Source organism: Rhodamnia argentea, chromosome 2, assembly GCF_020921035.1.
Source record: "Rhodamnia argentea isolate NSW1041297 chromosome 2, ASM2092103v1, whole genome shotgun sequence".
NCBI lineage: Eukaryota > Viridiplantae > Streptophyta > Magnoliopsida > Myrtales > Myrtaceae > Rhodamnia > Rhodamnia argentea.
In genome coordinates, this window is record NC_063151.1 from 8513807 (window position 1) to 8576996 (window position 63190).

At 41.2% G+C, this 63190-nt stretch overlaps 7 protein-coding genes across 10 annotated transcripts; 5 read left to right on the forward strand and 2 right to left on the reverse strand.

Annotated features, from left to right (window-relative positions):
* Positions 1-10087: 10087 nt before the first annotated feature.
* Positions 10088-11306, reverse strand: LOC115738700 (histone H3.3). Its single transcript, XM_030671412.2, has 4 exons — positions 11158-11306; positions 10898-10991; positions 10552-10719; positions 10088-10459 (listed from the first exon to the last, which is right to left on the reverse strand). The coding sequence occupies exons 2-4, from the start codon at positions 10967-10969 to the stop codon at positions 10289-10291; spliced, it is 411 nt and encodes a 136-aa protein (XP_030527272.1). The 5' UTR covers positions 10970-10991; positions 11158-11306; the 3' UTR covers positions 10088-10288.
* A 562-nt stretch (positions 11307-11868) lies between these two features.
* On the forward strand, positions 11869-13059 carry LOC115738699 (F-box protein At4g00893-like). The gene has a single exon (XM_030671411.2). The coding sequence runs from the start codon at positions 11869-11871 to the stop codon at positions 13057-13059; it is 1191 nt and encodes a 396-aa protein (XP_030527271.2).
* A 9101-nt stretch (positions 13060-22160) lies between these two features.
* LOC115738615 (protein IQ-DOMAIN 32) lies at positions 22161-28047 on the forward strand. Of its 2 annotated transcripts, none has more exons than XM_030671284.2 (6): positions 22161-22386; positions 23345-23671; positions 23763-23990; positions 25087-25164; positions 25290-26931; positions 26970-27307. In XM_030671284.2, the coding sequence occupies exons 1-6, from the start codon at positions 22306-22308 to the stop codon at positions 27071-27073; spliced, it is 2460 nt and encodes an 819-aa protein (XP_030527144.2). In that variant the 5' UTR covers positions 22161-22305; the 3' UTR covers positions 27074-27307. The 2 variants fall into 2 exon arrangements, with proteins under 2 accessions (XP_030527144.2, XP_030527145.2); XM_030671285.2 differs by lacking the exon at positions 26970-27307 and adding an exon at positions 27743-28047 and having other exon boundaries at positions 22164-22386.
* Positions 28048-32907: 4860 nt separating this feature from the next.
* On the forward strand, positions 32908-39289 carry LOC115738610 (zinc finger CCCH domain-containing protein 6). The gene is made up of 4 exons (XM_030671277.2): positions 32908-33330; positions 37585-37794; positions 37887-38011; positions 38117-39289. The coding sequence occupies exons 1-4, from the start codon at positions 33271-33273 to the stop codon at positions 39090-39092; spliced, it is 1371 nt and encodes a 456-aa protein (XP_030527137.2). The 5' UTR covers positions 32908-33270; the 3' UTR covers positions 39093-39289.
* Positions 39290-41609: 2320 nt separating this feature from the next.
* Positions 41610-48164, forward strand: LOC115738611. Its single transcript, XM_030671279.2, has 3 exons — positions 41610-42060; positions 43033-43214; positions 48075-48164. Exons 1-2 carry the CDS (start codon positions 41704-41706, stop codon positions 43048-43050), a joined length of 375 nt encoding a protein of 124 aa, XP_030527139.1. The 5' UTR covers positions 41610-41703; the 3' UTR covers positions 43051-43214; positions 48075-48164.
* Positions 43843-48408, reverse strand: LOC115738609. Of its 3 annotated transcripts, none has more exons than XM_048274845.1 (8): positions 48259-48408; positions 48009-48225; positions 47290-47901; positions 46022-46209; positions 45022-45260; positions 44729-44928; positions 44386-44511; positions 43843-44279 (listed from the first exon to the last, which is right to left on the reverse strand). In XM_048274845.1, exons 2-8 carry the CDS (start codon positions 48162-48164, stop codon positions 44181-44183), a joined length of 1620 nt encoding a protein of 539 aa, XP_048130802.1. In that variant the 5' UTR covers positions 48165-48225; positions 48259-48408; the 3' UTR covers positions 43843-44180. The 3 variants fall into 3 exon arrangements, with proteins under 3 accessions (XP_048130802.1, XP_048130803.1, XP_030527135.2); XM_048274846.1 differs by having other exon boundaries at positions 45097-45260; positions 46022-46212; XM_030671275.2 differs by having other exon boundaries at positions 46022-46212.
* Positions 48409-52107: 3699 nt separating this feature from the next.
* On the forward strand, positions 52108-53772 carry LOC115738692 (probable methyltransferase At1g29790). Its single transcript, XM_030671401.2, has one exon. The coding sequence runs from the start codon at positions 52293-52295 to the stop codon at positions 53550-53552; it is 1260 nt and encodes a 419-aa protein (XP_030527261.2). The 5' UTR covers positions 52108-52292; the 3' UTR covers positions 53553-53772.
* Positions 53773-63190: the final 9418 nt, after the last annotated feature.

Genomic DNA, 63190 nt, shown 5'->3' on the forward strand with positions numbered 1-63190 from the left:
GTACATGGACAAGGAGGAGAGAACACAAACTATAAAAACTAAAGGCATCGGAAGCAGGGTGAGAAGGATTGCATTGGCACGCTTCGTGGGTCCTTCTCTTCCTCCGCACCGGAGCCCGGAACAAAGAAGAGACGATGGCGAACGACGGACTGAATCCGGCAAGGGGCAACGGGCATCAACCATGGAGCGGCAAGGACCGAGCGCACATCGATTTGCTTCAAGAGAGAGAGAGGGAGAGGAAGAAGAAAAGAGAAAAATTGACGGAATAACTCAATCTTAATTCCATTTGTGACATAATTGTTCTCGTTTGTGCAAGGGAAAAATGTCTGCTAGCCAACATTTGGCTGGCCAGCTAGCTCAGAGCCTTTATTTGAGACTAATCTGATCAATTTAGATCCTCATTTAGATAAAAGTTCACTTGATACTTTTTTATCGAGAAAATAATCTCATTTTAGATTTCAATTTTGAATTTTCCACGAGATTAGCCAAACTAACTTAAACAGAGGCTACATATGGCATCTCACGGAATCTTCTAGTAAATTATGACAAAACAGCTAGCTAACTTTCGTATGTCTGTTTTATAAGTAGGTTGAATATAATATAAGGAATATGTAAGCAGCAACAGTGCAATAGGAAGAATGTGACAAATTGTAAACCAATAAATGGAAAAACTAGGGAAAACTACCAAAAAAATCATAAACTTATTATAATTATGTCAATTCAGTCCTAAAATTTTCTTTTTTGCTAGTTGAGTCCTAAATCTTTTGCAATTATGCCAGTTGAGTTCTAAATTTTTTGTAATTGTGCCAATCCAATCCATTTTGCCGGCCGATCTCGACATGAACAATTTTTAATAAATTTTTATTTTATTCTCTTTCATGTTTTTCTTTCCTACTTCTGCTGTGGTCATGAGGGTCTTCGTAGCTTGCCGGCCACCGGGCAAGGCCATCGTGGCCGCCGGCGAGGGCACCTTGCCCGGATTTGGACGAGAGCAACCTCACCATGGCCACCTTTGCCCGCGGCCAACGAGGCCCCGGTGAGACGAGCCTCGCAAGGGTTAGGGTTCGTGAGGCGCGACCACCGGCGAAAGCGGTCATGGCCTCGCCTGCGGCTAGGCGTGGCCCCGGTGGTGAGGCCGGCCTCGCGAGGATTAGGGTTCGCGAAGGCGGCCATGGCCTCCCGAGCCGCAGGCGAGGTCACCTTCACCCATGGCCGATGAGGGCTTCGTGGCCCTTGTCGGCCATAGTACAAGTAGGAAAGAAAAATAAAAAAAAAAAAAATAAAAATATTAAAATAGTATTAAAAATTATTTAAGTCGGTGTCGGCGGGTAAAGTGAACTGAATTAGCACAATCGCAATAGGTTTATATATATATATTTTATAATTTTTTTCAAAAAATTATGGAGCCATAACTTCAAGACGAGCCAAAAAGAAAACAACAAAGCTGCTTGAGTTAACAAAAATTCGATAAAATCCAATTACGATTCACAAATAATTGCAAGTCTTGCCTATGTGGAATGACCATTTACTTTCTATTTTTTTTTTTCATAATATAAATCTTGCAGGGATCGCAACTTTTTATAAGCCTGAAACTACCTAAACTTGTACAAATACATACATACATACATACATACATACATACATACATACATACATACATACATATATATATATAATCATTGGTTCCCCAACTTTGATCCAATGTACTTATATGAATACGAGGCAAAATCACTTGGTTGGGGGGTTGAAATTGCAAAAAAGCCTTCCCTAGACAGCAACGTGCCTAATCTATACTACATTTATAAAACTTCTATAATTCCGTAGATGCGGAAAAAACAAGAATTTAGCTAAAATTTGAGGACAACTGTATATAGGTTTATATGCATCGTGTGACGGGTTGAAATTACCAAACGAGCCTTTCCCTATACAGCAACATACCCAATCTATGCTACATTTCTCTAATTTCTGTAATACAGTGTGGATGCATCAACAACAAGAATTTAGCTCAAATTCGAAGAGAACCATAGACAGGTTTGTAATTCGGCATAATTGCTACTACTTGCTACAGTGGGGCGACGCACTTCGCTCTTATTGTTAAGGGCAGCTAGTTCCGGTGAAAACTTCACGACGAACGAAAAAAACCGTTTCTCCCCCTTTTAAGTTCTGGAAATTCTCCTTTCTCTTTAATTTAAACACACATTTTCTCTCGCCATAAATGATCTTTTGTTGACCGTTCATTTTCAGCAAATCAAGTGCGTAAATGCACAGAAAACTAACCCGCGAATAATTCTTTCGCTCAAATAAACACGCTCCAAATATGCTATGAGATGTTGTCATAGTATTAACCCAAAATGGAGAAAACGACACATCTCAATCAATAAATTTAGAGAGAGAGAGAGAGAGAGAGAGAGAGATGTCTTTTGCGTTAACTTCGTTTTTGCATGGAGCAACTTGTTGAGGACTCGTTTCGAATCCGCGTGGGCACGTAATGGCTCGAGCCGAGATCATGTGAAGTTTCCGCTGTCTATTCGGATTTTCTTGGGACCGCATCCAAAAAAAGGAAGAGACAAGCAGAGTCGCTTTCCTTTCCAACTTCTCTCGCCAACAAGGTCGCCATCAAGAATCATTCTAGCTAAGCCGTGGGACAGCTTTCATCCACACAACACGTCGGGCGCCCGTGACCCCACTCCCCCACCCCCTCAATTAAATAAAAAAAAACAAAAGAAAGAGCCCATGCCGATACTCTTACTTTATAAATCAACTTCCCATCGGAAATAGATTTTTCTACCTTTATTTCCAATCAAAAACTAATTTTTCTATTTCTAGAGATAAATAATTTTTTTACTACTTCAAATAGCTCTAAAATTACTTCTAGAAAAAAAAAACTCCAAAAGTAGAAAAATGAAGTTATACAATCAAATGGATTTCTCCTCCATAAATGTTACCATGAATGCGCTATTATATGTCCAAAATCACGTTGCTCTCTAAACCCTTTTTTTTTTGCCTTCTTTCAATTGATTACACCATGATTAATCGCTTATTTATGACTTATTAGTCATCTCGTATGGTCCCTATGTTAATTTTGTTTTCATTCGTTCCCTTTCCTCGCCTTTATTCGTGACACTCAGAGAGAAAAATGACCCGCGCACGCAACTTGCCGTGAGAACGCCGGACCCTTTCCTCGAATCGTTAGAAATTCAATGTGAATTCGTGGTTCCCCACGTGAATCGACAGCCCGAGACCGTGCGGTCCATTCGGATCGCACGGTCATTCCTACGAGGTCGAACGAAATGGAAGCGACAAAGCAATTATCAGACATTCAATGGATATGCTTGTTTTTGGTATTAGGACATGTCGGGTTTCGAATCTTCTTGGCATAGAGAAAATCAATAAAAAAAAAGCCTTAAACATATTGTAATTGCGTCAATTCAATTCAAAATATATATTTTTTTATTAATTCAATCCATCCGATCAATGCTGATCGGTCAGCGCTAAAGTGGACGCTGCGGCACGAGCAAAGCTTTCGAGGAAGGATGTGTGCAGATGCTGCCCTATGTTCTTCACGTGAGGGACACAACATTCCCCTCCTGGTCCCACAAAAACAGCGGCTCTATCAATCCCGGAATGATCGAACCCGTGTTCCGGCACTACATCGTTAAGCTACCCATCAAGAAAAAGTATATTGTCTCTGTGTTATTACATTGTTGACACACAAAAATGATATATATATTTGTTGTGTCATGAACGACGAGTAATAGATTTAGTCGATGAGTTTGGTGACCAGCAAGAGCCGCAGATACCAATATCGACGTGCAACTAATGAATAGTAATATTTTCGGGTTCTTTTAGATAAGTGTTGCTAGATATCAAGTTATCTTAGATGAGGTCATCGGCAACGATATTAACGTACAACTGATGAGAGTAAATATCAATTATTTGAGGATGAAGTCATCGACATCAACATCAACATCCACGTGCAATTAATGAAAACAAATATCAGTTATTTGGGTGAAGTCATCGACATCAACATTGACGAGGTATCGGTATTTTCGGGCTCAAGTGTTGCAAGATAATAGGAGAATGGAAAGTTATTTATCTATTTGAATCGTGTAACCTCTGTTTGTAACCATGCAAATTTACCTTTATCTTTACATTTGCGCAATTTACCTTTTTTGCAATTTAAATTTCTCTCAATTCCCATACATTAGTCATAGTTCCGGATCATCGACGTCGATTCAATCCCGGCATTGTGTCCATTTATCATTTCAATTTGACGTCGATTAAAGTCCGGCTAAATGTCCTTTTGTACCAATTCTGTTCTTTGTAATTTATCGAGATCCCGTCCAAAATCGCCACAGAACTCGTCTCGATCTTAAAAAAAGCCGAAGAATGATGGTAAAAAGGTATTTCATCGACGATCCGATGTCGGAGAAACACGCGTGGAATCAATGTTAGGAGAACCGGAGTTATTGGCCTCGCCGGTGGTGTGCGAGGGGCTAATTACTTCTGATTGACTCGAGATTTGGATTTGTGCGCATGTTGTGGGCGGAGGGGTGGCGGCTAGTGGTGTCACGGGATGTTGCGGTAGCTGCGCTACAAAAGAGTTCACGGGCTTTGGTTGGCCGTTTGCCCTCTTTGATGGCTCTTTAGACCTTAGGGATGTGAACGAGAGAGGTCTTCGAGCAAAGCGAATACGGTCCCACCCCCAAAACGCAGATCCAGTTGATATTATCGCGGTCCAAACCCAATTCGCATAGCCAAAAATGGACCGGGGAATGGACGCCGGGGAAGGTGGATCTCTATCCTTGCCGGATCGAATCCAACCGACCTGCATCGACACTGACCGAAAAAAGTGGGACTTAGCATCCACGTAAACGTGGACACCGAAACATTCCCATCAATTTTGATGCTCAAACCTAATCCCCGATCGAAAGTCGACACCTGAACCAAACCTGTCATCGATTCCAAAACCCGACCCGTGAATCCCGAGTTCTTATAGGGTTCGATTTTGAGTCGAGGAATCAGGGAGACCGCCCCCAATACTAAATCTCAGCTGGTGCCCCGTGATCGGAATCGTGGGACGGCACAAGCCGGCACGGCCCTACGCACGTGCTGTTCACTCTTCTAGCCTGCCACTAGCACCTAAAATTCATGTGACCAGACAACCATGTTTGGACTCTTGCGAGACCTGACCAGCTGAGTGAATCTTCTTCAGGTCAAAGGGGTCATGGAGCAACCAACACTCTTCAGTCATTTCTTTCTCTCCGACAATACTGCATGGTTTGTAACAACAATGAAACAACAGTACGATAACGGATGTGCAAAGGATTGTCATCGATCGAGCCGAGTCGATCCGGTATCAAACTTGAGCTCTCCTCGCCCGCTTGGTGCTCGACTTGAGCTCGATCAATATCAAATTTCCAGCTGCTCGACCTGTATGGATAATCGATTTGTAGTTTGGAACATTTATTCGTCTATTCGTATAGCAATTAACATGTTTTAGTGGAACGTGGCCTAAGCTCGACCAGCTCGCGAGTTTGTCGAGCTGAGTATTAACATTTTAATGAGTTCAAGATAAAAATCAAGTGAATCGGTATAGATCTTGAGCTGAGTATTATCATACAAGAAGTTCGATCTTATGATTTGTATTATTATTGGGCAAATCAATGCCAGCCAAGATATGAAGTTTTGTACAACCTTCTATGATGGATGCTGGCAATGGAGAAACGACACTCTCTTTTCTTTGATCAGCAGAGGCTGGGAAGGAGCCATCAGTGTCGATGGCTCCCATTTTTATAGGAGGTCACAATTGTGATCGACGTTTGGTTTGAGCCACAACTACTTTTCATCTTTGGTGAGCCTGTCACCATCCTCGCATCACGGCGCCGGTGAGAATAGAGCCGGGACTGTTCTATATCATGGCACGGCCGACCCTACTCTGCAGGCGAACTAAGGCTTCCTAAGACCGAGGAATTCGAACCCGTGACCAAAGGGCTCCCGGACTATTTGAGAGTAAACCCTCCACCACTGGTCAACATAGCTAAAAGCATTTTCATTTGTACGAGAAGATAAAAAGGATAGAGAGAAATGCATTATCCAAATTTAATATAATCATGCCTCCACCATAGCTAACTGTTTCTTTTCCTTGTTGTGGAAATCTCCCGTCATTTGACAAATTTGACCATGAAAAGACGTACATCATTAAGACATTAAGGATGAAATCGAGTCAAGTTACTCGTGAGTGGCTCAGCCTCAACTCGACGATTGCTCGAGAACGAGATCGCTCTTCCGTGGATGATGGTGATGGATTAGGCCAATTAGATTAGAAATTGATAACAAAAAGAAAGTAACCTCAAAATGTAAATTTGATAGTCACTGCATAGGATGAATGCATGTGATAAATCAAGCTACTGTCTGTGCCTAGCACATGTTTGGTTTGAATACTTTTCCTTCCTATCAACTTCAATGGTTAGGTTCGAAAGTTATTTAGCAAATGAGTTAGGTACGGTACAAGAATAGGAGGTGAGGATCACGAAGAGAAGGGTGAATGGATGGACTCATTGCATCTAGGAAAGGATGACCATTGTTCCAGAGAAAGGCCAAGTTGAGGAGAGGATTGAGGGGAACTGAACTAGAGAGGCTAGAAGCAGCAACCCCATTAGCGTGTTTACGGGTCCGGGTAGTGACATTACAATGCAAGTATTGAAAAATGATAATCCGAGTCCGATGTTAGAAACCAATTGGGAATAGAAGAGCTCCGGTTGACATCTTGGACGACATTGAGACAGTCTCCTTTAGGAATCAGATCAGTGGCTCCAGAGTCTATGGCCCAATGAAGAGCAGGTTGGAGTGAAAGAGCTGCGGCTTCCTCGGCGTAAGAGTTCCTGAAAGCAGCATCCTAAAGCTGTAACGACACTAGTATTCGGGATTGGAGGGGGATAGGCACCAGGTGGACTGGGGAATTCGATAGGTCAGGTGGTTCTCTGGAGGGGGTCTTTGAGACTTAGTATGTATATGTTCGGCGTATGTATTCTGAATCGAGCATGTATGTTCTTGGCAAGAGGCTGGGGTGTTGTTATAGAGAAAAGAGTTCCTGCTCATCCAGATAGTTACGCAAATAACAGTGCAGTTCGTGATCAAGAGATTTTGAGAGTCCTGGGGAACATTAAAGAGGGGAGACGGGGATCAAGGATGCGAATGAGCCGGTGTTGTATGTCCAGCTGGAGGAAAAGGGTCACGTTGAAGTGGCCAACTAGAGTTTCTCCACATAATTTGAGCTATGGAACACTCAAAGAGAATGTGATGGAGCGATTCAAAAGAGTTGTGACAAACTGGGGTTGAGGACAGAAACTCCAGTGGAAGTGGATAAGACATACCGATCCCAAGCTATTCTCCAAAAGAGAAGTTTGTGTCTTGCTTGGATTTTTTTTCCTGACGATTTTCCAAAGTTTGAAAAGGGCCAGGTATCCTGATTTGATGGAATAAGAGCCAGATCTAGAGTTGACCCAAATAAGAGAATCTGGTGAGGGATTGTGTGTGTGTGACAAGTTACAAGTGATTGGAAAAAGGAAGCCGCTAACCATGGTTCACCGGGAGAAACTGGCGAATGAGCAGCACATATGGGGTCATAGGATGGTAGAGATGGAATCTGTAGGTCATCCCAGATCCTTATGTCGTGGCCATCACCGACTTGGTAACAGACAACTTCGCGTAGGAGATCCCTAGAATCAACAGTACCATTCCGAGCCCAGGGTCCTACCTTGAGAGGAGGGAAGGAAAGAAGGTCGCGGCTCCGAGGACATTCTGATTTGAAGATGGGGATCCCAATCTTATCCTTATAGTGTGGCTCAACAGTAGGAGTACACATTGTACCCAAAATTTAAGACAAAGACCTTTGCTGCCTGAATAAGTAGCAACCCCACCAGAATCTGAGAGCAATGGAATCAAAGACTGGAAGTGACTGGTGTAATATGGAATAGAGCACAGGACAACCATCGTGAGGGTTTCCCTCCTGCATAAGAAAGAGTGCTAGCTTTCCAAAAAGCAAGCTAGTTGGTGATTTTTTCTGCAACTTAAGTACCTGGCATTTCCTTTGATGATGGAATAGTAGATTACCAAGATAAGTAGCTGTGATGGGAAGATGAAGCTTGTTGCGAAGTAGATTCACCTTCGCTGAGGAGAAGCTAGATTTCTGGAAGTAGAATTCCTTGGCAGACCAAGGAGCAGATATCATGACATTTCATCGGAGCTTCAGCATTTCTTCTTGATGCTTTACAATAATTGATCAAGTCGTCAGCATAGAGAAGGAGCGAGAGATAGGAGGACAAATTCTGGCAGGATTGACGCCGTGAATGTTTTCTGATTGTTCCGCACGGAAAAGCACTGAGAGAGGAACTCCGAGCATACGACCGATAGAAAGGGGGCAACAGATCACCTTGCCTAAGGAGTCAGGAAGGTGCGGAGAACTAGAGGGCCTGCCGTTAATGAGCAAAGAGAAAGCAGACAACGGAGATGCACTGGCGATTGAGGTTTGCATAACTTGGGTGTCGAACCCATAACACCAGAGGATGTGGAGCAGAAAGTTTTCAAAAAGAGTTCAGTCAAAAGCTTTCTCCATTTCAGGTTTGATGGCCATAGAGTGGGTTTTTCCTTAGGAATTTGGCATGTAGGAGGCGATTTCTTGGCCTTACACGACAATGCGTAATCTGTCTAACCCTTATGAAAGCTAATTGCCAAGGAGAGACAAGTCTAGGGAGGAATATTTTGTCTGTAAATAATCTTTTTAGATGGGATCACGATGGACATTGCAGAGGGCAATGGGGTGATAGTGGCTTGATGCGGTTGGGGAACTTCCGGGACCGAGGGCAACGAAGGTGGAGTCCGGATCCTTTTAGCATGAAACTTGGTCCCGGAGAAGTGCTGAGTAGCTTCATCAGCACCAGGGCCGACTCTACTCCAATACTGCTTCAACAAAAGCACAGGTATAACGTCTGGACCCAGAGGTTCGGTTTAACACATCCTCCGGAGTGTATCATAGACTTCTTCAGCGAATGGAATCGTTTCACCGAAAATGAGCTAAAAGGTTAGATCTTCTATGGCGATTTTGTGATAGAAACTCGGTCGGCATTATAATGAAGATGAACAGCGTACTTAAAAATAGAAGACGAGAAAAGAAAAACTTCAATGGACAATGAAAGGACAATAATTAATAATCCGTAAAAAGCACATCGAGATCTCATGCCTCCGATTTGCAAGCCCACGTCATCCACGAATAGATACAATTTCCACGGCCTGTTGGAGCTACGCGACCGTCAATTGGTCCGTGCCTTCAATCGACGTCCTGCTTATCCAAATTTTAAGATTTGCTAAACCCTCATTTGAGTTTCCATTGAACACCTCTCACCCGGTAACCCCAATTTTATTGTGTAGACAGAATGAAAGCCAATTGCATTCTCATCTTCTATGACAAAAGCTGGGCCAAGGCCACCGTAATCCGATGGAGAGGAATTGATCTCCAAGCGATAGGGATCCCCGGACTTAGAAAGGAAAAATTGATCGCCATGCTGTACTTGGGATTTTTCAGTTAAATCTTCAGCGATTTGGACTATCGTGGAGCCTGGTCCAATACCTCGCGTGTAATACCTACCCGAAATGGTGACTCTGCAAGTCGAGGAAATTTTCATGTATCGTACTGAAAAGGTACGACGACCCGTCCCAGAAACGAAGATTTTGTTTCCCCAATTGAGCACGATTTTTTATTGCAATCAACTTCATCCCCATGTAAATACTCATCCTTTAGAGAGGACGAAGGATTATAACGGATGCTACATCAATCACAATCGTAATCATGCTAAAAAATAAAAATCTAATCTTTTGTTGCTTATTTCTATCTTATAGATTTCCATTAGTCAGACATTGTCCAACAAATAGTAGAAGTCAGTCCATGCTTCTATAGAAGTTGAGAAACTTCCCAAAAGTTCAAAATCCACTGATTATGTTCTTGAGCAACAAATGGCGACGATTGTCCCCTGGGATCTTGCATCGTCACAGAAAAGAGAGAGAGAGAGAGAGAGAGAGAGAGAGAGAGAGAGAAGAAAACAGCAACTGCAGAAATTGATATTACTCGAACCATAAAGTTCTTTCAACAAATGGCGACGATTGTCCACTGGTTATAACACGATTGTCAAAGACCTACTACGAAAAGACAAACCGGTAACACTCGACACCTATGCACAGGAATCAAAACGAATTACCAAAGGGCCTAGTCATAATGTTGTGACCGGAAACTCTAAGCACGTTCACCCCGGATTCGCCTCGCGAGCTGGATATCCTTGGGCATGATGGTGACCCTCTTGGCGTGGATGGCGCACAAGTTGGTGTCCTCGAACAGACCCACCAGATACGCCTCAGCAGCTTCCTGGAGAGCGAGGACCGCGTGACTCTGGAACCTCAAGTCCGTCTAACCACGAATGAAAATTAGGCAAAAAAAGGTCAGAACTTGGATACAGGCATCCGAACAGAAACTTCAATTACCATCGCTACCGTTATTACCTTGAAGTCCTGAGCGATTTCACGAACAAGGCGTTGGAAGGGCAGCTTGCGGATCAGGAGCTCGGTGCTCTTCTGATACTTCCTGATTTCACGGAGAGCCACCGTCCCTGGGCGGTAACGGTGAGGCTTCTTCACTCCACCGGTGGTCGGGGCCGACTTCCTCGCAGCCTGAGATTTTCATGAATTTCACCAAAATCACCACGCGAAAAACTAAGCCCCGATTCTACCATATCTTACCACGAATCGAAACACTTCCCGTACGATAATACCGAAGGAAACAAAGAAATCTACAACAACCGAACGGCTCGCCGAATCGGAAGAAACCCCAAAGGAAAGAACACGGTACCTTGGTGGCGAGCTGCTTCCTGGGAGCTTTTCCACCGGTAGATTTGCGAGCAGTCTGCTTAGTACGGGCCATCTTTGCTCAATCAAGAACGAGTCTATCAAATCAACAAACCAAAGAACATCAATCAGATCCGGTATCGACCAAGGCAACCGCGACGAGCCCGATTTGCGGGATGACGAACAAACAATTTCGAAGGAAAGCTTAACAAACTCGACGAACCGATTAGATATGGAGAGCAAAACGAGGGACGAATTCAATACCTCGGAAGCCTGGAACGAGAGGAATCGGGAAAAGGCGATCGCCGAATTAGGGTTTCGAATCTCCCGCAAGATGATGAACGCAGGAAACGGTTAAACTAAAAAGGCCTTTATATGGAGAGAGAAGGTCGGCCAATTCGGAAAGCAGGATAACGCCGCCTCGAAGGCTTCCGGAATCCAACGGCGTCCGGCGCGAGGATGTTTAATAAGCCGTTGGATTGTTGAAGACGAGGATCGAGGATCGCCAGCGTGGACAATTTTGTGTTTCTTCTGTGCGACAGCGAGTTAAAAAACTAAACTAGAGAGCGTCATCGCATCCCTTCCGTTGACTTGTTAGATTTTCGCCAGTTCTGACTCCCGAGACGTGGGGCGACAGAAGATGGGGTGTTCCGGGTCGGACGGGCCTCGCCGCCAGCACCTAAACGGGCCGGGCCTCGTGATGTAGCGGGTTGACATTACGGTGAAGCACTGGAGTGGGAGTTCTGTCCAATTTCGTCGTCTTAGGAAAATCCGAGTCCTAATGTTAAGATCTGAATTTTGTGGTTTTAAAAGAAGAAAGTGAATTTTCCATCTGTGTCCATTCAAATCGACAGATTTCGATTTCAATCCGAGGAAGCTACGGACTCCTAGTCTAAGTAGGATTAATGAATTCATCAATTTCGTAGTCCACCTGTCGCTTTAAAAAGCCCTAGCCTAGCGAGGTCACGTACTATTATGTCCTTCGCAACAAGAGTCGCCATCGATTCCGACGCCGACATGGAAGAGCACATTCCCGACACCGTGCGAGAAGAAGAGGAGGCGGAGGTGGAGGAGGAAAAGACTCCATGGCCTGATCTCCTCCCCGAACTCCTCGATTTGGTGTCCTTGCACCTCTCGGCCCCGGACTTTTCCTCCTTCCGGCGGGTGTGCACGTCGTGGCGGTCCATCACGAACCCCGTACTCCGCCTCCTGCCTCCCTCGGCCGACTTCTTCCGCCGCGGCACGCCGATCTTGGCCACCGTGCACGACGACTTCTGCAGTTTCTTCGACCCCATCCACAACGCGGCCCTCCGGGCCGACTTCCCCGAGCTCGCCGGGACGCGGCTCCGCGTGGCGGGCGCGGGGGACTGGCTGCTGCTGACCCGGGGCAAGCAGGGGGTGTTCTTCTTCAACGTGTCCGAGCGGGTCACGGTGCCGCTTCCCGACCTCGACATGTTCGCCATCGACGTGGTGTGCTTCTCGGGCCCGCCGGACACGCCGGGCTGCACCGTGATCGCCGCGACGCACTCCCTGCGGGAAATCTACTCCCTCAGGCGAGGCGAGGCGGCGTGGACGTACCACGAGTTCGAGCACAAACGGTCCTACGCTGCAAACTGCGCGCCGGTGATGCTCGGTGACCGTTGCTACATGCTGCGCAGCCGTGGCGACACCGTGGGGTTCGACTACAAGGAGTGGGAAGACCTTGGGGACGATGATTGTTATTACCACGACATGTACGCGGACCGGCCGGAGCCGCTCCGCAAGTGGCGGCGCGGGCGGATCGACCAGTGTTTCCTGGCGGAGGACGGGGGCGAGCTGTTGGCGGTTTTCTTGGGCTACGACGAGACCCGGGTGAGCGTTTTCGGCCTCGACGTGGGGGCGAAGACCTGGAGAAAAGTGGACAGACTGGAGAACAAGATGATGTTCATAAGCCAAGGGTCGTGCTTGGTGGTTGATGCCGTCGTTAGGGGGACCGGCAACAAGATCTATCTTCCGAAATCGAGGGGCGGCCACGGCATGTTCTACTCGTTCGCGACGAACAAGTTCCACACTTTCCTCGACGACTTGCCGCGGAAACGGTCGGAGTTCATCAAGGAAGTGAAACCGAGCTGTGCTTGGATTCAAGTCCCGGCCGGAGCTCGAAACATCAAGCCGTTTACTTGGTGATCGGGAAGTCCCCTGATGGTAATGGCAAATCGTTCGTGCGTTTCTAACTTATGTGCTTTAAGGATGCCTTAAATGATTTTTCGGTCGGGACTCCTTTCTGGTGTGCAAATTACAAAGTATTTAGCTGTTAGGTATTCAAGAACGAGAGTTGCCATCGATCGTCTTTGAAAAAAATGATTTGAGTCTTCTTTGCATTTGCTCATGAATTTTAACACAAAACTTCCCCATCTTAAAAGTGGCGGTGATCATGGGGCACCAAGCCTTAATCTATACCCTAAAATTAATACCCAAATTTGCCCATCTTAAAAAGTTTTATCCAAAATTCTTCGGACGGACCGGTTTTGGATCGGGCCGATTCGGCTCGAGCGGTCACTTGGGCCGCCGGACCCATGATTGTGTCTAGCATAGAGTGACAGGCACACAAAAAAAAGGCCGAAATTGAGGCTTCTAAGCCAAGGCCCATGGATCACAGCCCGAGGTGACAGAAAAAGGAGACGACCCGACTAGCACTAGCGGCCAGGACAACCAGACTCATTTCAATTTTCTTTTCCCTTTATTTCTCCATATTATGCTCCTAGGCTACGTTTGGTCGGCTGGATGAAAACGAGACATGACATATTTTATTCTATCGTGTTTGGTAACTATTCAGGGTAGGATAAAGTCAGATATAGCGGATGTAGCTCGGATAAAAGAAAAAATCCCTAAAAAAGGGAGTGAGATAAGTCCGAATAAGATTTCTCTTATCCAACTATTTTTTTTTTCTCAAAAACCCTACGTTCTCGTTCGTTCACACACGCGACTCCTCTTGCATCGAAATTTCATGAAAACAATTCATGAAAACAATTCATGAAAGGAGTGATGGTCCAAACGAATTATTCTCCGTAACTCTAATCCGACGAATTCAAGCTCCATCTCCGGCGGGGCTTTCGAGCTTCCAATCCGCGAAAACCTTTATCATTCCAGCCTGTTTCTTCGATTTCCAGCGGCGCTCTTTGAATTCCAAAAGCTCTGGCGGTTATACGTCTTCCTCCCAGGAGCTTGAGCATCTCTGTTCTGTCCTCGGTTATACATCTTCATCTTCGAGTCCATAAGCCCCATGATATAAGCCCTTTGTGTCCCGCTTCGATTTGTTAGCGTCGCATCGCATCGCTTCGTATGAAAACTGCTTCTTCTTCCTCCTAAGCCGGCGGTCCATCGATCATCTTAGTCTAGTTTCGCTGAGGTGATATTTTCATGACGATAAGATCGATATTATTTTCTGGGCACTACGTAGGAGCTTATATATCATTTATATTGATATTCGGTTTCTATCAAATAATATCCGATTTGCATCCCTGATTCGCCAAACAGTAGATAAGATATGAAAAAATCTAAAAATTTCTTATACAGTCTTATCATGACTAGAAATTCGGACGACTAAATGCAGCCTGAACGGGCCAACCCCGATTGCTTACATGGACAGTTGCACTCATTGTTTGTTGCTTCTAAAGTCAAGAATAAAAAGCTGAGCGCAACGCATCACTGACCTTAGCACGTTAATGACTTCGCTACCACCGAGCTCTTTCCTTTTTTTTTTTTTTTTCTTCTTTTCCAATTATTCTTAAAAGGTGGAAGGCGCCCTGTGAAAAAGGCTGACGTGACCCATCAATTCAGCAACCGTCGCTCCTCGCGAAAACAGTTCGCGAAGGCAATGGAGGACATACGGTGCCCACCGTCATATTTGAACTCGTCGAACACAAATTACGGACCGTTTCCGATCAAGGTCAGATCACACGTTAAGAATCGTACCAGGGAAATTCTCAACAGCCTCCGCAGGTCCATTCCCGACCTCTAATAGTCACACGAGGTCGACTGATTCTGCAAGTTTATCAGATCGTTTTTCATAGATCGCGAATCGCCCTCGTAATTCACTTATACACCGCCTCGAAATGTAGCGATGATTCCTCTTGCTTCATTCTCTGGGGCGCGTGTAAGAGTGATAACGGGCATAGCGTGCTCGCCTCCTAAAGCGCTATTCTCGCCTGCTGCCATCCAAATGAGGCTAAAGCTTCTCTCTCTCTCTAGTAATGCTTGGCCAGTGCACGCTTGACTAGAATCCAAGGTAACCTTACGCACTCGCTTGTTCACAGATCTTCCCTTCGATCTCAGTATTACATGTGAGCCATGTCAGTGCTTTGCGCTTTTACAATGGTCCCCAACCAAGCTCCAGCAGAAAAAAAGCTCTAAATCTGAGCTTGCCAATCATTTGTCCGAGTCTTGGAATAAGCTCGGCTCAAAAGGGCCCTCAATTATTGATTTTCTAGATGAAAGAACAAAGGTAGGACTCCGCTTTATTTTCCCTTTTTTGTCACTAAACTTGCGGTAACTTCTCCAATCAGATCTTTCGGCTTTTAATCTGTCTGATCATATCCTTAAATTCGCGTAATTTAAGATTAAGTACTCCCGACTCCAAATCGATTTCATCGGAGCTTACATGTGAGGCGGGAGCCAACAAGAGCTTAACATGGAAAATCTTTCTTCTCCCCGCAGACTGTCGAGTAATGCACGAGATCGAAAAAGTCCGACGATACGATGACAATTTTCAAATTCGAAAAAATCGATTTTTCCACCTCAGAATTCTTGTCGGCTTCACCGGAAAAGGTCGACTCTAATTATCCTAACCTCGAGCCGGAGGGACTTAATTAATCCCCCCCAAAAAAAAAACCACCTCAAAGCAGCCCCCCCCCAATATGGGCAAGTCTCCATTGGAACCCTAAATAAAAGACAGGTTTTATTGCTTTCTTAATCATTTAGGGAGACTTCCCATGTGGGAAAGGTCCCTACCAATCTCCCGCTCCAAACCCTAATAAAGAATTGAACCAAAAAGGTGCTGAAGGTTCACCTAGATTTGCCGAAATGATTCTCCATCCAGCGGGAAGTAAAAGGAGTCATCGCCCCCAACCAAAACTTGGCCAATTCGATCGTGACCTCGCGCTTTCAATTTATTGAGCTGTCATCCCACAATTGACATAACCACAAAAAAGAAAGAAAGATGGAAGCAGACCACACAACCAAATCCACCTTTTCCACCCAACGTACTTAGAGAGGGAATAACAATAATACTAAGAATTAATACCATTAAAAATCCCGAACTGATATATTTGTGATGAATTTATCATGAGTTTTTTTTTTTTTTTTACCATCAAAAGCCTCAATCTGTGAGAAATTTACCCTATATTGATTTTCGTTAAATTTTACCTTCAAATTTTCGAGTTGGATGACACGTGACAGTTAATAGATTTCCTTCTTTTTCACTTTAATTTTGATCATTCGGCTTCGATTCAATTTAGATTGTCGTTTCCGCTTATAAAAATGGAACTTAAAAACAACTGGACGCGAAAGAGATAATGTCGTTTCTAGAGAAGTCTTTTAAGCTTTGGTGCTATGAAGTATTTTCCATTTTCTAGTTCCTCGATTTGGTGTGTCAGTTCGTGAACGAATTCCCTTCATTAGATGCGCCGTTCAAAAGCGAAAATGAGATCATAGGCGAGTACGACGGCACATCTTTCCTTTAAAGTACATTTTACCGATAAGACGTCTGATGCACATATCTAGCAATTTACCAGCAATGGAAAACTCGCGGCAGAGGGATCGCACCATGACGCACCCACCACCCTCTCTCTCTCTCTCTCTCTCTCTCTCTCTCTAATTAGGGGAATCAACAATGATTTGTCGAGTGATTAAGACCAAAATATGGAAACGACGTCGCACCAACAATAAAAGCGGTCGAACCGTCGGAGCAGATCTGCTTGGTCCGACCCCGAAGCATCGATTTTTCTTTTGTCGGGACATTCTCTGTAATTCTCGTATTAACTCCTATTGACCGTCATGCCTTTTTCTGACAAAAAAATCATTCCTTTCAATCAATGGGATCTAATACATAATTTGGAGTGTCGTTTCTTACGGCAGCCGAAAAGTCTTTTTTCCTTTCCCTCTCTGTTCTCTCTCCCCATGTCCTTTTCAACTTTCAGCCATGGGGAGCGTTTGAGCTAGTCTCACATTCCCCCCTCCATCTCTTGTTGGTTTCATTTGAGTTTTCTTGTTCTTTGGTTGAGCTCTCTTCTCTCGGTGCAGTTCTAGATCCGTCGTTTGAACCCTCTCGATCTAGTTCTAGATCTAGTAGCTATCCTCTCTCGATTTATATTCGAGAGTTTAATAATATGTTTTCGGGGACTCGATACTTTTACGCTCTGTTTGTACACGAGTCGCCCGCTTGTAGTTTCAACGGTGATTGCGAGAGTTCTGACGTCTCGTTAAACCGTAAAGTTTTTCTCTTCCAAATATTGTATGCGTGTTGGTTTAATTTGTTTCGGTTGATTCCGTATGGTGATCCTACAGAGAAAATCGAACCTAAGTGCATATCTCTAGCTAGAAAAGCCGTAGTTATTGAAGAAAGAATTTCTGACGTGTGCTCATTATGAATGATGCTATGTGACCCAATAATCGGCCGCCATTTATTTTGTTTAAGTGATTCTGGATCTTTACAATCCACCGCCTCACGTAGCGAATGTGGTAGTTCACTTAGTAGAGGGTATAATATGCTTAAGAGTAGGCAAAAAAAACAAAAAGAGGCAAGAGATAGTATTTCTAAATTAGAAAAATATTTAACCACTCAATTTGAGTTTCGTGATGCAGAACATAGTACTGATTTCGAAATCCCGAAGTGGTGGAAGAGTCACCAAATCGAGTATCCAGTTCTCGCCCTCATCGCTCGTCAAATATTAGCAACTCCTTCTTCAATGGTTGCAGTTGAACAAACATTTAGTGCTGAAGGATTAATTTTGGACGCTCGCCGTTCAAGATTAAGCCCGGACTCTGTGGAAGCTCAAGCTTGTGTCGGCGATTGGACGAGGGCGAAATATCGACACCAAGAGTTAGATCGTGAACACGAATTTTTTAGCGATGATGTTGGAGATACCACCGCCACGGGTACCACAACGGGTAGCGACGATTCACGATGAGGTAAGTTGGGGTTCTCAAAGGTAAAAGAACTACATTGGCTTTGATTCTTCTATCCCCAAGAAGATATGTAGGCGCTTAATGATAATTCATTAAGTTCAAGCACATTCCTTCTTTTTTTTTTTTTTTGCCCATATTTTATTACAATGTACAATTTAATTGTATTTTATAATTTATTATTTTATTTTATTTTATTTATTATTTTAAAAATTATTATTAAAAAGGAATCGGAATGAACCGGCGGTTCCGAACCGGCCCGGAATCGCCGGTTCCGGTTCGGAACCGGAACCGGAATTATACACGGCCGGTTCTTGAACCGGAACCAGCGGTTCCACCGAACCGGCCGTGTCTGGTTTGAACCCTCTCGATCTAGTTCTAGATCTAGTAGCTATCCTCTCTCGATTTAGCTTTGAGAGTTTAATAACATGTTTTCGGAGACTCGGTATTCATGTGCTCTGTCCGTACACGAGTTTCGCCCTGTAGTTTCAACAGTGATTGCGAGAGTTCTGGCGTCTCGTTAAACCGTAAAGCTTTTCTCTTCTAAATGTTGTATGAGTGTTGGTTTAATTTGTTTTGGTTGATTCCATATGGCGATCTTGCAGAGAAAATCGAACCTAAGCGCACATCCCCAACTAGAAAAGCCGTAGTTATTGAAGAAAGAATTTATGACATGTGCTCATTATGAATGATGATGCTATGTGACCCAATAATCGGCCGCCATTTATTTTGTTTAATAGATTCGTTCTCATGAATCGAGTGCGTGCTTAACCATGCTGACGCATCGCTGATCCTCTTTATTTTCTAGATTTTTCTTTGTTTGTTAGCATTCTGGGCTTTACTCTACTTTAATTTACTTTCCTATGGAAGTCTATGTACTTCTCATATTTCTTTTTTTAGCACCGAATAAAATTTTCTTTTGACAATATATATATACACACATACGGGATCTCTTGTGGATTAGGCCAAATCTAACGATTAGATATTACGAACACATTAAACTCTGTTTAATTTGTTTTGGTAGAATACATATGGCGATTTTGCTGAGAAAATCGAACCTTTTCTATAAACAAACTAGAAAAGCCGTAGTATTGAAGCATCAATTTGAAATGATCGCTCATTATTAATGATGATTTTAGTGTGACCCAATAAACACATTTATTTTGTTTAATACATTCATTTTATGAATCGAATTTATACATGCGACGATCATCTTTAAAATTTTATAGATTTTTTTTAGTTAATTAGCATTCGGTTTCTTTAAATAAACTCACTGACCTATGAACCGCATGTACCTCTCTAATTTTTTTTTAGCACGGGGTTGAAAATTTTCTTTTGACAATATATATATACAACAATCGGATCTCTTCCGGATTGCCAAATCTACCGATTAGATAGGCCGACACATTAAACCCTGTTTACGTGTCGAGCAAAACATGAACGATTTTGACACGTGGCTGTTGCGATAAAAAAAAAGGTGCATCAAACTGAAAAGATGGCGCAATTAATATGTTCTGAAAGTACGGACAATAAACACAATTTTTATACATTCAATTTTGTAATTTATACGGGTTGCGATCATATGTTAAAAATATACTAAATTTTAAATTAATTCATAGTTTTGATGAAATAAACGCACGACCGGTCCGCAACCTCGCTAATCTCGACATGGGGTGGAAGCCATGGACAGCTAAATCTCTGCAACAATTTTTTTTTTTTTCTTTTTTTTTTATTTTAAACTTTTTCTAAATGATAATTGCTTGCAAAGAAAGAGACAAGTGGGTGGCTACAAAAGGGTCTTCAAACCCAGAAGAGGCGTTCTCGTTGGTAACATCAAAAATACGGAGAAAAAAAAAAGGATAATAATTAAGATTTTAATTGGGTTGGTGTTTTTTAGAGATACTAGATATGACAACACAACGTTTTTCCGGATGATTCTATCGTAAGCGCGAGCTCACTTGGGATGGATGCCACGACAGCTAGAATGACTTTTTTTTTTTTTTTAAATGCTAATTCCCTTATAAAAAAAAAGTTGATAATTGCTTTTATTTTTTATTCCCATATTTCTAGTGCTAAAATCAAAAATAAAAAGTAAAACATTGGCTTAAAAAAATGGAAATATCTCGAATTTTTGTATTCGCATTTTTTTTTCTTCAGATTAGACATTTCAAAGGATCTTTTTTGGATGATTTATCTAAATGCACGAGGTCAATTGGTGCAAATTCTGACGCTCGAGTTTAGAATGACTTTCATTTTATTTTGTTGTTTTACACCTTGGTTCAATGAGAATGCAGCCCTTTCACGATGAGAGATTTTTTATTTTTATGATGCGAAATGCCTTGTTAAGTATAATCTTGATCTTAATGGATGATTAGAACATTCTTTTATACTTATGGTGTCCCTCCATTTAATAGTTTAGATTTTTAACTTTCGTGAAAACTTTACAAATTCCATTGACAGTGTAGAACTTGAAAAAAAAAGGGTATTATTTTTAAGGACCAGTGCCATCCTTTTACTACATTCCCGTTAAATAAAATGTAGCAAGGCAAGTGCCATGTTAAAAAATGCAGCTTCCGTAAATAATCAGAACATGTTTTCTCCCACATAAAATGAAAACAACATCCATCCCAATTTAATTGATGATAATATGAAACTATGTACCTATTCAACACCCATTTAACATGTTAAAGGCGGGTTGAGTGTAAATAAATCGCAAACCTATTTAACACTCATATTATTTTAGAGTTCACCATTCTAGACCCGTTTACTGAATTTGACTAACCTACATGTTAAAGGCGGGTCTATAGCCAATTTTGGCACGTCTAGTCGGGGCTGAGTTTGTGGATTTTTTTTTTATAAATATTTGGTTGGAAAATTCGTGGTCTAAGTAATGTTTGTAAGTACACCTACCATTATCATCACGTATTGACTTTTACAGGATTTGACGTACAAATTCCTACAATTTGCATTTGAATTTATGATCGAAGGGAAGAAAAAGGAGGAAACTTTAGCGCGATAATCAACGGTGCTCGGCTAAGCATCGTCCTTTGGACTTTTATTTCGAAGACGACTGTTTGCCATACGACTTGTTCGGTGGATTATTGGACGAGTACTAACCCCGTGGTATGACCTTTCTTCGAGGGAACTCCTTCAAAGGTCACTGAATTTGGTTAGATTTCACGATCGAGTCACTAAATTGTGATCTCAATCACCTAGCGTACATGCTGAATTTTGCTTTGGCAATTGATGCGTTTTGATCGAAATCCAACCAATTTTTCGGACATAGTCATGACTCGGTGGGCATGTGGTAGTGGCGTGACGTGCCATTTGAAGAGCTAATGTCGTGCTCATCGAGTAAAAAGATAAATTGTGATCAAAGTATATCAATTAAAAAAAAAAACGTTAGGGCATTGGCTCATTGAAATCAAAGTCTGGTGACCCGATTGTGAAATCACTTCGGCGGCCACATTTGGAATTTATCCCGAATCATTCCTTACATAATGGGAAAAGGTAGTAGAAATTTATGTTGTCAAGGCCAATGGCTACTTGTGTGATCAACACGGTCGTCGTTTCGTATTGCAATCTCCTACCTCTTTGCTTTTGTGATTAGTCCTAGCAAAATGTGAGAGCGTGACGACTTGAACCTAAAAACAAATCAAATTACCGTTCGAGCCATGTATTGGTTTGCAAGTTATTCTGATTAGAAAATCCGAAAAAGAAAAGAAGAAGAAGAAAAAAAAAATCCGGACTCAATTACAAAAAAGAAAGAAAGGAGGAGTTATGACCGAAACCGACAAGAAGAGCAATTTTAGTATTTTCTCATGACCAAACGGGAGGATAAAGACATTTGTTTTCAGACTCTTTTGATATTTTATTAAACTTTCCTCGATCTGTAAAAACATACGCAGAATGAAAAAGACAGGGACTAAAAAATAAATAAAAACCCCCCCCAGCTTTTACGCAAAACCAGCATGAAGGTGAAAAAAATGCGTCGTGCGTTAGGAAAGGAGGGCGGATTCCAACATGGAAACTTAGCTCGATTTAAGGAAGTGGCGTTGAGGTCCGCATTTTTCTAACATCTCTCTTGTCTCTCTCTCTCCTCGTTTCAAGTTCCAACAAACTCACCCTCACCTGCCATTGGTGGTTTTGTCTCCGCTGGAGAGGGGAGAGAGGGAGGGGGGCGCGGGGGTGGGAGTGAGGTCGAGTGGGATTTAGAGAAACATCGGATAAGTGAGAAGCGAGAACGATAAAATGGGAAGATCCGCATCTTGTTTCAAAATCATTACCTGCGGGAGCGATTCAGCTGACAAGGATGATCTCGAAGCTTCCGAGGTATCGGTATTTGGCTGATTCGTGGCTCGTTTTCTTGAATTTTGGTTTTGGATTTCAGCATTGTTATCGATTCAGCTCCTGGAGTTGGTCTTTGCGTTTGATGACTTCGAATTGGATTGTTTTCTTGTTGTTTTTTGGGTTTTGTGTGATGTTTCTTGCATGCTCTGTTGAGTTGAGTTATATCACTGCTTGTGCTTGTGCTTGTGCCCCGGGTTGGCGATTGATGAGATTCTGGAGACTGAATGGAATCCGAATATTGGAGCTCATTGATTCAAGTCGCCGAGATCTGATTGAGGTTGAAAGTTTCCTGATCAATGATCAGTGATATCGTCGGGCGCGTGATATTTATGTCAGGCTTCTGTTCTGAGAATAAAACAGGAAATGCAAGATCTGTCTGAGATGTTTGCTTTTTTGGGGGGCTTTTGTCTGTTTGTTAGGAATTAGTAAATCTGTTATGAATGATGTAGAATGTGCGGTAAATTTGTGCACTGGCCGTTGGTAAGGGTTGGCAATTCGTGTTCACTGTGTCATAATCGGGTTTTGTAATCGTGTCAAGTCGGTCTGTTGGGACACACTATACTTTTGTTCACTATGCTATAGAGCTGATGTATAATAAATTCGTGCCAATTTGTATCACTTTTGGGTTTTCCATACAATGGTGTATAAACGTGTTTAATTCTTGTCAGAAATTGTGGGCCCTTGAGGTTCTTGGCTTGTAGCCTCTTTAAGATTGCCTTGATTAATGCAGCGCGCTTGACATTTGAGTTGGATTAGAATTTAGAAGTCAATTCATATTCAAACAAGTTTAAGAATGCAAGGTTTAAAAGATAGATTGGTTGAGGTCCGTCGAACGCTAGGATCGTTGTCCGATCTGTTGTGACTTTTTTTCCGGGACCATATCTCGCGTAATTCCGAGGTTACAATCATTCGTGAATGATGCTTAGTAATTGCATTTCAGATAAAGGGCGACAAAAAGGGCTGGAGTTTCCGGAAAAGATCTGCCCGTCATAGAGTGCTGAGCAACAGTGCGATATCTGAAACTTCAGCTCCTGCAACTAAAGAGATCCCTGAATCTGCGGATGTTAACTTCAAAACAGGAACTGATTCCGATGTTCCCCATAAAGTCTTGGCGATTCAGTGCGCTGATGAGAAGCCACAGCTATCAGCTCCTGTGGATGCACAAGTATCAGAAGCTGTTGTTGCAGCCGAGCCGGAAACTGTTGACGCATTCAGTGTGGATGAAGCGACCGTTATTTTCATCCAAGCCACTATAAGGGGTTTCCTGGTACCGATTTCTGTTCATATGGTATGCTTATTCATAACAAAGAAATAAAGTAAAGTTTATTCTAACTTCTCTATTGTTATTTGCTTGGCAGGCTCACAAAGCACTCTTAAAGCTGAAGAGTGTTATCAAGTTGCAATCTGCTGCGCGTGGATACCTGGTCAGGAGCCATGCTGTGGGAACTCTGCGATGCGTCCAGGCCATTGTCAAAATGCAAGCTCTGGTTCGTGCTCGCCGTGTTCGGAAACTAGCAGAAGGAACTTTTGCAGATAAGAATGCAGATGTGAAGCATAAGAGGGATGGCATCAATTTAAAGGCCTTGGTAATGTTACTACTAACTCAGTTCTTTTAATATATTTGTGGACATAATTTTCACCTTTTGTTATCTTGATTATAATTTTTGTCATCTTTTAGATACATGCATGCTGTATCTTGATTGCTGATTACTTTATTGGAGCACGAGCATGTACTGGCTTACCAATTATTATGGCAATATATTGGCATATTATAGTTGTAATTGTGAATTTTGGGATTTCTTTTTTACCTCTTGGAATTAGGAATATGTTAAATATGAGCCTGGAAGACTGGCACTGGCAGTACTATGTAACTGAACTGAAGATGTAGATGCTAAATGCTTTGCTTCCTTTTCTTTAAGCGGAAAGAAGAGGAATTTTCTGGACAATGATCCTCTAAAGCCTTAACCGTCGACTGACTACCGAAAGTTCATCAAACTCATCTTCCTGCTTCAAATGTGAATCATCTACACAAAACTATGCATGTTTGAGGACACTAAAGAATTCTGTTATGCCCGGGGCATTGCAGAAGTTTTATATTCTGATTATACATTTCCTGCAGCATTCAATGATCCTCTAAAGGCATAATTGTCAACTGACTACTGAAAGTTCCTCAAACTCGTCTTCTAGCTTCGAACGTGAATCATCTACACAAAACTGTGTATATTTTAGGACACTAAAGGCTTGGAGATTGTTCCATTTTGTTTCTGATTATCCATTTCCAGCAGCATTCAGACAAATTACTAGTAGCAGTAGTAGTACGTTTCTGGACCCTTTTCCTGTTGTACATACTGACCGGAGAAAATACTTGAAAGAAGGTTGAGAAATCGGTTGTCACACATAAAAGTGCTAATTATCCCTATGATTGATGGTTAAGGACCAATTATTGAGTAATGAGATTAAGGATACACAAAAAGTCGAACTCTTATGATAACATCCTAATATTAACTGCTGTTGCCATCGAACATGCCGACTCCTATTGGCTGTGTGATTTATCATTACTTCCATGCATTGTAAAGCCAACTGATTCTCTGATGCTTCTTATGGAAGTTCTCGAGGATAGTGTCTATGCTAACCCGGATTGTTTCCTTCTTTTATTTTTGTTAAACAATTTCCTTGATTCAGGAGATGGAGAATGCAAATAAACCAGGAGTAGCTTATGTTTCCATCGAGAAGCTGCTAAGCAATAGGTTTGCCAGACAGGTGCGCTCTCTCTCTCCCCCTCCCCCTGCCCCCCAAAGTCCCCCTTCCTTGACTAGTGTGGGATTTTTTGTGCATCTCTCCTATGAATGCTCCAAAGATTCTGATGGTTTTATGTTAAATTGAAGCTCTTGGACTCGACACCGAAAGAGAAGCCTATCAAAATTAAGTGTGACATTTCCAAATCTGATTCCGCATGGATATGGCTGGAGAGGTGGATGTCAGCTTCATCAGCAGAACCATCACCGATGGTTGGGTTGATGACTGAGGAGCAGGAAAATGAGAAGAATGAGAAACTGAGACAAGAAAATTCGGAGAATTCATCTGAAGTTCTTTGTAGATCAACAGATTCTGTACCGGCCTGTAAGGAAATATCGGCACCAGCTGAAAATGAAGATAATCTGATCCTTCCCGAGGAAGACAAATCTAAAATCGTGGAATGCAATGTGATATCTTCTGCAGGGGAGGAGCACATGGAGCAGTCTGAGCCTGAGAAATTTCAAACGTTTGATGCAAACGAGAGCTCAACAGAGAGAGAATCTGCTCCGCCTCTGATTTGTGATAACTCTAAAACGGAGCCCGACTCTCCTTCCAATAAGATTGAAGTGGAAATCGAACAGCCAAAACATTCAGGGAAGAGGTGTACCCCAGATCAGCTCGAGACTTTGGGGAAGAAACCGGCATTTGAATCTAGAAAGGCTAGTAATCCATCTTTTATTGCCGCTCAGTGCAAATTTGAAGAATTAACTTCAACTGTCGACTCGAGTGGATCAATAAATTCATCTAACGGAGATGTCAAAGCCGATTCAAATGGAGTGCCGGTTTCATCAGGAGGTGCTACGATTGGCGAGAATGCATTTGGCCTGGAAGACAATGTGGCTCTAAATCAGGTGAGAGGTCAAGTTGGTGGGTCTGAATGTGACACAGAGCTTTCAATTACTTCCACTCTTGATTCTCCAGACAGATACGATGATGGAAATGTAGACTCGGTGAATCAATCCAAAGTTACTGAGGAAAGAGCTTGTGGTCCCGACAATGTGAAAAATGAAATATGCGAAGTTAAGGAATCAACTGCTGTCCAGCTGTCGACATTGTCTGATTCTGTCTCTGATCATCCAGAGAAGGGTGAAGATGTTATCAGTGAACCTGTTGCTTCAATTGTGGCCATGGAACCCGAACAGGATCAGCTGAACCTTGATAGAAGCACATCGGATGTACCGGGAGAAATTGATTCCAAAACAATCCAACAAGCTTGCAGGTCGTCACCAGAAGTGTCTCCCAGGAGCCATATGACCATTCCCGAGTCACAAGGAACACCAGCTAGTCTGGTCTCTGTGAACACTAAAGGGAGTAGAACAGATAAAACCAGGTCCTCGAACAAGCGCAAATCCTTGTCAGCAACCAAGAGATCACCATCAAACACGTATCAGGACTCTGGTACGGGCACTCCAAAACAATTGCCTAAAGATCAGAAAAATGGGAAAAGGCGCAGTTCTTTTGGATCAGGGAGACCCGATAATGTGCAAGAACCACGAGACAGTAGCAGCAGTAATTCTCTCCCTCATTTCATGCAAGCCACAGAATCTGCTAGGGCTAAGGTGAATTCGAACAACTCTCCGAGGTCGAGTCCTGACATACATGATAAAGAGATCTACATTAAAAAGAGGCACTCTTTACCGGGCGCGAACGGCAGGCAGGGCTCCCCACGAATTCAGCGGTCAGTGTCTCATACGCAACAGGATTCAAAAGCTAATGGTACTCAAACACAAGGTACTATTCTCTGACCCAAAAAAAAAAAAAAACACAAGGTACTATTCAAATTCTCCTTTCACGTTTCTGGAAAGACTCTTCTTTGGTAATAGACTATGCACTGAAATTTCTGCATGAACTCTTCCTTTTTAACCTTTTTTAACCTAGCATCGACAAGTTTCTTTTTCTAGAACAAGCATCATTTATTGGAGAGAAGCGAGTAGATTTACTTTTGATATTAAACGGGTGATTAAACTGAGGGCTTCTTGTTCTTTGGTAAATTGTATCACTAGATATTCCAGCTTCATTTAGTACCGCTTTTAGCAGCGTATCATATTGAAGTATTTATGGAGTTTTTATGTGTTGTATTTGCCCTCTTTACAAACCTTGGGGGTAGCAACTCCCTTTAAAACTTATCTATATCTGTAAGTCAAGGATTTCTTTCAGGATTTATGGAAATTAAGCTCTAAAGAGTGAAGACGCGTTATTGGTACCCAAAGGAAGTTTGATTCTTTTAGTATCGTTGGTTACTCGTGAAACAACATCACATGGCAATGGGATTGCCTTTCCACAACTGTAGAGCAAGCTGTATCCAATGTCCAGCTTCAGTTTGGCCTTTGATTCATCAGTGAACTGGTCGTGATATTTCAGTGTTTATGCGTCCTGAATCCTGATAAAGCTTTTGATCTTCACATTGTTCTGCCCTTTTGCATTAGTTCTGTAATTAATTGGACATCCGGATCGACATCCTCTTCTTTTTAAGCAATTTGCTTAGCACCACAGGGGCTATTAGACGTGCCTTGATCACTTGCTACTCTATAATATTTTGCAGAGAGAAAATGGCTCAGGTGAAGAGCTCAGTCCTTATCAGCTTGCAGTGGCTAACCAGTTATAGATGCCGTCCGGAGAACAACACGTATTGATCGCGTAGCTTCATGCTTGCTTCATATGCTTTTGATGTTTGGTTTCAAGGTTTGCCTGGAAGAGAGAAGAATATATAGAACTGGAGGGGATTTTCATTTTCCTTTGGTACCTTTCCGCTGATGTTTGTTAATTTTCTGCGACGACTTCACCAGGGATGTGCGCTTGTATCTAAAAACATTAATCTGTGTGCGATGTGAATCCGATGTTTAAAGTCTCATGTTCGTTTCGTGTTCTTGAGCATCATTGCAAAGTGGATGTAAGATCATTAACTTGCGTTTTCTGCAAAGTGATCAGTTTGAGTAAAGGAGTTACGGCAGATGGTCGATGATTTGGAGGTGACCTTGTGCCTCAAGAGCACAAGCGACTCTTTGTTCAGGGCTGCAGACTTCGAGAGCTTTCGTGGCGGTTTTGTTCTTTCCGTTTCCCCGGTTAGAGTAGAGGGGAGGCCAAAAAAAAAAAAAAAAAGGTTAAAGAACCGATGTACTGCCCGGATGACAAATGTTGCTGCGGTTTCGATCTGTACCTTGATTCGACAGGCAACCGCTCATGATCATGGGATCTTCTCTTACTGTATCGCGAAGAATCGTTTCCAAGTACAGCAAACGATCGTTTGATTGCGAAGGACACGGTTACTTTTAAAGCCGTACGAGGATTCTGGCGAAACAATTGTCCGAACTCGTGTCCCTACTTGGAGGTCAAAAGTTAATACTGAAAAAAAAAAAAAAAGGATTGGAATTGGGTTCTACTAATCCCTCCACGGAAGAAAACACTTGTCCGAAGTCGAGTCCATCGACGATGATCGCGTCCTCACAATCGGCGACCAACGGAAACTTGATTTGAATCCAGGTAGTACTTTCCCTTCCAAAATGAAGTTCCATTATGGATTGGATGGAAGAAAGTGCTGAGGATTTGCAGGAGGCGAAAGACAATTTCCACTGATTGGGAATCGGAAGAGAGAGAGTGAACGGAAAGCTTTAGAACAATGACGTGAAGAGGAAATAGAAGAGAGCCGCCAAAGGGCAAGATGCCTAAAAATCCATTGTGGCTGGGCTTTAATCGGTGGGGATCGACGTGTCTGTGAGTTGGACAGGCGCCGTAAGTTCGACCTTTTAAGCAATCTCGCCTGTAATTTACTTATCTGGGTTACATTTTAGCTGTTTCATAAAGTTTAAGTGCGACGATTTACCTAAAAATTCATTTTTATGACATCAAAAAATCCAAACTATAGCCACCGTGATAGATTTACCTTAAATTTTTTTTCTCGTGACATAAAAAACCTTAGAACTTATGTCTATATGACACATTTACTCTCCGTAATATGTTTTTTCAGCAACAAACAATGCCGTTCTTTTCTTTTTTCCTCATTTCACCTAAGTCACGTGGGCGCCGGGTCAAACATTGTTTGCTTTTCGACATTCATATAGGCATGTTTTTAACTGTGCTCATGGACGGAAGGTAAATGTGTCGCATAAATATAATTTTGGAATGTTTGGTGTCACAAAAAAAAATTTAGAGTAGATGTGTTACAGTTTTATAATTTTAAGTTTTCGGCGACTTTTTTCCCTAAAAGAAAAGCAAATACATGATGCAATCCTAATTCTTTTTTCCCAATTCTAAATAGGTCCTCGATGATTAAACTAGTCAACAACTTCCTTTCCGAACAAAAACCAGGTTCCTTGGCCATTACATTCACCAAGGAACCGTCATCCCCATAGGAAGATCTGTAATCTTTGCAGAAACACTCATGCTTCTCCTTTACTCCTTAAAAAAACCATAGTATGAGTTGTCATCTCAATCAAAAGCTCTAATCCAACACCACTTGCCAATTCTGACAACCAACTAAGAACGAAATTCCAGTGAGGTGGTTTTTAGGCCACAGGTAGCCCCCCCAACATCAATTTTTTTTTTACAAAAATGCTTATCAAAAGTGTGATTGTAGAGAGACAATTTTGTTCAGAAAGGCGGTTGTAGTTGAGAATGTTATGCCTACTTTGGATTACAATAAATAAACACGATATCTTATGGTTGCGTTTGATCGTTGGGACTTTGATTGGGATATGATAGGACAAAGTGAGATACCAAATCGTCTGGATAATGAATGTGGACATATCTAATTCTATCAAGTTTTTGGTACACTTCAAGATAACATTATAAATTAAAAAGTATCCAATTAAATTAAACAATAAAAACTAAAAGATTCAATCAATTGAAAACTAAGGAAAAACCCTAGACCAACAATACCACCGTGTAGCAGCGACGCGATATCGATAAATTTGAGACCGTGACAGAGAGAATTGGGGGGGGGGGTGGAATTTCAGGCGACCACCAGAATTGTCCTTGCTTCGCCTCAGATTGATCGAGATCTTGAATGTTGGCGATATCAAAGATTTACTGGCTCTTCATCACCAACTTCCCCCTCTTCCATTCAGACCTTCAGTGCCTCCACGAGGATTATAGCGTCGTGGTAGAGTCCTGGTAGAGTCCTGGTTTCGTCCGCAACGATATTGACCGTTATGTCAATGAGGTGGTTCAGGCGGAGCCACAGTTCCAGCCACCAATGTTTGAGCGGTGCAAGCATTGCTTCCATTGGTTCAACAAAAGAAGATGAGCAAGAGAACTTTCTTTGGAATGATCAGAAGGCATATCAAAGACCCAAGTGATGCAAAACTTCCGACCAGTTGGATCTGTTTGCCGTAGATGCCTACGATCTCTTCCCCTTTCGTTAAGTTTTTTTTTTTTCAAGAAAAAATTTCTTATCTAATCTGGGTATATCCCATCCCTTCCCCTGAGTTTTTTATCCGGTGTTTTATTCGGACGTTTTCAGCATTGTCCGGTCCGGAGGTCGTTTCCAAACACCGGATAGGACAACAAATTATCCTATTTGGACTCAAATCCGGACCGCTAAACACGGCCTATATGATAAACTTTGGCTAAATGGAAAGATGTTTTAGATTGGGACAAGTGAAGTCTTAAAATCTGCGGCGAAAATACAATTGAGTCACAAACCTTTAAAAAAATGCAGTCCTTTCATCAACTTTGTTCAGCTAAACTAACAAATAATCGTGATGTGCCTTATTTTATTATTTTCACAAGACACGTGGTGACGATGTGGCGTCCACCGAGCGTCACGTTGGAAATATATATGAAAATTAAAAAGAAGTACAAACTAAATTAGATTACAAAAATAAAAAAGCTCAAAGTTAAAATTAAAAAATCATAAAATCCAACCACCCTATAAGAAATGTGATTATTAATAATGAAACATTCTTTGAATGTCTTGAACAACATTTCTTGAATTTTCAAATGGAAATTCCAAATCATTGAATCCAACCACCTCCTCTTAGATAATTTAAAATCCAATATCTTAAAAAAAAAAAAAGGCAAAAGGACACTTGGAGTGCCAATATTGGTGTACAACGCTCACTTTAATGCCAATATTTTTTCTTAGATCACTTAAATGCCCAATCGGAGAAAAAACAATCACTTAAGTGTCAATTCCGGCAAAAAAAGATTACTTAAGTGCCAATTCTGGCAAAATAGTACACGTGACATTTTTTATTAATTACTTAATATTATGTGGAATTTTTTAAAAAAAGTATGTCCACATGGCAAATTTTCTTTTAAAATTCAATCCACGTGGACTTTTAAACTAAAATTTATGTTAATTTTTTTAAAAAAATTAAAGGTAAATAGAAAAATAACTTAAAAAATAAAAAGAAAGAAAGCAATCTTGCAATTGCAGCGACGAGGGCTCACACGACCCTCGCTGTTGCTCTTGCCCACCATCGCCGACCGGTGATGGGTGGGGGAGTGCCCCCGAGAGGGGGGGGCCCGGTGACCCCACCGGGGGTCGCCGAGGCCTAGTCGTGGCCGGCCGTGACCCTCGCCGACCCACGGCGAGGCCTCGGTGGGGGTCGCCGGGGCTCGGTGACCTCTCACTCCCTCACCCATCGCCGCCGGGCGATGGTGGGAGGCAGCTAAGGCCCGGCTCTCGCTGCTGCAAATGCGTTTTTTTTTTAGCTTATTTTTTAGTTTTTTAATATTACGTGGATTTTTTGTATTAATTTTTAATTTTTGTTTGTTGACTAGGATGCTCCGGCGAGCCACGCAAGAGCCATGTATGATTTCTGGCGAAGTTTACCGGAGTTAGCACTGAAAGAACAATTTATTTTTCAAAAAAATTGGCATTGAAGTGATCCAAGAAAAAATATTGGCACTAAAGTGAGCGTTATATACAAATATTGATACTCCTAGTGTCCATTTGCCCTTCAATCAAAAAATGAAATTATAGCTCCTCCTTTTTAAATTACTGCAAAAGCTGTTAATTTACATACTATAAAAATAATGAGTTAATACCACAAAAAATCTTAAACCGGTATATTTATTGTAAATTTTACCCCAAATTATTTTTTGCCCACAAAAAATCATAAACTAATACACTTGTGACAAATTTACAAAAAATTATTTTTTTGACCACAAAAATTCCAAACTGGCACACACTCTAAGCTATTTTTCCCCACAAAAAATTTCAAACTGGTACATATGTAACAAATATTTTTCAAAATAAATTTTTTGATCATCAAAAACCCCAAAATGCTATACATTTGATAAATTTACCCATCGTTAGTACCCCTTAAATCGAGTTAACATCACGAAAGACCCTAAACCGATTCATCTATGACAGATAAAGGATAAAAATCCCAAATTAATATACCCGTCAACTGTTACGTCTCACTCAGCTCAATAATTTGATGGCAAAAATATAACGAAAAACTTACGGATGGTAAATTTATCATAAATGTATCAATTTGTGATAAATTTATCACAGATGCATTGGTATGGAGTTTTTTATGGTAAAAAAAATAGTTCGGGATAAATTTGTTAAATGTATATCAATTTGAAGCTTTTGTTGTAAAAAAATAATGTAGAGGTAAATTTGTTATGTAACTACACAAACCAACACCCCTTAAAAAAAAAAAAAAAACCGTCCACGTCATCGAAAGACCCAATAGTATCTTCTGTCCGGTACACTTTATATATAAATACGCGCGCGCGTGTGTAGACACTGAAAGCACGTCACGATGAAAAACAGAGACGGCTGAAAAATGTCATATGCGTAGAAGCGGCGAAGCAGAGAAGAAAGAACCAGAGGATCTAGGGTTTCCTTGGATCTCTCTGACATGTCACCTAGACGTCCATCCCATCACCGATCACGATCAGTTTCCCACTTCGCCGATTGCGTTGATGGTTTCGTCCATTAGGGCTTTGATTTCGGAGGGAGGAAACGTGAGAGTCTGAATTTCGGACTTGTCTCCGATTGAGATCGAAAAAACTAATCGATCGATTGATTTTCCCCGTAGCGATTACTTCAATCGTGTACGCGAGCCGAGAATCGGAGCAGGGAAAAGGAGTTTTTTTTAAGAGAAATTTGGTAACATGCGGGGATCGCACAAATGGAAAAGGGTTACTTGGGCTACGGACGTTAATCTTTGTCAGGTAATAATGCGAGTTGTTGTTGGTGAAAGTTTCTTTATGGGGGCATGGCCAATGAAACTTAGCTATAAGACTGCGGATTCAATGGGATTTGAGGCAATACGAGTCGTAGTTTTGGAATTTATGCATTGTTATGTGATGCTTTTACCATTACATTGCGCATGTCTTTTTAGGGGATGTGTGCTGGCCAGAGTGTTTTTTCTTGAGGTTGTCTTTGAGTTACCAGTTTCAGTTCTGATAGCAGAGATTTTTCCTTTGGGTCTTCACGCTGAAGCATTTAGCTGGATTTTGCTGCTTGCATTCTCTCCTGAAAGTTTTGGAGAGCAGAACACTTTTGAAAGCACATAATTGAAGTCGGATTTATTTGGAAAGATGAGGCTTGTTTTAAGTGGAAGCATGTATTGGGTTGAGTATTCATGTTAGGAAACTTTAGTTAGTTTGGTGCTCTCTAGCATCTGTGCGTTGGTACACAACTTGTTCACTCAGTTAAGTTAATGAGAAATTTACTGGTAATTAATGACCTGACGTTTACTGAATTTTTCCTTATGCAAAGTTGTAATGTTGACTAGAGTGAAAACAAGTAGAATGACAAAGTGTGGTTTCCCAGAAACAGGGATGAGTAATTCCTTTTGTGGAAGAAAATGCTTCAGTAGTTCCTAAAATCTATTTACAAATAGCTGACAACAGGTGATATGAATTGAGCATCTTTTTTTAATTGTAATGAGGCTCTGGTGCTGGCACTCAGACCATTGGAGGAGATTTATCTTGAATCATTGGCATTTTCTATTGCAAGCTCTCCTGAGGGAGCAAAAGATAGGAAATTAAAATAGTTCCCGCTGAAACTGAATGGAAAGTTATTGACAATGCTTAAGCGGCCAAGTCTCAATTGTTGCATTGTTCCTTCCCAACAATTACTTCAAGCTGAAATGAGGACATTCAGCTAAAGAAACACCCTGACTTTTTTTATTGGAACCTGAGAACTGCACGACAGCAGAGCAAGGGACCTTTAACTGTAAAACGCAGACTTGGAATAAATTTATCCAAATATAGTTGCTTCCGGCACAAGGAATGTTGACATATAACACAGGATGAAGTGGAAGATTTCGAAATGCTGGTGAAGAATGCAGGTTAAAGGAGATTAAATAGCTTTATGAATCAAGATGATATGTTTTGGATGATCTGTAAATATGCCCTTCAATACAGCTTATTAGCATTAAAATTACTCCATACAAGAATAAAGATAACTTCTGGGTCGCAGAGATTTTAAGTGGCTCCACACTGTTTGACATGGCACCAAAATCCTTCAATGCCTCAAACTGTTTCTGAGAAATGAGGTTGTTGTAGATAGAACAATCATTGGTTGGACGATGTGTATTTACATTGACTTAAGAGTTTTGAATCTACACAGGAAGATTTAATACGAGAAACTGGGTGAAATGCAAATGTCGACTACATCATACAAGAGATAGTTTGTCTCTACTGCATTCTTCGAATAGGGAAGTGTTGTGACTCGTGAGAGATAAATGTTTTGGAGTATAGTAGCTCACATTTTTAATTGCTACAAAATTTTTGTGCAAATATTGCTTGCCTTTTCTTTCACTCATAAATGGCATGTAGAATATATAGATATATATATATATATATATATATATATATATATATATATATATATATATATTTTATGATTCTTCATATTATCTCTGTTTATGCAAAGCTTCTTTTCAATCCAGACCTTCTTCCTATGATGCGTGTTTAACTCTTAATATGCAATTTTAATTTGTATAAAAACTCAAAATTGTACTGACTGCTTAGTGGGTGATTTTTTCTTATCTAATATTCATAACTGATTATACACAAGTTTCTTAGACCATACTAAAGTTTTGGTTTCTTGAGATAAATTCCATGGATAGCTGTTTTTGAGTTGTTTGTTTTCAATTCCTTGATTGATTGCAAGGCTCTCTCTTCCTATCGTGGTGATTTAGCATTTGCCTTCCAATTGCATCAACTGTTGATAACAAGTTATGGTTGTTTTTACCCCAATAAGCTCAATAATCTGGTTCTTGAATATTCTCAGGATGTCTGCTTGATTGCAATGGATCTGTAGGCATTAGGTCTTGCACTTGCAACATTACGTTTTTCTTGATTGATTTGTCAGGATCAACTCAAGTACCTTTAGAAGTTTTGGCTTTACTCATTTTTAATATTATTTTACGATGGAGTATTATTAAGTGGTTGTGTTTTTTTTGTGCTACCGTGCTTTGTTGACTATGCCTGTGAGATTCATGCTAGGTTGCTGAATTTGAGGCATTTCTGATGACATTACTTTTGTCTCTACCGTTGGGAGATCTCTCTCTCTCTCTCTCTCTCTCTCTCTCTCTCTCTCTCTCTCTGTGCATGCTTCTGCATAGGGGTACCCCAGGGTCCCTAGTTATAGCTTACTGAATTTCACACATCACTTTTTTCTTTTCATTTCAAGAGCTATAGTGTATTACATCCTAATGAGTGCCTCTGGGGCACATGTGAACGAAATCCTTGACGTGATAGTTCTGTGCAAACCCGACTCTCATGCATGCACAGCAATTCTTGAGATGGTTAAATGAGATAGTTATCTTAGTGGTTGCTGAGTTCTATCCCCCTCACGTTTTAAGAGAAAAACCATTCTTAATTTACTGATTCTAAAGATGAGCGAAACATTCTCAGTATTTTACGCACGGACTTTTCGAAGGTAGAAGTCCTTGTTGTAGGGTTCAATTGTGTCTAAGCTGGGTGTAATATTATGTTGATAGGTTGTCTAACTATGATTCCTATTCAATAATCGTTCCCTTTTCTTTTAATCTCTTTTCCTTTTATGCTTTCTAATCTTTGCTTATTTGTCATGTTGTGGACAATTGCTTCTACATTACTCTTCTTGATGAGCCCAGTGCCGGCATCACGTAACTTCTGCTTGATTTGATAAAAGTTGTCCACAGGTCATTGCTGAGTCGTTTGAAGAAAGTTAGACCAGCTGGCTTGGCAAACAGCTTTATCATTTGTTGTGTGATTTTTCCATTACCTTGTTTCTTGATGACTCTATTGGTGCAGAAAAGCTTGTCTTTTTTATTGGTAGAAAAGCTTCAAACTCTATAGATTCTAGGATACCTTTTTCCACTGCTGTGCAGATTCTTATGACTCTGTATCTGCTGTTTTGGTTTGTGAGTTGCCCTCATTGTAAGAACAAAGTGATTGGCCTAGATGGTTTATTTCATTCGTCCTTTTTCGTGATCAAGAGGATTTTAAGTTTAGTTGAAGCTCTGTTTCTCTATGTTAGAGCTTAGTCACTGGTACCGGGAATATGTAAGATTGTTTGTGGCACTGGCAGAACTTTTGCAGAAAGGAATTTAGGCACCATTTAGGTTTTTTCTCCTCTAGTAGAATGAGCAGTCTATTACCTTATTGCCGTAAATTTTCTCAGACAGTTATGGTGAGTAAAAACTTGGTGCATTTGATGGGCTCTTAGAGCTATATGCAATAAGCCATGGTGAATTTCCCAAAAAAAGAAGAAGAAATAGTTGAATTTAACCGAGTGTTAACACTTTTGAGTGATTTATAACTCTATTATACTCATGTGTCTACAGACGTGGGCTGTTAAGTGTGAAAAAAAGTTGCAAGGTGACGTTATATGTCTAAACCAAATGCCAAACCAAGTGTCAAGTTGAATTTGTGTCAGTGGGCTCAAACAATTTTCCTCCTGTATGTGGCACATCTCTCATCACTTCAACCTGTACTTCAGTCTTATGTCCTCTCTAGAGTAGTTGTTGTCCGTCTTATGTTCAGTTTTGACAGGCATCTTCTAGCAACATATGCATTGATCCCTGTATGCATCCGAACTGTAAAAGATTCTAAAATCATGCTTGTGTTTACTAGAGCATGCGTTATTGAATATGAGCATTAGCCTTGTGAAGTCTATGTGTATTTACTAAGAACAAAATATCCCACTTATGGGACAGAAAATTACTTGGTGAGATTCCTTAGTGCTGCTTGCCAGTGTGAAATTTGTTCCCAAACCCTGTTTGTGATAACTATAGTACTTCACTTCTGAATGCTTGTTTAAAGGTGTCCGGAAGTAGATTTGTAAGCATACTTGCTTAAACTTTTCTTGGTACCTCAATGATCTTCATGCTCTGAGGCTGTTTTATTTGCATAGGAGGGGTGATACTGGCACCCTTTTCTTAATTGGTCAACTTAAATTCTACTTGCTTACATGATCTACCGAAACAGGTGAGGCTGTTCCTATCAGATGAAGCTCCTGTGCAAGTCGGGTTTGGTGCTCAAGATCACCTTCAGGCCAAGACCTCGTGGCTTTTACATTCAACTGGCATCAGCTCTGATGATGCTCTACCACCTGGTTTTGAAGCAGCACATCCTTCCAATAAGCTACAGATTAAGGTGTCTGAAATCCCTCTAAGCAAATGGAAGTGTCCTCCACGAGTAAGTTGCCACGGGTTATCTTGTAAACCTTGCTGTTCCAGCCTTTTTTCTTTAATGTCTGAACCTTTATTTGCTCTTTTTAATGGGTGCAGTTCTTGCTTACTCATGAATGGCAAGTGGTTGCTGGGGAGGAAAGCGAAGAGGTTGATGTTCAAAATCAGAGGGAGATGAGAGTGCTAGAAGCAGTTTATCCTCGTCCATCTGCCATTCCTCAAAAGTTGGAAACCTATCTTTTTCTTTTCTTTTTTCAAATTTTTTTGGGCTATATTTACCTGTAATGTTGCTCTTCCACATACTTATCTTTGGCCCTTTGCAAATGCAGTCCCGTGGCTTCATCAGACCTGCAAGATTTTGATCAGAATGAATCACAAATTCCGATGGTGCCAATTACTCCCATTGAGGATGAAGAGATACCGGGAGACGCATCATCCGACTTTGTTCCCCAACTTGGTGTTCCTGTCACATCACATCCATCATTACTGGCTTCTGGAGTTTCTCATCCACTTCAGACCACAGGGCCTGTTGTTGCAAACACTGCCACCAATCAGAACCTTATCGCTAGTACATTGCACGGTGTAGAACCTGATGTGGCGGCAGCTGCATCAGCTGCCTTCACTGCACTAATGAAGAGCAACGAGCACGGGAACATGATTGACCAGGAGTTGCTGATTCAGATACTGAGCGACCCCAAAATGATCGAAAAGTTGGTCAAAGATTACGGGACCATCACTGAAGCACAGATCCCACCAAACACACGGGGAGGTTCAGTAGGTCTCTCAAATCCTCGTAGCTTTGTCAGTAGTGTAGAAACAGGAATGCCTTCAGTGGCTACTTCTTCAAGCGGGCTCTCATACTCTCACACAAGTGGTCCGTCATACTCTCATCATACCAGTGTCGGAATGGGACCACCACCGACTGTGCCGCTTCCTCCTCAAATGGTCATGCAAGCTGCTTCTTCCTCTGCCATCAGGCCAGCAACACCAGCGAAAGATCTTAATTATTACAAGAGCTTGATCCAGCAACATGGAGGAGAAAGACGAGAGACTCTCCAACAGTATGGTAGCCCTTTCGGCAACCAACCGTTGACAATTCAGGAACCCGCCAATAATCCTAAATTGAGAGACTCAAAGGGTAAAATAATGAAGCCTTGTATATATTTCAATAGTTCGAGAGGGTGTAGAAATGGAGCCAATTGCGCGTATCAGCACGATACATCGCTCCCGCCACGGAGCAGTGGCATGGCGGAGACGCAAAATGGCAAAAGAATGAAACTTGACAGGGAGATCACAGGTACCTAAGAGAAGAACATGCTTAGTGCAGAAATGTTGCTGCATGTACATTTTTCCTGATGGCAGGGCCAATTGTGGCCCCAGTTTCTGCTTAATGTTGCTTGCCTTTCGAGGCAAAATAGTTTGTCTCCAGCAATTTTTGATATTTCCAATACAATCGGATTCGGCTTCGAAAAGCTTGTGTGGGAAATTTGCTCTTTGCTCTTTGCTTTTTCTTTTACTTCCTCCCCTCTTGTTCTTCTCCAGAAATTTTCTTGCTTACAACCTTTTGGTGGAATTGACCATCTAATATCTGGATATGTATAAATTACTTCAGTTGAAAGGAATTTCAAGTTAAGTATATACAGCAGAATTGTGTTTTTCAATGCACACAACTAATTATAGTCCTAAGGATTGGATTGACATCTTAATTTTTTTTTTTCTGCTAATGAAATGGGCGAAGCTCAAAAGTTATATCGGAACTCGCTTAACGAAACTTGATTCAATCTAATCTCCTAATAATAAAGGAATCAAGCCTTTTGATGACCTATTTAAAATTAAGGTATCACTCACATCACAAGAGTGAATGACCTAATTTGCTAACCAATCAGCATATAAGTGCAAAGATTTGACATGCTGGAAATACAATATAAGCTTCTGAATATGAAAAATGAGTGTGTCATCAAAATTGAGAGAGGGTGTAGATTTCTTGAGCGGTGAAATAGTAGCTTGAGAGTCCACCTCTACAATGAGTTTAGGGATGCCCAAAGAAATAGCCAATTTAAGATCCAAGAAAATGCCTCATAGTTCTGCTTTGAGCGAAGAGCACACTTCCACAGTCTGAGCAAATCTTGAGAGCTAGTTGCCCGACTCAATACACAGAAGCTCACCTACTGAAGTAGGGCCTGAGTTGCCTTTGGAGGCCCTATCAGAATTGAGCTTGACCCATCCGATTGAAGGCCCAATCCAATCCACAATCTTATCTCTTTTCTCCCTCTGGAGAGATAATCTACGTTCTGCCACTCAAGCTAATAAAATATCTTTAACATGATTTAGAATCAGGCACAAGGGTTCTCCGATAAGACAAAAATCATTCTCAAATAATCGTTTATTCCTCTAGTTCGAGAAATGCTAACAAGCAATCGCAAAAATAAGTTACCAATCCTCTTGGACACTAATTGAAGAACTAAATAGGTTTGACGTCAACCATGGGTGCAAATCTTGAGTAAAGAAATCACTCTGAAAACTTGCTGGTAGAAACTTTTCCTAGATTGCTTTTGCGTACTTACAATCCCTAAGTACATGAATAATAGTCTTAGGAGAGTGTGGACATACAGTACAACAAGAATCTGCTATGAGTTTACGTCGAAATCTTAATTGTTAACCTTCTTAAAAAGGCACACCCAGCACGTTGCATTCCTCCTCTCGCTTCTTGACATTCGAAGGTTGCTCTCTCTATTGCCCTGTCTATTCTCTTCCGTTGCCAAGGTAAAGCTCAATCCTCTGTGCGCCAACCATTCGGTCCATTGCTAATAGGCATGTGGCTCTACTGATAAAAAGATTGATGAGTAGGGACGCTAGTATCATTAGTGTGGGTTTCGACTTCTTTTGTCTTGTAAGATGGCAGAGTAAAAGTCAGAGTGAGGAGAGTTAGAAGTAGGACAATTTAAAAAAAAAAATCATTTGGTCAATTGATGAAGGTCATGTTTACAAAGTTATCCTCCATTATACCTTCAAAAACTATCTTGGAAAAACAAATATTCTTGGGGAAGTTATATATCGCAATTTCTTCTTCTTTTAAATCCAAAATTGGAGAATTCAATGTATAGTTACGATAATATGATTACTAATGAACGATATTTTACTCACTATTACACTTATCAATAATACTTTTCGTAAAAACATAAGGAACTATACCAGTTAGGTGAAGGGGATCTTAATAAAATCATAAAAGTACATAGGATTTTTTCATCGAATCACCAAAGTGCAAGAGATATCGGGCACAATTTCCCCCAAATATATATATCTATATATATATATATATATATTTTTATTGACTCCACGACTTTTCAAATTATCAAAAAGATTAGTAAACTTTTTTATCTCGAGAACAAAGATATTCACCGTTAAATTTTCCGTCCATGAAAACTAATGTGATACATGACATAGCTAATACAGCGGATGTGTATAAAAAGACACATTGGCTTGAGCCAACTGCAATGATCTCTTCAACGTCTTATCACATTAGTTTTTCACATTACTGAGAAAAACTAATGTTATACGTCAGCAAAAGCCAGATGACGTTGTTTCTGGTTCTTCTCAAAAAAAAAAAAAAAAAAATTGGTCGAACGGTTCTTCTCAATTAGAACTGATTTGTTTCCCATAACGTCTGAAGAGATCATTGCAGTCTCTACAACTCTTTTAGTTTTCGTTACTATTCTGGTTTGTCTGAAACGTCACCGGGCTGGGCCCAGAAAAGCAGAGTCTTTGGACGGGCTACGACAACATTCAAGGTCCAACCTTTCTCATTTTCACTTCGGGTTCTCTCTCTCCCTCTCGGCAGAAGAGTTGTTTCTCAGTACAGTCCCGGGTTGTGCCTGGACGTAGAGAGAGAGAGAGAGAGAGAGAGGGGTGACGGAAGATGCTGAAGTTTCTGTCGAAGGTGAGGATCGAGTTCAATGCGCTGGACCCGCGTATAGCCTCGTGCATGGAGTTCTTGGCCCAGTGCAACGCCCGGAAGGCCAAGGAGTCGAACCCGGCGTGCCAGGTTGTGGTCAAGCGGCGCACCGACGACCACCCCCCTCAGATCGCCGTCACCTTCGTCAACGGCGTCGAGGAGGTGTTCGACGGCACCACCACCACCGCTCAGAGCATAAGGAGCATGATCCTCGAGAAGGGTCAGCTCCTGGAGACGGAGCAGATGTTCCGCGAGGCCGGCGAGGCTTGGCCCGTCGTTATCCCCGAAGAGGAGCTGCACCAGCACGCGCCTGGCACTAAGGTCAGTGAAGAATCTCATTTCTGCTTTGGTTCTTAGGCGTTCTCTGGCTGTTGCATTGCGTCGAACAATTGGTGTGCGGGGGATCTATGCTCGGTCGATTTATAATTTCTGATGTCCTCGATTGCGGATGACCTAGCGGTATCCTAATGGCGTCTGTTTTGTCAAAGGCAAGACCTTTCATGAGTCTCTGCGTACGAGTTTTGAGGGGGAAAAAGATTGCATTCCGAACAATGGCGTCTGTTTTTTGGAATTGCTTGATTTGATTTCTTGAATTCGTTAGCTAATCTCCGTTTTAGAACGTATTGGTTGATAGGTTTCACATCTCAAATCGTGTTAGGAAGGGCATACTGTTAGCCGTCCACAGGTAATGCCGAAGTTGGGGATATTTCCATTAGTTTTTTTGTCTCGCCTTAGCATCTTTCGTGGCTCTTTGTTTGTTGTGAGCATCATGTCTAGCACTGTCCTTTGGTTTTGCTTAGTTATTGGCATTAGAATGTTTTGAGGATCTGAGGAGAATATGTAGGCGGCAGAGATGTGTTCTAGCTTCTTTAGCATTGTCCAGTGAGCGCAGGGATGCATCTCATACTCGTACAAAAGGCATGGTTACTGAAAACTTTTGTTGAGCATTTTCATGTGCGATTCTTGTCTCCAAGCCTGAGTCGATATCCCCTGCCTAAAAATGGAAAAAGAAACAAGTTACAGTAAATTACATATAGATATTATTGGACCTTGCAGTATGGTTGGCTCTTTTAAGTCGATCCTATCTGTACTTGTGTATGTGAGGTTTTTTTCGACCATTTTAATAGCTTTCGACTCTCATTGTGAGTGTCAGCCCTGTAGAGTGCTCTAGCCATCGATTTCTATTCAAACCTCTATGCAATGGAACATTACATGTCTTGCAACCATGTTGTCTGTCTATCTTTTATATGTAATCTGTGTGGAGTTATTGTATTCTTATGTTTCGTTCTACAGCCAAGGAAGGCAGAGTAGCAGCAGCAGGCGCTGCGGCTCCTCTTATCTGTGAACGTGGATGAACAGCGAGAGCCATCAGCTGAAACAATGTGACTGGACCTGATGTGCTGCCAAGACGGGGATGACTATGTAGAAAACTAGGCTGAAGATTGTTTCGAACACTTGCTTCGTTTAAGGTTTCAGTAATTTGAGTACTTCTCGTTCAAGATGCCTAAGAAGAAGAAAAAAAAATCCCATCTGCGCTTTCTTTTGTATTGCTTTTATCTTTTCATGGTGGCGAGAAACTAGTCCAGGTTGGTTGCCGTGGATAGCAATTTCTCCCCTCAAAATCCAAACAATTCGGTGGTGGGGTGGTCTGCCTGAATGAGCATCGGAGGTCATGTTTGTTGCCTTGGAAACTCTAGTTCATCCTTCGTCCAGAGGATGAACTTGGCGTGAATGAAAAAAATGTCATGCGCATGAACTTCTATTGCCCCTCAGAACGTGCAAATGGAGAAATTAGATGCACTGTTATGCGAGTCACTCGTCAGTCGAATGACGTGCAGATAAAAGAAGAGGACCAGTAGCTGGCGGATGGATCCATCCTTTGTCTGATCCATCATGACTGAGCTAATTGTCCACAAAGTATAGCCAAAGCTGTTTTTTTTCCCTATAATGTACTCTCGAACAACACATGGAAAGAGTCCGAAGAACTGGGCATTTTAACTCCAAAACTACATTTATAAGACACCTCCTACTGAGTACCGTTGCTTCATTCTGTTTCTGCCTTTCTGGATAATTCAAAATCGAAATCAGTGGAGAAGCCTTTGGAATAACCTGGACTAGAACAGAAAGTGCTCGGTTTCCGTCCAGCAAAGATGCTAGAGGAAATTTTCATGGTCACTTACATCATTAAACGTACAGAAACCAACACAACTGGGTGGTTATAAACATGCAACTGACCAACTAGGCAAGGATGTATGCACAAGTATCCGGTATGTACATGCGTCTCAGATGTCAGCACTGACATTGAAGGCCTAACCGGTTCTGCTTTGAAGTTTAGCCACGTGGAAAAGAGGGCATTGGCATAATCCTGACCGACCTTCAACCTCTAAACCAACGGCAAGCCACTAAATTCAACTGGATGAACTTCATCTCCGAGATTTTAGTTACCGGTCTTCCCGCTGAACTTGGTTCGGATTGTTCATCATGTCCATCATCATCTTCTCAGGCGAATCTTCCCAGCTGGCAAATGTCTTCAAGTCAACCTGAGCAGGATGCATTATAGTGTTGACTCGTCAGCCTGTCACCTAGTATGTGTAACTCTGGCATGCAAAATTCTTGCGACATTAGATAAGGTTATTGTAGCCTTACCTTGCGCCTCTGCTCAGTGAAAAGTAGTTCCCTTTTCTTAAATGAAAGTTGCACCTCCTTGGCTTTTGTACCCCCTAATCCCCAAACTTCAACTTCTGATATAAAAGCATCCACAGGAAGAAATCCCTACAACATCCCCGATCCACTTAGGAGGAAAAGTTCTACATGCATAAGTATGTACCTCTCATCTAAATAGAAAGATTTACGTAAAGAAAAGGGATCAACAGTCCACCATCCTAAACTTGTGCAAAACAACTTCAATGGAGAAGCCTCCTCGATATAATGCATATAAAGTCCTCTCAAACCATTTGTTGAATCATAACTTGTGAAAAAAAGTACCTACCTGATTTGGGAAGAGGGGCCCTGATTGATAAGTTTTGTCCACAGCATGATGGCGCAGAGTGATTCTAGCAAAATCTTCGTCAAGAAATATCCTCTCATTGCCCATGGTTCCTCCAAACCCAAGTCCCACAGGTTTTGGATGCGGCTCATATACTCTTGCAGAGGGATGCAAGTGGGAATATACAAAATTCTTCTCCTTACCTGATCACGATAACTGGGATCAGAATTAACTCCATCACCAGTATAATTCAAGAAAAAAATGTTATCAATTGTCAGTCCTTCTATCTCCTATACCAGAGGATAAATATGCATGGAAAAGCGGATCAACAGCATAGAGATTTCCTGGGCTTCCATAGAAATGATCCCTACTTTCAAGGCCCTGCTGTAGCAGTACACTGATGACCCATTTCTTGTCTCTAGTATCAGCCTCATGAGAATCTCCAGAATAACCAGAAACAAACATAAGCAATGGACCAAGATAACCTTCAGTATTTGACCAGAATCTGTTCAAGCCTTTCCCATGAAGAGATGACCTACAAAGAGTCAATCAAAGATGTTAAAAAGAAGTTAATGCAGTCATGAGTAGCTCATCATTAGGATCACCAATGAAAAATTGCTGTCCAATGGTTCCAGCAAAAAACTAGGGAGCATATTTGAAATGCATCACAGTACACAACAGTCAATTGTTCTTGTTATGCTTGATACAAAAGCATGTTCAGGTAAAAATTGAGAAAAACTCACATTATATTCAAGTATCTACTGCCTTTGGACATCAATATACATGTAACAGCTAATGGCTGGTGCAATACTTTGCTGGCTGACATACCATATCGAAAACATTGCGGCATGTGAGGAGTGGAGTCAAATGACACAGCAACCATCAAGGGGGACAAAGAATTTGGCAGTCCGGATTGTGAGAAGTGCAGGGATACTAAAGCCACGAACTTTATAGGAGTAACATTACTTAACCAGTAGAGTTTCAGCAAGGCAAATATATGTGAAGGTAATGGGGATTTGAGCATCACCAGTTAATAGACGCAAAATTTCCATCTGCCCTTGCAGACAATAGACTCGCAAAATTAATTGAGCATCACTGGTTAATAGATGCAAAATTTCCACCTGCCCTCACAGATAATAGGCTCACAAAATTAATTCCCAGCAATTGTCCACTAAAAGCTTGCAGGGTTTTTTTATGCTGCAAGATGACAATATTCGAGGCCTTTAACAGCATTATAAAACCTTCCACTAAGTCTTTGTGAATAGTAAAATACGAACAAAAGGAGAAATAGCCAACCTATATAGAAGGCTTTCTTCTATCTCGTCACAGTTGCTGAAAAAGCAATGTCTTAATATCTCTTCCCTCAATGCATTTCTGACTGTAAGGGAGATAGCCCACGCCCTTCCCGGGGTAAGCAGATAAGCACCAGATGCCTCTACTGAAGTGATGTCCCCTGATGATGAATTTGAAGGCTCCAGTTCATCCTGCTATTTTTTCAAAAGAGAGTAAACTACAGATCCCTCCGTATATAGATGGCAATTGCATTGAAGTTCAGTTCTGACCATTGATGAACTACAAATCTTCAAGAATGCTTCGTGATGTGCAAAAAATTTTCTGAGAGTTAATTAGATGCATGAGAGAATTGCAGAACAGAGTTAATGCTTCACCAACCTACTTGAATTATCCATGCCACATTGCTTGGTCCCATAAGAAAATGGCTCTACTTTTTAGACTCTACTAATTCACATGAAGCAGGAATCATAGGGATACAGATACTTGAACAGATAAGAACACCTACATCAAGTCATGGGAAGTGACATCAGGAAAACTTAGAGCAGATTTACAGAGCAGATAATCAGATGACTTTTCACATTGCCCTTAAGAAGTTGAAAGAAACATCTAAAAGGATTATTTGTTGCATTGAACAGCTGACATTCCTGAGTTCTTGAGAATGTACAATGAGATCAAAACATGACCTTAAGAGGTAAGGTTGTAAAGAGGATTAAGCACATTGCACAGTCAGAGGCCAAAAGCCAGTAGATATGATGCACTTCAATTTACAAGGAAGTTATTAGCATCTCCCCAGTAACAAGCCAGAGAGATAGAAAGAAGAGAACAAGTAAGTGAGAGAAAAGACATTTAATATCGATGCCCGTCACAGCATCCAGAACTAGCCTGTATTTTTCGAATAGTAACTGTACTCTTTTATAGGGAAAATTTCTACTAGAACAAATTAAGCATTCAGAGGCAACCGATCTGTCATTTTCAGTACAGATATATGCAGGTACCTTTGCAACTAATTAACCTTAGCAACGGATGCATCACCTTATTAAAATAAGTAAGTCATATGATCCAGAAGACCCGAATCATGGTATTGTTTACAGTTATATGCGTTGGACAGATTCACAGGTAGCAGATGAAAAGAAATTTTGCAATATCCTGTAGTTTGCGGTGCCAATCAGAAACATGTACATAAAATGCAAGTGCTGCATATCAAAGGTAACACCTTCCTTCTGAAAATAAATTTTGGGAACAAAAAAACTGCTGAAAGATTACCAAAGTACCTGTGAAAAGGAACAGTTTCCAAGATGCTCATGGACAAACTGTGAATAGCAATCTGGGAGAGTTGGCACTGTTGCTAGAGCCCATGCAACAAACTTCCTGGCAGGAAGCTGAACTTCCAAGCCAAAAATGTCAAAATTCCACAAATCCAAACTACTGCCATTGTCAACACATGACACCACCGCCGACAAAACCAGACAACCAATATCTGGCAGAAACAAGGCCGCCTTCCCTTTGGGCAACTCACGAACCTTACTACTCCACAACATAGTCCAACACATCCAAAGAAGCATCAGCACATCCGTAGGTGTAAGATGTCCTCCTACTGTACAATCAGCTTCATCATACTCAAACTGTAAATCCACCTGATGCCCCGCCTTATTCCCCGCCAGAGCGAAAACTCTCAGCAGATTAGTAATCACCATCGATGAGGCCATCCTCCCGCAGCACTTAACATAGCCTTTCACAAACTCCACCCAACTCAATCCACCCTTCTCAGCCACGAAGAACAAGTCGACTACAGAAGGCCCTATTTTTCCCAGCAACCCGGAAAACGAGTCCGGCACTCTAGTCGCCGAGCTAATCGGTCCATCAAAGCATAAGCTCAAACAGCGCTGAGTCAATTGAGCACACATAAGTTTCACGCGACTAAATTAGCAACCTAAATCAACTAAAAGCACACCAACATGAATCGAAAGCATGTCCGTGCCGATCGGAGTACCTGAAGAGAGGTGACCGGAACGGTGCTTGTTTGGGTATCGGCGAGGTCGGAGAAAGCCTTGCGAAGCATCGGAAGAGCGCCAGCGGAGGCGGCGAGAGACTCCACCTCCCGCTGTTCCGGCGAGACTTTCTGATCCGACGAGGACGACGCTCCCATTATCCACTCTTTCTTAGAAAGAGGGAGAGAAAACTTCGAAGGGGAACGGGTGGGGATTACGAGTGTATAAAGCTTTCTTCTTATCGAAGATGCGTAGGAAAATGGAGGTCGCAGCCGCCGCCGTCGTCTTCGTCGTCGATGATCAATCGTGCCGAACCGACATAGATGGTGGAACGTGGAACAGCAATACGGCGGAACAGTGTCGTTTCGTTCCGATTTTCGCGGGAGCGGTGAAAAAGGAAACAAAAAACCAAAGAAAAAAAGAGACAAGACAACTCAGATGAACGGAAAATTAATTCTTAATCGGGTCGAATGATTCGGATGCATGCTTTTCCCACAGATAAACGGGTCGGATCAGGGCCAATAGGTTTTACCAATTTGCAGATTTTAGTGGTTTTTTTTATTAATTTGGTTCTTACATTTCGAGTAGGGTTTTTTTTTTTATAAAAATTAAGGACAACAACTCTCGAGCTCCGTTTATTTTGCGAAAAGTGAATGATTTGCAAAATTGTTTGAAATAATTAGCAAATAAAAACTATTTTTATTATCTACAATTATTTATACCTAAACATTTTTGTGGACTACTAGAAATTTTTCATTTATTTATTTTCGTAAGTGATATAAGAGATATTTTTTAGAAAAATATTTTTAAATTATTTATTTTTCACGAAATAAATAGAGATTATCTTTTCATTTTTTATGAAAGGCTGAAAATTTAACTTCTTTTTATTGCTAAACACGTCGAGCCTTTCGGATATTTTCTATTATCAAAATTTTAGATAGAAAACAAAAAATTAATTTTTTCCCCGAAGCCAATCTATGATGTCATAATCATGTAAATATTATTTGGATGTACTTCATCGCATTATTTTCGGTAAATATTATCCCGTCCGTCGTCTCACCGAGGATTCTCTAAACACTCTTTGATCTTTTTCTCCATCAACACGATGCCCATCCTTTAGTTAATCTAATTGTATTTAGGAATCCATCCTTTGGTTAATCTAATTGTATTTAGGAATAACAAAAGTATACTCAACGATCAAATTCAATGTATAAATGGCGCCATTCTCATGAATTATCGTATGATGTATACGGCCTGGTTACTATGGAACTATGGCTGTGTTGTGCTATACCTCTGTCATAAAATGTAGTAACCATGTCTTAAAATCACAACACTTTGTGGTCAAATTTTCAATTTTTTAATGAGAAAATTTCAAATAAAGGATTGAAGTTATTATCATTATTAAATAAAGATCCGAAGTGCTTTCATTATTTCGAATAAGAGCTCGATCAGGGGGTGTTTTGATCATTTATATTTTCTGAATTTTTTTTCCTTTTTACTTTTTTTTTCCCTTTTCTCGCCAATGGCTAATCTCAAGCGACAATTGGCCACCAGCTAGGTACAAATACATGCTGAGGAGCCCGTCGCTGAAGGTGGACCTACACAAGGGCGCCGTCGCCAAGGGCACGCTGACCTTCGTCATCAGCCTCGCCGTCCTAGTGACATTCGTGAAGGGGCTGAGGAGCTTGTCGGTGAAAGTGTGGCTGCTGGCGATGGGGATGGTGAGGCTCGGTAGTGGTCGGGTCGCGCTCCACCGGGGTCAGCGATGAACCGGGTGAAAGCATTCGGGTGGGCGTACGTGAACGACCGGAACAACACGTGGGACCAGTTCTACGCGTACTTGAATTTTCCCTTTTGTGATTGCGGCCTTCGCCGGGTGGATGTTCGAGCTCTTCTTCCCAAATCCAGAAACCCCAAGGAGAAGAAGGCTTGAAAAGAACCAAAGAACATCAAAAGGGGTTTGTCCTTTTTCGTCGATTCTGGCTTTTTCTGATTTCTTGACCCTGTCGTGGAATAAATGAAAATGGATAAAACCCATTAACTCTTGGAGATTGTATAGTTTAGAGCAGCAGTGCGTTTGATCATTGGCCATGTTGTGGAAATGGAAATGGAAATGGAAAGAACCCATCTCTGAGATCAGGTTGTATCTTTTGCAACTTTGTTGTGGCGTTCGTCAACAGAAGTAAGGAAAAAAGAAAAGAAGAAAGGAAATTTTTAAAAAAAAAAAAATTTAAATGATCAAAATGCCCCTGGTCATGCCCTTATTTGAAATAAATAAGGGCCTAAGGCTCTCAATGAAATAAGATCCACTTCTCTTTTTTATTTGAGAAAATAAAGGTATTTCAAGCCCTTAATTTAGGATTTTCTTTTTCCTAACACCCATCCTCAACATAATTTTTACAAAAGTAAAGAATAATAAGGGCACACATAATAAACATTCTATGTCTTATTTTTTTTTCTTTTTCTGTTCCCGAGAATAGGTTTGGAACAAAAATCTATTTAGTAGCACAATTTCATAAAATTTTGAGTCCGGAAATTGATTTAGAACAAAAATGAGAAATACAAATTTTCTATTTTTTTATTTCCGTAACAAAAATAGAAATAAGAATTTTTTTATCGCTCGCTCCTTTTTTAAGTCGCAAAAATTGGTTTTTTTTTGGAATTGAGGAATGTAGCAATCATACAAATTTTTATATTTTTAAATAAATTTTCAGTATCTATATATAAAATATCCAAATTAGATTCTCTTTTATCTTCCTTTTGATTTCTTTTGTTCATTTCAGACTGTGTCATCTCTCGGGAGTAGAAATATTTTGTCCCTGTCAATCACATATCTCCTTGTTCAAAGAATAAAGATAGAAATATCTATTCAAATTTTTTATAAATGTTGATCGACCGGGTCGATCTTCATTGAGCAATGAATGCCCGTGAAATCTGACGCCAAAGTCCAACCAGTCCACTATGTAGCACGGACACTCCTCCCGGGAGGATTTTTGCGTGTCGGACACGTGACGGTGTCGGACACGCGCCGGACACGCCCGGACACCGCCGGACACGCGGTCAACGCGTGTCCGAATTTTGACATTCAGTCAACGCCGGCGACACGCGTGTCCGGAGGGGGATTTGGAGGAGATCGGAGGAGACGAAGTGAAGGAGCACATGGTAGTGGAGGACGTTGGCGAGGGAGGTGGGGGAGAGGCGGCACGTAAGGTCGGAGGAGGCGAGGTAGGTTGCGAGGTCGGTGACGCCAGAGCGAGGCCAGATCCCGCCGCGTGAAAAAAAGTGATTTTGCCAAGATAAAATCGGCGAAATTCGATGGAGAGGATCGAAATGGAAATGGGCTGGAGGATGGGTTCGATTGTTACCTGGGATTTGGTTTTGGTGATCGTATTGGCTCAGTCTTCAATCGGAAACGTCGACTGAGATCTACCTCTGAAAATGTGTGTGCGCTTGGGGGGAGAGAGATGATGGAGATGATAGAGAAAAAGTGAGGGAGACGATATTTTCTCATAGCATTGTGGCTTAAATATTTTTTTTTTTTTGTTTGGTCAATGTGGCTAAAAGTTAAAAGGCTGCAAACTCCAAGACAGTCCTCTCACATGAGCTGCAAGGCACCAAGCAGCAGAAGAGGGAAATATTTATTTACTCTACTTTTATTTTTTTTCGCTCTTATCTGTCCTTTTTTTTTTTTGGTTAGAGCTTTAGTAGGGTCTCTTATATTACTTTTTTTAATCGGATCTCTTATCTTAAAAAAATTTTTTTTTTTAACACGATCTCTTATCTTACTTGAACGAGGCTACCATTTATCCCATTTTTAATGTAAATTTATTTTAAGCTTTTTTGTTATTTATTAGTTTATGAATCCGAATCAAATCAATTTAATTGAAATAATCATATAAATAAAATTTAAATATAGATTTAATATAAAACGTGTCCCAACGTGTCGGAATTCTTTATTTTTTGAGAATCAACGTGTCGGCGTGTCGTGTCGTGTCGTATCTCGTGTCCCGTGTCGTGTCGGTGCTACATAGCCAGTCCACACACCCTCCACAGTGGACTCCAAACCGGGCACCGACAAGACGACTCTGTTTCTTCGACAAGTTGAAGTCGCCATGTCCTAAATTTCATAATCACCCCCGGAATCCACGAATCTCCGTTTGCTCCCTTCCCTTTCCCCACTTCCCACTTGCTTCACTCCCTGAAATCTCACTCGCTCCACGCTTCGCAGCTGTCCACATTCGTCTCCCTCCCTCTCTTCGTATCGGTCGCGGCTCGCGGGAGCTCCAATGGGGTCGGTCTCGCTGAAGATAGGCGACGGCACCGCCAGATTCAAGCGGGCCACGATCTGCTCCTCCGCCCTCAACATCCTCATGCTCCTCTCCGTCGTCGCCACCAACATCTTCGCTCTCTACGCCTTCACGAACCCCAACCCCGGCTACCAGTCCCACCATCTCCTCCAACACAAGAATATCTCCCTCATCTCCGAGCAAGTCACCCTCATCCTCCGCGAGATCGCCTCCTCCCAGAAGAAGCTCGCCAAGATGGAGAAGGAGCTCCTGGGCTACGAAAGCATCGATCTTTCGCGGCCCAACATCGCGAGCGAGCTCAAGATGTTCCTGCGGCCGCACTCGCTCCCTCTGGGCAAAGATTCGAGGACCGGGATCACCGAAATGGTGGCATCCGTCGGTCATTCTTGTGAGAAATCCGTCGACTTGTTGACCCAGTATATGAGCTACAAGGTCTCGGGGCCCTGTCCCGACGATTGGAGTCTTGCCCAGAAGCTGATTCTGCGGGGGTGCGAGCCTCTGCCTCGGAGAAGGTGCTTCGCTAAGTCTGTTCCCAAGGTGGGTCTTTACCCTTTCCCTGTCTCTCTTTGGAAGCCGATTAGTGACAAGGTCGTGAGTTGGAGTGGCCTTGGTTGCAAGAGCTTTGAGTGCGTGAATACTAAGAAGTCCTCTAGGGAATGTGCTGGTTGTCTTGATTTGGCTAGTGGGAATGAGAATCAGAAGTTTGTGAAGGCTAGAGGCAAGAATGATTTCGTCCTTGATGACGTGTTGGCTTTGGGTGGTGGTGGAATTAGGATCGGGTTTGACATTGGAGGTGGGTCGGGTACGTTTGCTGCGAGGATGGCTGAGAAGAATGTGACTGTGATCACAAGCACGTTAAACATCGATGCGCCGTTTAACGAGTTCATCGCGGCAAGGGGTCTTTTCCCTTTGTTCTTAAGCTTGGATCACAGGTTCCCCTTCTATGACAATGTGTTTGACATAATTCGGGCATCGAGTGGATTGGATGTCGTGGGGAAGCCGGAGAAGTTGGAGTTCTTGATGTTTGATGTAGACCGGATCTTGAGGGCTGGAGGATTGCTGTGGGTGGACAATTTCTATTGTGCCACCGAGGAGAAGAAGAAGACTGTGACCCGATTGATCGAGCGGTTCGGGTACAAGAAGCTAAAATGGGTCGTGGGAGAGAAGGCGGATCCATCTGGGTCAGGCAAATCAGAAGTATACTTGTCTGCGGTTTTGCAGAAACCATTGAGGGCATAGCCCCCTAGGTGCTTTTACGAGTGTATTGCAGGAGGTAAGAAGACAACTGCTAGCTAGCTTAATTTATTCACACACCAATTTGTTGCCCTTGATGTGGTATTGGAATCTGTTAAAACATGGAATAATACGTGTCAATTGTACCGGTGTACTGCTGCAAATCAGTAGTGGACATTGTAATCGGTCCTGTAACATACATGTTGCTGTATGTGATTCTGTATTTCCTGAGAAGCATTAGTTTCCTTGGCCCAGTGAGCTACTAGATGATAAACATTAGCTCCTTGTTGATGCTGCAAGCAGGCAATTGTAATTTTTTTACTTTGTTTTGGCATGGAAGTTAGATTACTCTCGCTGTAGCCTGTCGTTGCTTATTGGCCTATTTACTAGACTCCCTTTGTGGGTACCTGCTATGTGGATTTGCCAACAATGGATTGCTTGAAACACACAGATTGCTATTAGCTTTAGGCAAATATATTGCATTGTTTGTGACCATGTGTATATATGTTTCGTTGAGAATGTCATAAGCAATGTATCTCGCTATCAAATTCATGTAGCATGGAGCTTGGGTTAGATAAAACTTTGCTTTGAGCTGACATTGGAAACTTACAGCACATCCTTATAATGCCAGTTTCTTTCTAACCGATCCAGATACTTTACCAACTCCAGTTGACATACTACTTCTGTTAAATTTGTCTTCGTGCTGTGATTCATATTTCTCCTTGGAAGGCTCTATGGTTTTTTTCTTTTTGCCCTTTTTGGGATGAGATGTCCTTGCCTCTGTGACTAAATTGCAGTAACGACGCCCAATTTCAAGTCTGTGGTTTGCCCGATGAAGTTGCGGATGGGGAAAGTAGAATCAGGGCAAGCAGGCATAAATGTGATCAGAGCTGTTCATTTAGGAGCTTCTGCAGAATCATCAGCAAGGTAATCAGGTATATCTTTACTTTGCAGGGACGAGGTTACTCTCTCGGAACTCTCTTTCGTACTCGCTGCGAGAGTCAAGAAATCGATTTTCTTGCTAGCTCTCTTTGCTCCGAGGATGAGTGATCAGTTGATTATGTGAACAACTAGGAGAGTATGAGTGTCCTTCAGAAAATTGGCAAAGCAGGCACTTAAATTGTTTTCAATGCACTGATTGCTCGTGTGATGTACAATCATTGTCTTGCAACTATAGTAATATTAAAACAAGTGCTTCACAAATTGGGCCTCTTTGCTCGAGATAAGGAAGGGTGTGATTGTGTGCAGTTTTCTGATGGACTTTCCTAGCGTAATAATTTTTGGTTGACTGTGAGAATAACAGTATGTCGTGAGCTACAAATTCTTAAAAGAGTAAACTTCACAATAATTTTCAATTAATTATTGGTGGCCTAAAGCAGTCTGTTAACATAACAGTCACTCAAAAACTATTATATGATCATTTTCCTTTTCTGATTATGAAAGTTAATCATGATTATTCACCAAGTTAAAAACCTACTCTATCAAAAGGTGTTGAAGAGGCACTTTTTTAACACATGGATCGCTCCATGACCTTTCCGGGACCCTCGCCAATTCGAGGGCTGCCTGGGAAATACTTGGAGAGGAATAAAAGATAATCTGCATAACACACTCAAAGTTGCTTTTGGTCACATCTGGAATTATGAAAGGCTTTGAAGTCTTTCCAAACAGACACTAGACTTTTACAAAATATTTCGGTCGGGTCCTTTTAATTTCATCAATCGACTATGAAGAAGTGTGCGTTACCACCAAATGTCGAATTCATCAAAGATTTACCCAAGGAACTTGAATAATATTGTGCTTAACATCATAGGATAGGACATAATTGCTCCAAGAGTCATTTGCACTTTAGGGATGGATTTGAGGACTCTTGCTGTAATTATCCGAAGTAGTGGTTCTTTCTTTTTCTTATCTGATTTTCCTGGTATTTCATGGGAATGTCTAGCAGAAGCCAATCCATCCCATATACGGGCCGCAAGGCCCATATAGTAGTGGGCCTAGTGGGCCTAGTATGCATCTTGTCTTCTCCAACATCTTGCCATGGAATTGAAAATGTGGGACTCTCTTCTTTTTCCGAATGTCTTGGTGAATTCGATTAACGCAAGTTTGATGTCAAGTCATCCACGAGAAAGCAGCGAGCCATGTTCACCTCATGTCATTGAACTTCAACTAGTTAGGAGAAGGCCACAGTCCACATTGATTTTGGCTACATGGTGCTATGGAGTAAGAGTCGTTTCTACTTTCGATGCATCGTTGGCGCGGCGAATGAATTTAGGCTCAAATTGCCGTAACGTAGTTTTCTTTTGGGTCAATCCAAAAAGTATGGTCCCGTGCTCGATTATGTCGAGATTCCTTTTTGCTGATTCTTTGACATAAAAAGTATGAAAACTGAAGACAATCGTGTCCAGCCATATAAAAGAATACCGAAATATAAAGATTCACATGAAGTAAAGATGAATAATTGGTGTTCATTGATTAATTGACGGTCTTGATGCGTTTGTTGAAACACGTTGAAACATGGAATAATATTGTTGAAATTTAGAGTTAGAGAGAAAATAACGACAAAGTATGTACGGTGGTGACTCAACTACTATTAGAATTACATGATATGCATTCATAGGAGGCGATTGATTACAATAAGGGAAGGGATGAAACATAATTACATAAAAAGCCCCGTATGAACCACGGATGGCTTTTCGGAGAAAGCGCACGTGATTCGGGAACTTAGTTTGAGAGGAACCGGGAGGTTGGTGCATATAAACTTCCTCTGCAAGAAGGCATTCTTAACATCAAGTTGACCTATGGGCTCCATGACCTTTGGGGACCACCGCCATTTTGAACGCGGTTTGGAAAATACTTGGAGAGGAATAAAAGAAAATTTATAAGAGACACGCCTTGTTTTTCGTCACATCTGAATTCACGAAAGGCTTTAAGGTGTTTCCAAAAGGAAAACATGCTTTTACAAAATATCAAATCGGGTTATCTTAATTTCATCAATTAAATTTGGAAGAAATACGTGAGACTTCCAAATGTAGAAATACGCTACAAATTTACCCAAGGAACTTTGGATAACATTTTACCAAACATCATAGGACTTAATTGCTCCGAAAGTCATTCGCACTTTAAAGGCGTGAAAGACAAATATTCTGTTTCTGGAATCAATTTTTAGGCCAAATATAGATTTTTTTATAAATAATTTATGGACGAATTTCTGAGCAAATTAATGTGCTTCATAATGACATAATTTTTTTTTTCGAAAAAAAAAATTTTTTTAAGAACAGCAAAAATTTTCTAGGGTGGTTGGCGACTGGCGATCGGCGTTTGGGACTAGCGATCGGCAACTAGGGGTAGAGGTGGCCGGTTTCGGTTCGGGAACCGGCCCTTGAAAATACCGTTCTGGTTCCAAACCGGAACAAGCGGTTCCGGGCCGGTTTCGGTTCCGGTTCGGAACCGGCGTTTCTAGGCCGGTTCTCGGGCCTATTCCATTTTTTAATTTTAATTTTTAAAATAATAAATAATAAAATAAACATACTAAATTATAAATTATAAAATATAATCATATTGTACATTGTAATAAAATGTGGGAAAAAAAAAAGAGGAGAAATGGGCTTGAACTTAATGAATTATCATTAAACGTCTACATATCTTCTTGGGGATAGAAGAATCAAAGCTTATATAGTTCTTTTACCTTTGATAACCCCAACTTACTTCATCGTCAATCATCGCTACCCGTTGTGGTATCCGTGGCGGTGGTATCTCCACAATCCTCGCTAAAAAATTCGTGCTCAATCCGGCTCTTGGTGTCGAAATTTCGCATTCGTCCCATCGTCGACACAAGCTTGAGCTTCCACAGGTTCCGAGCTTAATCTTGAACGGTGAGAGTTTAAAACTAATCCTCCAACGCTAAATGTTTGTTCAACCGCAATTGTTGAATAAGGGGTTGCTAATATCTTGCGAGCGATGAGGGCGAGAGCTGGGTAATCGATTTGGTGACTCTTCCATCACTTTAGCATTTCGAAATCTGTACTATGTTCTGCATCACAAACTCAAATTGAGTGGTTAAATATTTTTCTAATTCGGAAATACTACCTATTGCCCTTTTTTGTTTTTTTTGCCTACTCTTAAGTATATTATACTCTCTACTAAGTAAACTACCACCTTCGCTATGTGAGGCAGTGGATTGTAAAGATCTAGAATCACTTAAACCGTATCTACTACAAAATTCTCCATATAATACTACTATAGATTCTTTAACATCTCCTTGTATATTTGAAATATCTATTAAATCTTCCAAATGTAAATAATCATGATAATACACATTCAAATAATCTAGTAAACCATCTAATTTAATACGTGGATAAAAAACAATACCAACTAAATAGACAAGAGGAATTTGTAAATAATAATGTAACCATTTTTCTCGCATTACTAAAATAGTTCGAGCTAATTCAGTATCATTTTCATATTCACTAAAAACACTATCAATATTAACACACTCTATTAAAAATAAATGGGTAGTAGGATAATAAATACCGGATAAAGTCTTAGTAGCATCATTAAAAATTTTCAAAAAATCTAAATTTTTTTTGCAAATGTCCCAATGTTGCGGAAGTAAAGTAATTTCAAGAATATTTTGTGAAATAAACATACATAATAAATCTTTGTAATCAAAAGTTTGCCGAAACAACTCATAGGTAGAATTCCAACGAGTCGGAATATCTTTTGGAAATCTTCTTGCCCTTCTCTCATGTTGTTTACAAAATTTTCCCCATAATTTCATAAAATGGGGACGACTCCATAAAAATTTAATTGCACCCTTTATTGGGGCGAGAGAAGTGTCAAGAGTTCGTAAACCATCTTGTACACATAAATTTAAAACATGGCAAACACATCTAATGTGAAAAAATTGTCCGCCAAAAGTGGGTTTGTAAATATTTTCTAATTCGGGAATAGAAGCGGTATTTGCGGCGACATTATCAAAACCAATTGAAAATACTTTATTTATCAAATTATATTCTTCTAAAACTTGCCTAATTATTCTATAAATATTATGAGCCGAATGTCTTTCATCAAAAACTCGAAATGCAATAAGTCTTTTTTGAATAGTCCAATCATCATTTATCCAATGACACGTAACATTCATATAAGAATGAATTTGCCAATGATCACTCCAAATATCGCTACCTATATGCCACGTCCGCAAAAAATTTTGCTAAAGATTTTTCCTTTTTATAAAGATGAAAAATTTCGCATTTAAGAGTATTTTTGGAATAGTTGGTGCTTGGAACCAACGAGATTTATCAAATATTTCAAATAAAATTTTGTAATAAGCGGGCATGATCAAGGGCAACATATTCAGCTAATGTTTGTTTATAAAGTGCATCAGGGTAACGGAATAAAGGATGATGATTAGAAATGGCGTATCCGGAAATTTGTTGTTGCGTATTGTTCGTTTCCACTTGCGTTTGATGTTTTTTCGTCAGATGCCGACGGAATGTTCCGTAGCCGTCTCCTTTCGAAAATTTATATGTTTGCGAACAATATTTATATTTTATATTATACTTACATTCTCCTTCATCGCGTACATTATCGAAGTATAGCTACAAGTCGGATGTATTATCTCGGTCCTTCCGTTTCGGCTTATTTGTCGTTGACGTTTCTTCGACACCGGTGGGAGGATGAAGACTTTCTTGTGTTGGGATGTGCTCGACGTTTGGAGTCGAGACATAGTTGATATTATTATCGTTGTCTTTCCAACATGCATACTCACAAGGATCATATTCGGGAATGGGATACTCGAAATCTCCCATAATCATCTTGCCATTTTCAGCATTTCTGCTTCCACTTGCCATTTTTGAGAATTAATCGGAAATCCGATTGAGAGAATGAAGGGGGGATTGAGAGAATTGAGCGAATTGAGAGAATTTGAGCGAATTGAGAGGATTTGAGAGAATTGTTGAGAGGATTTGTGAGAAAAATGAAAGGGGAGGATAGATATTTATAGGCAAGAATTAAAAATAATTCATTTTTTTTAGTTGCATGTGCAACGGCTCTTTGGGGGGGAGGGCGATGGGGCAGAGAGTCCAACGGCTCTCTGCCCCACCAGCCTAATTTTTTTTTTATTTATTTATAACGGATCGGAACCGGCAGTTCCGAGCCGGTTCCCATAATTATGAAACCGTGGGCCCAGTCAACGGGTCGGTTCCGGGGCCACGGTTCCAAATGGCCATCTCTAACTAGGAGCCAACGGACGGCTTGCTACCCACAGACGGTGAGCCAGTGGAACGGCCAACCGTGGGACAGACCGACGATCGACAAATGGCGAACCGACGACAAGAGGACAACGGACTGGCAACCGTGGACAGGCCGGCGTGAGAACGTGAAAGAGAGGGAATGAGCGATAGAACAATTCTTATTTCTCATTTTTGTTCTAGAAATAGAAAAATAAAATCGCGTTACCAAATTGATTTTTATTCAAAAATAAGTTTGGGATGGAAACAGAAGAACAAAATAGTTATCATTCGCGCTCTAAGGATGAACCTCAGGGCTCTTGCGGTAATATTACGTGAACATCTTGCAGAAATCCAGTCTATTCCTTCAAAAGACTTCAAAGCCCAAACGTTAGTGGGCCTAGTTTTCGTCACGTCTTCCCCTCCTTTTTGCTGTGGAATCGAAAATGTATACTCTCTCCCTCTTCCGAACTCCTTTTCTTTTGCCCTGTGAATTGAATTTACCAAAGTTTGGTGTCCAGTCATCCGGGAGAAAGCAGCGAGCCGTTTTGATTGTATAATTGAACTTTTAACTTGTTAGGGTTTAGGGTTTAAGAGTACTGGTAGGGAAATTTAATTGAAAATTTTAAGAGCACCGGAAACGAGACCATTATTTCCATACATATGGTTTATCAATTATTCAAATAAAATCTAATTGGCTTTATCGGGGTTTAGAAAATGCTTTCCAAAAGGTCAAGTTGACATGCACACATAGATAGCGCTAAGACCAAAGTCTGGGCGAGGCTCGCCCTCGCTAGTGCGAGGTGAGGGCAAGGTCGACCTCGCTAGCGCTCGGCCCCCTCGCTTCTAGCCAGTCACCAAGGTATAGAGGTGGGACGAAGACAAGAAAAGAAAAAAAAAAGAAAAGAAAAGTAAAAATAAATAAATAATTTGAAAATTATTATTAACAATTATCTACGTCACAATGCCACGTAAAAATGCCGGTGTCCATATCAACGATTACTGGTCAAAATTGATCGAATAGATTGAATTGATACAAATGCAAAATATTTATGACTCAATTGATAAAAAAAATGTTCAGGACCGATTCGATTCAATTAAAAAAAATTTAAAACTTTTTTAGTAATTTTTCCCATGCTAAAAGGTACAGTCAATGGAAGCATTTCAGCTCGCGAGTCTTGTGAACCCTCACAAAAAGAAGAAGAACAAAAGAAGAAGTAGTGCCAGTCACGTGAACAGCGCACGTGGACCTGCAATTCGAGCAGGACACGCTTCGGTTCGTTGTCGTGTCCGAGAAAAGAAAGTAAAAAGAGCTCTAGGGTCCCATGTCCGTCTTCCTCATTTGTGAAGTAACGGATTACCCAACACCATCCCTAGGGTTCGTGCGAGGCCTAAAATGAAGTTCCTCCGAGGCGTGGAAATTGCAAGAAGCAATCTCTCCATCGGGATTAAAATCATAATCGTCTCCTAAAACCGCGACTTTGGCTGCTCGAGATCCTACCTCGCTCCTAAACCTGTCGAAATGGGTTGTGGACCCATATTCGATGGGCTAGGTTGAGTCGTTATATTAGCTAGTCATTTTTACCGAATGGATCATAAATAGGTTTAAGGTAATAAAGCTCACAATAACACGAGTATTAAATGAGTTCGCATTTTACTTAGACCCAGTCTATCTCTATGACTCTTTCTCGTCCTTACTCGATCTCGTGCTCGCTCCGCACTTTCATCTCAATTTGGATATGAGTTTTCTGTAATTAGCAATATAGATTGGGTCAAGTACGGATCAAGAGATTTTTATTGTTTGGAATTGGGCCAGGATGGATTAAATTTGTCAATTTAGATCGGATCATTTTTGACCCAACCGAAAATCCATTCAAAGGGCCTACTCAAGCTTTGTCGCAATCCACCGACGATGAGAGCCCATCTATTGGCGACAAGTGTGTCATCGGACGGTGGTAAACAAGAGCGGTTGACCAAAGCAAGACATGCCAACTCAGCTACGACCTAGGTTTATTAATTTAACGTAAATTCTAGTGGTTTGGTGGGGGTCAAACGAGGTTAGGTTAGATGAATAACGCATTGAATTAGTAAAACATCAGCTGGCTTTCCCCTGTTCTTACCCTCCAAAAGAGAGATCGGGGAAAAAAAAGGGTTAACTTCTTCCCCTCCCCCAAAAATTCAACCCAAACGAAGCTCCAATGAAACGCAAAGCCGATGGGCAATCATGATCCTTCCCTTTGTCACTACGTGACGCATCATTGAATTTCCCTTTCCTTTCGCGACTTGTCGTTTCACTCTCGGCGTCTACGATCTCCGAACAAAGCTTGGAATTGTCAAACGAAAGAGATAACCACAGATGATTGAAAAGACCATCATGATAAAGATTAGGTAACGACAATTGTTACCCGCGCTCGGTCGATCGATCGACCGACCCGTGACAACGATGAAGTCTATTTTCGGGGGATTCATTCCGAGATTTGCAAGTGGTGATTGCAGCGTTGATGGCACAATGTCATCACGCCCGATGTGTATTGACCACCAAAAGTAGGGGTAGGCGGTTTTTACCTGAAATTTTCAGGGTAAAATACCCCTAACTGGCACATACCGACTTAGAAAAATACAAAGATTCCGAGAGTACGATAGTTACGTCTTTGATGTTCTTTCTAACCAAAGCAAACCTCATACTCAAGAACCAAGACAAAAAGCGCGATATTTCTAGAAAATATTTTTTCAGAAATTTATTTTTAAAACGATGATAATATTTTTCGGTATTTAACTGAAATTTATTTTTTTTTTCTTACGTTCAATGCGAAGGAAAGAAAATGAAAAATAAGCAAAAGGAAAGGAGATATGACGTCACAATGGACGGGCCTGAACAGGGCCCCGTGTTGCGTTGCATAGTGTGCGGTTCGGGTCACATCATTGGTGAAGAATGGATGAAGCCATTCCCATCAACCATTTCGTCCTCTCTTTTTTTTTTTTTTTTCCTTTGCGTTGAAATTGGACACGACTTAAAAAAAAAATTTTTAAAATAACTTCTTCTGCAAAAGTCAGATGTATGATCTGGCATTCTTCACTTGATGCATGTGTCCCCACCCTCCACGGCAATTTCTTTTTTTTTTTAAATTTAATTCTGTTTTATTTCGATTTCTCCCTTTTTCCAAGTTCGTACATCAATCTCTCTCACAGCTTTATTGGAATATGATTTATTCGGCCTAATTGTTTAGGTACGATGATTTTTCTTACTCGTTTTGAAGTAATTTCGACTTTTAACACTTTCGTTTTCGTTAATATCGAGACTCTCGTGATTTCATTTTTAGTTAGCACTCAATATCTAAGACATTTCATATCCACATAAACATCGACCGCGTAGGATAACTATAACCCGTCTTGTCTTTTTTCTATTTTCAAATTGGT

Bases quoted from the DNA above. Each gene is read 5' to 3' on its own strand.
- LOC115738700 (XM_030671412.2), bottom strand. From the start codon at position 10,969: ATGGCCCGTACTAAGCAGACTGCTCGCAAATCTACCGGTGGAAAAGCT. The intron at 10,720-10,897 runs GTACCGTGTTCT...TGAAAATCTCAG, and splicing joins GGAAGCAGCTCGCCACCAAG to GCTGCGAGGAAGTCGGCCCC. The intron at 10,460-10,551 runs GTAATAACGGTA...ATTCGTGGTTAG, and splicing joins AAATCGCTCAGGACTTCAAG to ACGGACTTGAGGTTCCAGAG.
- LOC115738699 (XM_030671411.2), top strand. From the start codon at position 11,869: ATGTCCTTCGCAACAAGAGTCGCCATCGATTCCGACGCCGACATGGAA.
- LOC115738615 (XM_030671284.2), top strand. From the start codon at position 22,306: ATGGGAAGATCCGCATCTTGTTTCAAAATCATTACCTGCGGGAGCGAT. The intron at 23,672-23,762 runs GTACCGATTTCT...TTTGCTTGGCAG, and splicing joins CCACTATAAGGGGTTTCCTG to GCTCACAAAGCACTCTTAAA. The intron at 25,165-25,289 runs GTGCGCTCTCTC...GTTAAATTGAAG, and splicing joins GCAATAGGTTTGCCAGACAG to CTCTTGGACTCGACACCGAA.
- LOC115738610 (XM_030671277.2), top strand. From the start codon at position 33,271: ATGCGGGGATCGCACAAATGGAAAAGGGTTACTTGGGCTACGGACGTT. The intron at 33,331-37,584 runs GTAATAATGCGA...CTACCGAAACAG, and splicing joins CGGACGTTAATCTTTGTCAG to GTGAGGCTGTTCCTATCAGA. The intron at 37,795-37,886 runs GTAAGTTGCCAC...TAATGGGTGCAG, and splicing joins AATGGAAGTGTCCTCCACGA to TTCTTGCTTACTCATGAATG.
- LOC115738611 (XM_030671279.2), top strand. From the start codon at position 41,704: ATGCTGAAGTTTCTGTCGAAGGTGAGGATCGAGTTCAATGCGCTGGAC.
- LOC115738609 (XM_030671275.2), bottom strand. From the start codon at position 48,164: ATGGGAGCGTCGTCCTCGTCGGATCAGAAAGTCTCGCCGGAACAGCGG. The intron at 47,902-48,008 runs GTACTCCGATCG...CAATTGACTCAG, and splicing joins TTCCGGTCACCTCTCTTCAG to CGCTGTTTGAGCTTATGCTT. The intron at 44,280-44,385 runs GTAAGGCTACAA...CATCCTGCTCAG, and splicing joins TCACTGAGCAGAGGCGCAAG to GTTGACTTGAAGACATTTGC.
- LOC115738692 (XM_030671401.2), top strand. From the start codon at position 52,293: ATGGGGTCGGTCTCGCTGAAGATAGGCGACGGCACCGCCAGATTCAAG.